The following is a 60,948-nucleotide window of genomic DNA, read 5'->3' as shown; positions in this document are numbered from 1 at the left end:
AGGGTCATTACAATATCCACTACTAAAAGAACTTTCACCCGCGAAAGTAAAAGTACAGTCACCGTCTAGAGGCACGAAAGGACGACGGTTTTGGGCCTGCTTGCTTTGCCTAAACCTCAGACACCCTCTCGAGTTGAACAACGCCATCACATAACTTAGGCTGAGAGGAAAATCCTCAATTTCACTTCCAACTTCAAAAAAAAACTCATCCAATCATTTCTTGGGTTCCAACTCTCGCTCGTTTAGCCCAAACATGACCCAAAACACTAGAATTCAACTAAGGACGACCAAAATAAACCAAAACCACAGAATTGAGTAATACACGACCATGGCAGATACAACTCACTCAAAATTCCAAGTATTTGTCTTATGTTTTGAAATCCATTTCTCCAAGACACTAAGGGCGTTCTACCAATCCTTAGCTATCCTGAAAACTTTCAACGCAATTCGAAAATCGCCTACCAAGCCAAACAACATTAAACTCTAAGGAGTTACATGCTCTATCTGAACATTGGAGGATGAAAACAACCGAAACAAGGTCACCCCGCGCAAAGCCCCAAATCCCAATTTCAACTTAAAAAACCAAGAACTCAAAATGAAACTAATGTTCTGGAACTGAACACTTCTTAAGCTTCTGAAAGCTTTACTCACACTCCTCGGACCACACAAAGGGATCATCCTGGCGAGTCAAATGGATCAATGGTGATGCAATGGTGGAGAAACCCTCGATGAATCATCGATAATACCCAGCCAATCCAATAAAGCTCTGAATCTCTGTAACAGATGTGGGCCTAGCCCAACCACGAATAACCTTAATCCTCGTCGGATCCACCCTGATACCCTCTCTGGACACCACGTGTCCTAACAAATGCCACAGACTCCAACCAAAACTCGCACTTTGAGAATTTAGCATAAAGTTGCTGGTCTTTCAAGGTCTGGAGCACAACCCTCAAATGTTGCACGTGCTCCTCTCTACTCCGTGAGTATACTAGTATATCATCGATGAGTACAATCACAAAAGAGTAAGATAAGGACTGAATACTCGAGTCATAAGGTCCATAAAAGTTGTTAGGGCATTAGTAAGCCCAAAAGACATCACAAGAAACTCATAGTGGCCATAGCGAGTCCGAAAAGCAGTCTTAGGAATGTCGGCTGCTCTAATCCGCAACTGATGGTAGCCAGACCTCAAGTCAATCTTAGAAAACATGATCGCACCCTGAAGCTAATCAAATAGATCATCGATACGGGGCATGGGGTAACGGTTTTTCACCGTCACCTTGTTCAACTACCTGTAATCACATCCGCATAGTCCCATCCTTCTTCTTAACAAATAAAACAGGCGCACCCCACGACGACACACTCGGGCGAATAAATCCCTTACCTAGAAGATCCTCAAGCTGCACGCTAAGCTCCTTAAGCTCTGCAGGGGCCATACGATAAGGTGGTATAGAAATAGGCTTAGTTCTCGGCTCCAAATCTATGGCAAAGTCAATATCTCTCTCTGGGGGTAGACCAGGTAGGTCAGTAGGGAAGACATCAGTATACTCTCTAACCATAGGAACTGAATCAATAGTAGGGGCCTCGCTGGACACATCACGGACATAAGCTAAGTACGCTAAGCACCCGGATGCAACTAGCCGTTGGGCCCGCATAAAGGATATGATCCAGTTGGTGAGCGACTATAAACACCCTGCCACAAGACCGGGGGAATACCAGGCATGGCTAATGTAACGGTCTTGGCATAACAGTCCAAAACCGTATGATGAGGGGATAGCCAATCCATGCCCAGAATAATATCGAAGTCCAGCATATCAAGTAAAATAAGATCTGCCCGAGTCTCATGCCCCTAAATAGTCACTGCACAGGATCTACAAACCTGATCCACTACTAAAGAATCTCCTACCGGGGTCGAAACATGTAACAGGACCTCAAGTGACTCATAAGGAATACCCAAACGTGGAGCAAAATATATAGACACATAGGAATACGTGGAACCTGGATCAAATAAAGCTGAAGCAATCTGCTGACAAATAAGGATAGTACCTGTGATAACATCATCTGATGCCTCAGCCTCTACCCTCGCCGGAGCAGCATAGAAGTGGCCCTGTCGGCCTCCCCCACGAACATTCACCCTACCACCTGACCTGCCTCTTCGGGAACCTCCTCGAACACCCTACTGACCATCGCCGCGGCCGTGGCCTTGATCTATTCCTCCTGGTGGAGGTGGTGCTACTACTAACAATCTAGCCCGGCCGGGACATTCCCTAGCCCAGTACTCTAGTGAGCCACAATCGAAGCATCCTAAAGGTGAGCGACCCTTGATAACTCATACGCGGTAGGAAGAAAGCAGACCTGATTCCCTCGAGCTCTGCCCTGCAGTGGAACCCCCCGAACGGGGCTGACTACCCTCAACTGCTGGCAGGGCGGCCTGAATCGGCCGGCTGGACTGACCCTACTTGTACCTATACTGCTAGAATCGCTGGTGGGGCCTGTCATAACTATCATGGCCCCTAGATTGGGACCCACTGTAGCTACCCTGATGCCTGGGTCTCTTATCGCTTCCCCCTTGGGCCTGACGATGAATAATATCGATCGTGCGGGCATGATCCACCACATCCAGAAAAAAGCAGCCCACAGAAACCAAGTGCTCAATCCCCACCCTCAGGTAAGGTCTCAATCCGCGCAGAAAAACATCATACCCGCTCCTCCTCAGTGGGTAGAATCATAGTGGCATGTTGGGAAAGCTGATGAAATCTGGCCTCGTACTCCGTAATTATCATGTGACCCTTCTCCAACTGAGTAAACTGATTCGGGAGTCGGTCCCTAACACTCCTAGGGATGTATAGAGCCAGGAAAGCCTCTGAGAACTGGGCCCATGTCAATAGTGGTGACCCAGCTAGCCTGGACTACAAATAAGAGCGTCACCACTGTCTAGCTGTCCCTCTGAACTGGTGAGCAGTGAAGTCGGCGCCTCTGGACTCCACAAGACCTAAGGAATGGAGCTGCTCCTGACAGGTAGTCAAGAACGCTATGGCATTCTCGCTAATAGCTCCAAAAAATATCGGGGGTGACAGCCTTCTAAATACCCCTAACATCTTCTGATTCTGTAATGACATCACACCCTCCAAAACTGTTGGCGGGGGTGCAACAACTGGTGAAGGCGGCTGAACCTCAGGTGCTGGCTAGGTGGACGGATCCCGCGGTGCCGGTATGCATGTTACTGGGGTCGGGGCCTGTGGTACAACCTCTATAGCTGTGAGGAGCTGCACAATCGCTGCCTGCAGTACTGGGGTCATAACTGGTGCAGCTGGGGGCTATGCTGGTGGTGGTGGTCCCTCTGGCTGAGTAGGAATAGAAGCGTTCTGATGCTCCTTTACTAGCTTCGACTCTATCTCCGGGTCAGGAGCTAGTGCTGCTCCTCTACCTACTCTACGGGGCCGGCCTCAAGGCCTACCCGGAACTGGTGGGTCATCATCTCCAATAGTACCGCGCGTACGAACCATTCCGATGAAAGAGCGAAATAAATAAGATTTCAGGAAACCAATAAGACACAAGAATGCACGAAATAAAGCAACATAGAGATCGTTCCTAATGACATCCTGTAGCCTCTCGAAGATAAGTTACGGACGTCTCCGCACCCATCCGTGAGACTCTACTAGACGTTAGCTCTGTACAAGTGAGACCAACGAACCTGGGGCTCTGATACCAACTTGTCACGACCCACTTTTCATCAGGTCATGATGGTACCTACTATAACCCATCAGTAGATAAGCCAACTCTTCAATCCGGAACTTCAAGTAATGGGTTTGAGGGAAGAAACCAAATAAGAGTAGCGAATTATAAAAGTAAACAGAATGAATAAGCGGAAGTAAACCAAATCATAATTTAAACAACTAAAGATTCCTCCCAAAACCTGAAAGTCACAAGTACAGAGCTGCTATAAAATAAAAGATGAGTACAAGTCCCGAAAGTGGACCGGACATATATATATAACAACTGGCTAGTCTCAAAAGGCAAAAGACGGGCCATCCATTCTGAAGGAAACAGAAGTGATCCAAAAACGCCAAGTTATCACCCTAGTCTCCAAATCTGACTGCAACAAGCTCGATCTATTCGTGACAGTAGCTGGTGCTCGGTCCTGCATCACGAAAGTAGATGCAGAGTATAGTATGAGTACCAAGACAACAGGTACCCAGTAGGCATCATAGGCCGACTGAGCAGAAAAGGTGAAAACAATATGAAAAAGAGGAATAAGCCTATATAGGAATCAATATAAGCATCTAAAGTGAAAAGAGTACTATCTACGAGAGCTACAGCTAACTATACCCAACTGGGCCCCCAGAAGCCCAGCCGGGACACTCGTACGCAAGTTAAATAAAAACCGGAACGAACCCCCATAAGTTCGCCGAGTACACAGAATAGCTACAACTACCAAGGCTAGGAACCAAGAATATGCAATGTCAGAAACCGAAGTACTGTATCATTTCCAAAACCCAGAATCTCCAAGAGTCAATCGATCTAGGGGTGACTTAGGAGTCGAGGCCGGGACTGGGACCCAGATGCTCGCCCGAATATTCAAAGTGGCCAAGGCCGGGACTGGGTACCCGGATGCTTGCCATAATACATAAGTGCGGGACTGGATACCCTGATGCTCGCCGTAATACATCAGTGCGGTCGAGGTCGGGACTGTGTACCCGGATGCTCGCCGTAATACATCGGTATGATCGAGGCCAGGACTGGATACCCGGATGCTCGTCATACTAGCAAGTCGGCGGAGTCTGGGACTGAGTACCCGAATGCTCCTAGATAATTCAGAACGGAGGCCGGGATTGGGTACCCGGATGCTCATAGATAATTTATCCCATGGTTTCGAATATATCCTTTCCAACTAATTAACAACAGTACCGAGAATTTCCTCCCCAATGTGTCAACTGATATGCCGCCAAAACTCGAACCGGAGCCGAAGCCGAACGATCACGAATTCTAGTATTGCCAACGCATCTCAAAAGTTATGACTATACCGAGTTATGGGTGGGAGTGTTATTAAGAGCAAGGGTATCGCCTAGCTAAGACCAACTACTAGGCACTATCCCGCTACACCATTCTATAGGGATCTAAGTCCACCGGAGCGACGCCGGGCATATAAAGCAAGTTTACATCCTATACTAAGGCCAACATACTCCAAAGTATCAACAACATGCTCATTCAACTCTCCTTATAATACTAACAAATAACGATAAGATACACATGCTTCTAAATATCTGAAAATCCTGATAACAAGCCTAAAGCATGATTTCTAACACCTATACTAAGGCCAACATACTCCACAGTATCAACAACATGCTCATTCAACTCTCCTTATAATACTAACAAATAACGACAAGATACATCTGCTTCTAAATACCCGAAAAACCCGATAACAAGCCTAAAACATGATTTCTAACACCTGAGATATACAATTAAACTACCCAACCAAAATCCCAACTATTTCAACATGCTTTCACACATTCCAACTCAATCTAAAGAAAGGTAAACCGTAGCCTACCTGTAGGCTAAACACGCGAGCTTCAAATCACTGTGCTGGAGCTTTTCCATTTCAAACGACCTCGGAACGCTGCCAAACTGTCAAAAATAGAACCACAACGTCGATACGGTCGTTTAGACACTAATTACATAATTGTTTTGGAGACGGGCCAATTTCGGAGTCTAAAACGGGAATTGTGAGACCCACATACGAAATTCTGGATTTGACCCCCAAAACAGGTTCTAAACGTCACCTCAAGCTCACAAATCAGATTTATAACACAATTCGGGGTGAGAAATTACGCAAGACGATAAAACAACCAAAACTCATAAATTCGGACTAAAGGACCAAAAATGGCAGCATCAAAATCAGTAAATTCTGGAAATACGAGACTCTTTCAACCCAAACAAATTTCACTATGATGATCCTTGCGAAAAACCCCACAATCTAGCCTCAAGAATCACTCAAAACGGAGTTATATTGACCAAGATACACTCTTTCAAAATTCAATAAAATTTCATTCCGAAAATTACTAAATCTGCAGCTAAAAATCAATTTATTACCTCGAACGACGTGCCAAAAACAGATTCTGAAACTTCCAAGATGTTCTCCTTAAATTTCCACGCAAGATAGCCTCTGGAATCACCCAAATCGGATTTATATTGGTCAAGAAATAACTTATCAAAGTTCTTCAAAAATCCATTCCGGAAATGGACACTGCTGATTTTTACCTGAATCGAATGCTCCAAATCAGTTTCCAAGCTCCCCAATGCGTTCTCCACGAAAAATCTCACAAGTTTGCCTTTTGAATCACCCAATTTGGAGCTATATAACTCAAGATAAAGGGTTTTAAAGTTGGAGAAAAACCCAAAAACGTTTTTTGTTTCTGCATCAACTTTTTGATGCAATAGGTGATTTTGGAAAATTCCAAAATCTCCGACGGGGTGCTCGGGATTCGTTCGGAATCCGATAAAAATAAACCAAATATGCTACCCCACTAAATTCGACAATCCAGACTCAATGGCGCATTCAGAATTTCCATACAAGATCATTTTAATAAAAAGTGGGCCCCACATCCAAAAGTCATTTTCCACAACGGGTCTCGATATTAGCTCGGGAGCCTCGGGAAGCGAACGAAAGGTCGTTCCTGACCAAAATTGACATTCCAGAACTAACCGCGCTGTCAAAATTTTTATTCGAGCGTGTTTTCCAAGAATGTTGACCAAAGTCAACTATAGGCTAAGTTTCAAAGTCAAAAGCACCAAATGGCCCCAAACTCGTATCGATTGCCTCGATAGTCATTCCAACAGTGCTACTAGCCTAATTTTGTCATTCCGGAGCTGATGGAACCATCAGAATTTGAATCCGAGATCTCGTTGACCCAAAAATCAAAAAGTCGCAACTAAACCAACTTAGGCCTTCAAAATACCAAAATGGACTCGAAACTCCAAAAGTTGACCAAAGTCAAACCTTGGCTTAAAGTTCCTCAAATTCTCAACTCAAGGCCTCAAATCTTTGTTACAACTCCAAAACTGATTCCGTAAAGTCTCCTAACCCAATTTTGACATTTCGGAGCTGCTGGAATCGACGGAATTCCGTTTCGAGATCTGTAGCTCCAATTGACCCCAAATACCACTTTTTAATACTTAAAGCTTATGAAAACTCAAAATTTCCAAAGACTTAACTTTTCATAGGATTTTCTAAAAATCAATACCCGATAACAATCATAAACGACTCGAGGCATCTAAAGGGAGGGGTAAAATGGTCATTTTACAAAATCCAAAAATGACCTTGAGGGTCATTACAATAACGATGTAATCAAGGTTCAAGAATATTGTATTGATCCAATGTAGGAAAAGTTGAACAATATTTTGAGTCAATTCTAATTTGTACAAGTCACATGGTTCCTATTAGTTTGTTGTACGAATGTTTAAATGTTTGAAAAACTAGACAAAGAGTAGGTAATCATGTGAAGGGCATGTGAACAACATAAGTAGAAAAGCACAAAGCAAAATGTGTCCACATTTTCACTACACCAATATTTAGTTTTGAATTTAAATAATAGCACTAACAATGTCCCTCAACATTTTTTTGCCCTAAATGGAAGTTATATAATATTAAATAATAGCACTAGCAATGTCCAAACTTTTTAGGAAAAAAAATAAGTGTTTTTGAGTAGCTAGTAGCAAAAGTTATTTTTTCAAAAGCTAAAAACATAAAATAGTTTTTTCTTAAACGCACTTCAATAAACCTTGGTCGAGCGCAAATTGGAAATCGACTCATTCCTTCCTTGCTGAGAATGAATCGAGGCCTGAAGTTAGTTCGTCAAGCAAGAGTGGAGAACAACATACCAACAAGGCAAAATATCATATGCTAGTTTTTTTTTATTTCTCCTCCAGATATGCCTATAATAAGTCCACCCATTATCTCGCGACAACATCTATGATAGTGAAGTTCAAGAACGAGCAATTTGTTGTTATAATATTTATAAAAAAATCCTTTCTAATTAATTAACTAAACACAAACTGCTACGAATGGAATACAAAATAGGAAAAACTCATTTGAAGATGGAGTATGGGGAACTACATGCCCAATTCCACCAGGCAAGAATTTCACATATATTTTGCAAGTGAAGGATCAAATAGGTAGTTTTTACTATTTTGCCTTCAACTGCATTCCACAAAGCTTCTGGTGGTTTTGGAGGCTTCAGGATCCTCAGTAGGCCTGGGATTCCTGTCCCTTTCGATGAGCCTACTGGTGATTTCATCGTCCTTATTGGCGATTGGTAAACGAGCAATCACACGGTATGACTAGTGAACCTTTTCGTTATATATAAACTGTTGAGTCCCCTGGTAAAATTTTAGAAGCTTTAGTACAAATCATGATATGTGTTGAGTGAGGAGGGATAGTAATAGGTCCCAAATCCCAATATAATGTCTTGTATGGTGTCAAAGTCTTGGCGGACAAAGTTAACTGATCAGGTACATTGTGGAATTAGTGGAGGTTTCTAAGCTGACCCTCACCCTACGGTTATAAGAAAAGATATTTGCTGATTTGTTCAGATACTAACTGGATTTAAAACGTCAATTTATGCAGTACTTGAAATCAATTCTTGACAGAAACCACAAGTTGCCTTTTGTTGATGCCCTTCATATCAATGGCCACGGTCCTCAAGGCCCTAATCGCGCTTCCTTCACAGTTGATCAAGGTGAAAAACAATTGCCTTTTGTTTCTTATTATATGAAATTATAAGAATATCAAATGTTATAATCTAACAATGAGTATTATAACTCTGTATGAATACAGGGAAAACTTATAGACTAAGAATATCAAATGTTGGATTGGAACATTCACTCAACTTTCGTATCGAAGGACACAAAATGAAATTGGTAGAAGTAGAAGGAACACATACAATGCAAGAGACATATTCCTCACTCGACGTTCATGTTGGACAACCCTACTCTGTCCTCATCACAGCTGATCAAGCTCCTAAGGACTACTACATTGTTGTTTCAAATCGTTTCTCGTCTATTCTCCTTACTACCACCGGTGTACTTCACTACAACAACTCTAACCAGGAATTCACTGGCCCTCCCTCTGGTGGTCCAACCATCGAAATTGGTTGGTCCCTTACCCAGGCCCGTTCTATTAGGTGAGATACAATCAACTGATATTTGTGTTTGTTTATCAAGAAAATCATTTTGTGTGCTTCTAACCTTTGGTACTCATTTTAGGACCAACTTGACCACGAGTGGACCAAGGCCAAACCCACAAGGGTCATACCATTATGGTATGATCAACACGACTAGAACTATCAGGCTCGCGAATTCTGCCGGACAAGTCAATGGCAAGCAAAGATATGCTGTCAACAGTGTGTCCTTTGTGCCAACTAAAAGTAATACTCCCCTCAAGCTTGCTGACTACTTCAACATTGGTGGATTCACCCCCGGAAACATACCTGATGCCCCCACCGGTAAAGGAATTTACCTTGACACATCTGTTTTGCAAACTGATTACAGGACATTCATTGAGATTGTATTCGAGAACAAGGAGGGAATCATGGAGAGTTGGCATCTAAACGGCTATGCCTTTTGGGTAGTAGGGTAAGATTTTGAAGAAAAAAATACACGAGTCGTTTCTAATGTCATGTAGATGTATGGATTCATTCTTAATTAACTTCTATTGATATTGTTAATGCAGAATGGATGGAGGAAAATGGACTCCGGCTAGTAGGGACCAATACAATCTCCGCGATGCAGTTTCAAGAATCACAACTCAGGTAAGATTGGAAAAAAAAAGATGGAACAGAATTTGATATTACTCTGCCTCGACTATAATGAGAACGGAAATTAACACGATAAAATGTTTCAAAATGCAGGTGTATCCCAAGTCATGCACAACAATATACATTGCATTAGACAATGTGGGAATGTGGAACCTAAGATCTGAGTTTTGGGCGCGACAGTATCTAGGACAGCAGTTATACATGAGGGTATACACGACATCAACCTCTTGGCGCGATGAATATCCCATTCCAATTAATGCTCTTTTATGTGGTGATGTGGCTGGTCGACATAAAAGACCGCTCTAAGCTAAGCTGCAACACTCATGAAAATCATATAGGCCACAGTGAGAAATAAGAGAAGAAATTGACTTACATACACAACCTCAGAGAGCAAAGTTATATTAGGATTGAAGTAAAAGCTTATTACTTGTCTTGTTTAGTTTACCACAAACTAGTTTGAATGACCTTAGCTCAAGGTCCCATTCTTTCTTTCATCGCTTCGTTGTATCCTGTTCTATCCTCATTGTTTTAATTGTCTTAATAACAACAATTGAATTGCTGTTTTCATATCAATGATCATATCTATGAGCAGAAATTCATGCCTTTTTACGTTTACCTCCTTTATTTTTATGACTAGAAGTTATGCTAACATATCGTTCACAGAGTCGTTAAGACTCAGAAAATTGAGGGTACCAAATAAATAGCCATACTTGACTCATCCCAAGCAATGCCCAAAACGCCAAGCAAATTTCCTTTTGAACTCGTGTTCTAAGGATACTTTTAAGATTCGAGCTTTCTTTGCATGCGTGAGCGCATCCCCTTTCTATAATTATTAGTAAGTACATCAAATTTCCCTTACTTAATTCCTTTTTTGACATCAAACTTTTCTATAATAGAAAAGGAGTTCCTCTTTTTCGGTTGCATTGGGATGCCTTATAAATAATGGATCCGCTTAGCGATTAGGCACGAACAAGATTTGAACTTACAACGTTTAGGTCATGGAGCCAATGAGTTGATCAATTCCTCTACCCCGTTGCTCTACTGAATTCCAATTTAAAGCTGCTTCTACTTTAAACTATTGTGCGCTTGTTCAAGTTGTCGATCTCCTTCATTAGCTTTTGAGTTATTTTTCTGTTTTTTCATATAAAGTCAGAGTTCTTCAGTCATATAAAGTCAGAATTGGTGAATTTGACTCATTGTACTTTGTCTCCATTCATGTTTGCATAATGTTGCAACTAGTATCTTCAAGTCCTACTACTTGATTTTACACTTGCAATGGTTCAGAATTTTAGTTATTTTAAAAGGCATAATACATAAATAAACATTCAAATTTGACTTCAGGTGGCACTTATGCATTTTAATTTTGAAATTGCAAATCTAAATACCTCAATTGATAACTAAGCACTTCAACTCGTTTCCCTTGTATCTCATGAGCACTCATGTAAGTTTGATAATAATTTTATTTATATACTTGAATTATGACATATTTTAATGGCATAAATATAAATATGTCATTTAACTTGGTTTCAGTTGGCATCTATGTCCTCCAACTTTGGGTGTGCAAAAGTAGGTACTTAAATTTATATAAAATTAAACAAGTAGACAAACACATCCTATGTGACACAATACACGTAGGACAAAACATTACCATGTAGGACGCGCCATATAGGATGAATGCGTCTATTTGTTCAATTTTATACAAGTTGAAGTGTCTACTTGTGCACGCCCAAAATTTGAGAGCATAAATATCAATTGGGGTCAAGTTAAATGACACATTTATTTATTATGCCTATTTAAATTAATACTTGAACACATAATACAACGTTGCTATTAGACACTCTTTGATTTATATTTTTTAAAAAACTTATGTGCGTGTTTACAAAAGCGTTCACTGTATAAATAAATTATTCACTACTTAAATGAGTTATTTAACTTGACTTTATCTAACATGTATATCTTCTAACGTTGGATGTGAATAAATAAACATTTAGAGCTTGTTTGTTAGAAACGAGTTATTCCGAGATGTGTATCTCAAATTAATTATCCACACTCAATTGATAAAAATAACACTAAAATCTCAGAATAATTAATCTCGATATAAGTTATCCCGCAATTTTATTCCAATCAAATATGAAATAAACTCATCCTAAAATTAATATCGAAATTAATTATCTCTTATCTCTCTCATCGAATAATCTGTTAAATTTATATAAAATTAAATAAATAAACAAACACGGATAATCTGATTAAGTAGAAAAATCAAATCTCGAAATTACTTGAGGAAGTTAATGGTCGCTATCTATTAGCTAGAAAAATGTGAGGAATATAATCATTATCTATCCATCTCGATCGTCGTTCCAAACCCATGACCAATTTTTTGTGCTAAACGATTGTGTTAATTCACCTCTGCTACAAGAAGTTCATCTTGTTCGAAATTGGGGATTCTCTTCTCTTTTTTTCTTCAATCAAAGATTCAATGGCGGGCTCTGGAAATTCTGAAATCAATCCTGAATTAATCATTTCCCACAAATTTCCTGAGGTTTTTCATCCTTTTTCCTTTCTGGGTTTTCAATTTTAGCTTAATCCCGTCACTAATCTTGATTTATTTCGTTTTTGCAGAACTTACATACTTACACTGAAAGGTACTTGCTAGGTTGGAATTTTTATTTCTTAAGTTTTCTTTTCGCTTAATGATTGATTAACTTAAGATTCATCATTAATCAGCTATAATTCAATCTGAACTAATCTGGATTACCTTTATCAAGTTTAAATTCTGGATCCGCCTATGCAATTTGCTCTTTTCGTGATTAATTTCGTTGATTCGCGTAAATATGTGTGCTTGAATTCAGGTTGTGTTCTTCATTTTTGGATTTTTTTTTTTTTGCTTTTATGATGTTCTTGTTAATTATGATATAGGGATGCTGCTATTTATGCTCTTGGCGTAGGAGCATGTTCAAAGGATGCTATTGATGATAAAGAACTTAAATATGTTTATCATCAAGATGGTCAGGAATTCATTCAGGTATTTGTTATGGTAGGAAGTAATGAATTTTTGTGTAGTGTAACATGTTTTACGTCGAGCCATAGACCAACCTGTTAGATTTAGTGACGGCGAAGGTGAAGTTTTTATCTTTGGAAAGGCTTAGGTACCTTTAACTGGGACGTGCTTGTTGCTAACGATTTACTATGTCTATTAAACATCAAAAGGTCATACTTTGAGTAATTGTTCATCCTTAATGCCCTTGCTGTACTTGCACAAAAAAGAAGGGAATGTACGCACTTTATTGGCGTAATAAGTAATCACTAAATTATACTATCCAGGAATGCAAAGGTTTAAGAGATGAAATGTAATTCGTTACTGTTATTGATTTGCATTTTTTTGCTTGTGTCCTTTTATATTTGTAGGTCTTGCCAACTTTTTCTACTTTGTTCACTCTTGGAGTTTCTTCGCAAATTGAGCAGCTTCCAGGCTTGCAGTGAGTAAAACACGTCCTGTTTTAGTTTTGGTTGGGGGCAGGGGGGTCGGTTCCCTTTCTATGTGTATCCATTTTTCCTTAAAGATGCAATATTGTTGCTTTTGTTTCTCCGTGTATTTAATGAAGTGATAAAGAAAGAAAAATTGCTTGTTCTTCTGACTAGAATAGAGATGTAATTGCTCTGCACTGCTTAATGTTAGCTCAAGAGCATTGTTCCTGCTTTCGTTTCACTAGATTTGATCCACGTCTTCTACTGCACGGCCAGCAATACATTGAAGTCTATAAGCCACTTCCTTCCCATGGCTGTGTAAGTGTCTGGCTAAATGCCTTCAATTATCTAGCGACACCATAGTTTCTCTCTTAAATTTACATACAGAGGGTATTCTATAATGGATGAAGATCAACAGTAATATTTGAGTAATTTTTCCTCGCCAACTATTTGTAGCAATTTTTCTTGCATAGATGTTTTCTTGAGAAAAGATTTTTCGCCATCCAATTAGTTATAACTTTCTTGCATAGATGTTCTATAACTCTATCCATATAATAGCAACATTCTATCTACAAACCTCAACTTTCATTCCCAAAGCTCATATATTTATGTGTATTAAACTTGTACATATTTTACCTCGGCTTTCATGCCCAACTTTTGGATAGTGGCATTTGGTTCACTTCTTGTATATGTATATGCGCACCAAAGCTTTTATGTTTTCACTTTTATATTTACATGTTTGGGTCTAGTTATTTCACCAAAGTCTTGTACCTGGCCACAATGAAACGTAGTTGAGGGCAGTGGAGTCTTCTCTTGGCAGCACTTGAAACATGACTCTGTTTAAATTATAATTATAGTTTTGTGTTGCAAGAATACATCTTAGTCTTTGTTATCAACCTTAATTATCTTTATCATTTCCCCCCTTTCTTTTATTAGTCCAGATGTGTTATTTCCTTGACCTTCTTGTTGTGGCAGATACTAAATAAAACGAGTATTGCTGGATTGCATGACAAAGGTATGGTTATGATTAGTAAACATAAATAACTATGCAGGAACTTAAATAAGTTCGTGTAATATTAAATTTGGAGAATTGAAGAAACATATAGACAGCTGTATGTGAGGCATTTGAGTTTGAGGCAAATGGTCTATAGCAAGACTCCCATTGTTGTGCAGTTGGTGGGAATGGGTTGAATTTATAATTTTGAAACTTCACTTTTTTTTTAGCTAAGGCACTTTGGAAATAGATTGACAGAAATCAAAATGATATTCTGTCATTGCTTCTGATAGCAATGAAAAGATAAGATATGTAACTTTGTAAGTTACAAATTGTTGATTTGCAACAGGTAAAGCAACCGTTCTTGAAGTAGAAATTGTGAGTTACGAGAAAGAATCTGGTGAACGGCTATGCATGAACCGGTGAGTTTTAGTTGAACTGATATGCATAGACCTATTATGTTTAAGATAACAGTAAAGGCCACATACTACTTGCAGCTTGGCTATTTACTTGAGGGGAGCTGGTGGGTTCTCGAAGTCATCTCAGCCTTACTCTTACTCCAGCAATCATAGTAATCAGTCTGCCTTTCCTAAAATACCCAAAAGCCAACCCTTTGCTGTATCTGAAGAATGGACGCATGCATCACAGGTAGGTCACATGAGTTGCCTATTGATTTTTATGGTTAATTATTACATAAATCTAAGCGTCAGTATTTGTACCTTGAACGCGCTATGGTTGTATTTACTTGAGTTGTGTAGGACTATACCTGTCAAAGGCATGTTAATTCTGATAATTACATCGTCTTTGAGGGCTTGAAAATTCTTTAGTCATACTTGTTTTTATTGGATTTTTTTGACGACTCTAATGCGGTGATGCAGGCTTTGCTGTATAGGCTATCTGGTGATTACAATCCATTGCATTCAGATCCAAAGTTTGCAGAAATTGCAGGGTAATCTACTATGAGCAACTCTATAGACAACTATTATTATATTTTATGAGTAACAGATTCTTCTCTTTGCCAATAACTTTTATGTTTTTTAATCCTTGAGCTATTTAGTAGCCAATGTTTGCCAATTATCGATGCTTATTAAAGTTGTGTGATATTAGACATGGACCCCCCTGTTGTTTGCAATAAATATGAAGAAAATTCATTTGTCAAACTAGAGATATTGCGTGTGGAGCATATAATGTGGTAACTTGCAAGTTTTGCTATTTTCCCCCACTTTTAGAAAGAAATGTCACCAAACTTAACAAGTTTTCTTAACTGGAAGTATTAATTAAGGTTTACAGCTAGTATATTGTTAAGAGAGGTAAGCTTTTTGTCCCTTCAACTTTGCCCATCTAAAATGCTGATGCAGCGAGCCTAGCCTGTGGACTAGGTGAACAGGAAAGAAAAAGGAAATGATTTAAGAGTTCCCCACTGCAATATTTCGTGATAATGTTGTTCCCCTGGTCTTAGGCCTAAACCCCCTGCTCCATTAACAATTTCTTCCAACAACTGTAGTGAGTAAAAAGAACGCACTCCTAAACCATCTTTAGAGTTCATTTTCTTCTGGGACATACCCCTAAAAGATGAGTCCTTTGACCGAAATGCATGTTGGAAAATAAGTGGAGAAACTATTAACTTCAAGAATTTGAAATCTGAACTTGGATAATGATTCTTAGACATAACTGTCCATCTCCTAATATTCATGGTTTTAACAAGTGGAGCTCGACAATGCCCTTGGTTGACCTATTTTGTGCAACTGTAAGGCCATACCCTGATCCAGAAAGGTGTTTCTTTTATTTAAAGTTTTGTGTTCTACTTGAAGTGTCAATTAACTCTCTTTTTCATTAGTACATCAGCTGATGGATAGATTTTTCTTCTGGAATGCTGAAGTTGAAATGTCACCCTCATTATATTTCTAGTTCTAGTGGAGTAATATCACGTTACTATCTTTTCTTTTTATCTGTTTTCTTGCATTTACCAATATGGCTCTGCAATCTAATTTATTTCGATATATTTGCCCAGATTTTCTCGTCCAATTCTGCATGGGTTGTGCACGCTTGGATTTGCAGTTAGGGCTATCATTAAATGTATTTGCGCAGGTGATCAGAACATGATAAAGATCATATCTGGCAGATTTCTACTACATGTCTATCCAGGAGAAACTCTAATCACAGAAATGTGGTTGGAAGGGTTGAGGTATGTGAATTAGTACATCGTTTACTATATGATTCGTTCTATCTATTGATGTTAAGCAGACTAAAATAGCCAGTTGGAATGTGCAGAGTTATCTATCAAGTGAAGGTTAAGGAACGTAACCGGGCAGTGCTTTTTGGATTTGTGGATCTTGATCGTTTAAGTTCAGCTCTGTGAGTGCTCGTGGTGCGCTCATAAAGGAAATAATGTTTTGTATAATAATTTTTATTCGTACTTTAATCTATTTATAGATCTTGATCATATTAAGTTCATTTCTGAATTCTCATGGTACATTACTATGGAGAGAGCTTCATGTGTAGTAATCTAAACTATCATTCCTTTTGCTTAAGTTTAAATTTACTATACCTATGTGGCACTTGGTATTATGACAGTGTAGTGTTCTATCTTTCTGTCATCATTTGCAGAATGTGATGGTAGCGGATTAGGGTAAAAGATTAGTAAGTAGCCGAGTTTGGTCCCCATTAGGTGGGAGAGGCAACGCCCATATCCTTTACTCCTTATTAGTAGTAGTATTAAGTAGTCCTGTAGTTTTTTATTCTTCATTTGTTATAAATTAACTAACTTGACAATTTTATAAAGGAAGAAGAACAAGAGAATAATATAGAAAGTATTAATAGAGAGAGTAGTAATATAGAGAGAGTAATAGTAATTCTCTTTTTTTATATGTTTTGTGTGTTTTTACATTGAAGTTTAAGGCTATATTTATAGCCATATTTACAAGTGGAGGAAAATATTAGTGGGCAATTTACCCACTTAAAAAGTAAATGGACTATCCACCATTTTAAGTGGACAATCATTTTACTTGGTTGATAATACTCCCCTTGGATGTCCACGAGAAATGTGCCTCGTTAAAACTTTACAAAAAATAAAATAATATACATTGTTATTTTGAACATCCATAGATGTTGTGCCTCGTTAAAACCTTATTAGGAAAAACCCAGTGGGAAAAAGCCTAATGAAGGAAAAAGAGTACACACATCTGATAATACGCCTTGAGTGCTGCCTCATTAAAAATCTTATCAGGAAAACCCAGTGGGACAAAATCTTGACTAAGGGAAAAAGAGTATAACGCGTATTTTGCTCCCCCTAATGAAAATATCACTTAATATCTCGAAGACGACGCATTCCAATTTTGTATCTCATTTTCTCAAAGGTTGAAGTTGGCAATGCTTTGGTGAACATATCCGCCAAATTGTCACTTGAACGAATTTGTTGGACATCTATTTCACCCTTCTTTTGAAGATCATGAGTGAAAAAGAATTTTGGTGAAATATGTTTTGTTCTGTCTCCTTTGATGTATCCTCCCTTCAGTTGAGCTATACATGCAGCATTGTCTTCATACAATATTGTTGGAGCGTCTTTTGTCAAAGAAAGACCACATGTTTCTTGAATGTGTTAAGTTATTGATCTTAACCAAACACATTCTCGACTTGCTTCATGAATGGCTATTATCTCTGCATGATTTGAAGAAGTGGCAACCATAGTTTGCTTTGTTGAACGCCATGATATAGCTGTACCACCACATGTAAATAAATAGCCTGTTTGCGATCGACCTTTATGGGGATCAGATAAATATTCCGCATCTGCATAACCGATCAATTGTGACGTGGAATCATTTGAGTAAAATAATCTCATATCAATGGTACCTCGAAGGTATCTGAATATATGCTTAATTCCATTCCAGTGTCTGCGTGTTGGTGAAGAACTAAATCTTGCTAACAAGTTTACTGAGAAAGCTATATCTGATCTAGAATTGTTGGCAAGATACATTAATGCACCAATTGCACTAAGGTATGGTATTTCAGCACCAATAAGTTCTTCATCATTTTCATAAGGCCGAAACGGATCTGTATTAATATCAAGAGATCTCACAACCATTGGAGTACTCAATGGGTGTGCTTTATCCATATAAAATCTCTTTAAAATATTTTCAGTATATGTTGACTGATGGACAAATATCCCATTTGTAAAATGTTCAATTTGTAGACCAAGACAAAATTTTGTCTTTCCAAGGTCTTTCATTTCAAACTCCTTTTTCAGACATTTTACTGCCTTTGAAAGTTCTTCTGGAGTTCCAATAATATTCAAATCATCAACATATACTGCTATTATGACAAATTCAGATCCAGACCTTCTCATAAAGACACAAGGGCAAATTGGATCATTTTTATATCCTTCTTTTAGCAAATATTCGCTAAGACGATTGTACCACATTCGCCCTGATTGTTTCAACCCGTACAAGGATTTTTGAAGTTTTATTGAGCAATTTTCTCGAGAATCCTTGTATGCTTCAGGCACTTTGAACCCTTCGAGAATTTTCATAAAAATGTCGTGGTCCAATGAGCCATATAAATAGGCAGTGACCACGTCCATTAAGTGCATTTCAAGCTTTTCATTAACTGCCAAATTCATTAGATACCTGAAAGTAATTGCATCCACCACAGGAGAATATGTTTCCATATAGTCAATGCCAGGTCTTTGCGAAAAACCTTGGGCTACAAGTCGTGCTTTATATCTTACGACTTCACCCTTTTCATTTCGTTTACGCACAAAAATCCATTTGTGCCCCACTGGCTTGACACCTTCAGGTGTTCGAACTATTGATCCGAAAACTTCACGTTTTTTAAGTGAAGTTAACTCTGCTTGAATTGCATCCTTCCATCTTGGCCAATCATTTCTCTGTCTGCATTCATCGACAGATTTTGGTTCAAGATCCTTATCTTGTTGCATTATTTCAATGGCAACATTATAAGCAAAAATATTATCGACCACAATATCATTTCGGTTCCACCATTTTCCTGTCGAGACATAACTTATTGAGATTTCTTCATTCTCATTATTTTCAGGTACTTGGACCTCCTCGGTGGTATCACCATTTGTTGTGTCTCTGGGCTCTTCTTGAGCACTTGCCTCCAAATTATGATCATCTTGATCATTTATTCCTTTCCTTTTTCGAGGATTTTTATCTTTGGAACCAAGTGGTCTTCCACGTTTTAAGCGTGGTCTAGACTCATTTGCCTGAACAAGTTGTCCTACCGGGACATCAACTCGAACTTGAGCATTAGCAGCTGGGATATGCGATTTAGTAACCCGTGGAAGGTTAGTAAATGCATCCGGCTGTTGATTTGCAATATTCTGCAAATAAACCATCCTTTGAACTTCTTGCTCATATTGATTTGTTCGAGAATCTAAATGAGATAGTGACAATGAATTCCAATCTATCTCATTTTTCAACTGCTTATGTTCTCCCCCTAATGTTGGGTATACTGATTCATCAAAATGACAATCAGCGAATCTTGCCGTAAATAAATCTCCAGTCATAGGTTCCAGATATTTTATAATAGAAGGAGATTCATACCCAACATATATTCCCAACCTTCTTTGGAGACCCATCTTTGTGCGGTGCGGTGGAGCAATTGGAACATATACCGCACACTCAAATATTCTAAGATGGGATATATTTGGCTCCCTTCCAAACGCCAACTGTAATGGGGAAAATTCATGATAATTTGTTGGCCTTATGTGCATAAGTGCTGCTGCATGCAAAATAGCATGCCCCCATACTGAAATAGGAAGTTTTGTCCTCATTAGCAATGGTCTAGCTATCAATTGGAGGCGTTTAATCAATGATTCTGCTAGACCATTTTGAGTATGTACATGAGCGACCGGATGCTCAACTTTTATTCCAACCGACATACAATAATCATTAAATGATTGAGATGTGAATTCACCAGCATTATCAAGACGAATTGTCTTTATTGCATAATCTGGAAATTGTGCTCTTAACCTTATAATTTGAGCTAACAATCTCGCAAAAACCATGTTGCGAGTTGATAATAAGCACACATGTGACCATCTTGTAGATGCATCTATCAAGACCATATAATATTTAAATGGTCCACATGAAGGGTGAATTGGCCCACATATATCACCCTGTATATGTTCCAAAAACGCAGGGGATTCAATCCCAACCTTAGTTGCTGACGGTTTGATAATCAGTTTTTTCCTTGGGAACAAGCAATACAAGAGAATTCCTTAGATTGAAGAATTTTCCGATTCTTCAAAGTTTGTCTATGTGAATTCTCAATAATTCTGCGCATCATATTATAACCGGGATGGCCCAACCGGTCATGCCAAATGATAAAATCATTAGAATCAGTAAACCTTTTGTTTACAATGGCATGTGATTCAACAGTACCAATATTTGTATGGTACAACCCAGAAGAAAGTGCAGGTAATTTTTCGTGCACAATTTTCTTCTCCATATTTATTGTAGTAATATAAAGGTATTCAACCTTTCCTTCATTTGCAGTCTCAATATGATAGCCATTTTGGCGAATAACCTTGAAACTTAACAAGTTTCTTTGAGACTTACTACAATATAATGCATTATCAATTACCAATATCGTTCCTCCAGGTAGTAATAAGGTTGCTTTTCCAGAGCCTTCAATTAATTTTATACTATCAGATATTGTATTGACATAGGTCTTTTTCATAATCAAATAACAAAAATATTTCTTTTCTTTTAATATCGTATGTGTTGTGGCACTATCCAAAATGCACATATCTCCATTATTCATCTTGATTCCAATTGAAGACTGATAAATTTATTTATCTTCATAAAATAAAAATGCATTGTAAGAAATAAAATAAGTAACAATTTTGCTAGAAAAACATAAGTCCTTTTTTTTTAAAGTTAAATTATGGTAATTTAGAATTTAAAAAATTATATGATTCAATTATGATGAATGTTACAATAATTTAGTTTATGGAATTATATACTTATTAACCTTAAATAAATATTATACACAAGTATTAAAAACAAATATAAAATATTATAAAATATTAATATAATATTATTCATTATGTATAGATAATTTGTTTATTGACAAAAATAATACAATCATTATATATTATTAATGTCTAAAACATTAACAAGAATAAACAGTTAGTATAATGACATTAAATAAGACGAATATTATTTTTAGTAACAATATGATATTAAGATTAAATAATAGCACACTTATAGTAATTAATTACAACATTGTAAAATAGCACAATGTAATAAACAATATACAATTATCATAAAAATGTGACCTTGATTATTATTATTTTTTTTACTTCAAATACATAAACGTAAAAACACAATAATTCGAAGTACATGATAACATATTGAAAAACATGAAATTAAACATCAATTAAGATCCTTAAAAAAATCTTCAACCTCCAAATGAGTAATATCATTGAGGTCATTAAAATCATCATCCCTTAAGGCCAGATTTTCTTCAATATTATCATTATTCAAAGGCCTTGCCTCAACATTATTTTCGAACGCCAAGTGTGACTCTATCCGAGCATTAGAAGAAGAGGCACCACCTCTATTTGCCTTTCTTTTAAAAGAATTTTGATAAAGTCTTACAAAATGCTCAGGCGTCCGACATTCATTTTTCCAGTGGTCTTTCATGCCACAACGATGACAGTTACTTTTTGAAGGGCCATTTTGAGAACTGATATTGTTCTCCCTTTTATGTTGACCACCACCTCGACGATTATTAAATCGTCTTCTGTCATTGCCACGTCCAGGCACATTATTGTGGCCATAATTTTTATTTTGTCTTCTTTTAGACTGGCCATGTGCCTTTACCATATTTACCTCCGGTAACGGAGCAGTTCCAGTGGGACGGGCTTCATGATTTTTCATTAAAAGGGCATTATGTTGTTCAGCCACCAGAAGGCATGATATCAATTCAGAGTATTTTTTAAAACCCTTTTCACGGTATTACTGCTGTAATATTACATTAGAGGCATGGAAAGTAGTTAGTGTCTTTTCTAACATGTCCTCATCATTTATATTTTCCCCACATAATTTTAATTGGGAAGTTATTCTAAATACAGTAGAATTATACTCAATTACGGTTTTAAAATATTGAAACCGTAAGTGCATCCACTCATAACGAGCCCTTGGCAATACCGTTGCCCTGAGGTGGTCATACCTCCCTTTTAAGTCTTTCCACAATTCAAGTAGATCTTTCACTGTTAAGTATTCCATTTTTAGGCTTTCATTTAGATGATGACGAAGGAAATCATAGCCTTTGCTTTATCCTGACTTGATGCTGTATTTTCTTCAATTATAGCATCACCAAGACCCTTAGCGGTAATGTGAATTTCAGCAATAAGTACCCATGACAAATAATTTTTACCAGAAATATTTAGTGCCACAAATTCCAATTTTGACAAGTTTGACATGATGAAAATTAATTTGAAAGTAACAAAGATAACTTAAAAATTAAATTTCTTTAGTAGATATACCTGATATAGAAGTTAATTTTCTGAAAAATTAGAGCTTCGTGCTGATAACGTGTTATAAATTAACTAACTTGACAATTTTATAAAGGAAGAAGAACAAGAGAATAATATAGAAAGTATTAATAGAGAGAGTAGTAATATAGAGAGAGTAATAGTAATTCTCTTCTTTTATATGTTTTGTGTGTTTTTACATTGAAGTTTAAGGCTATATTTATAGCCATATTTACAAGTGGAGGAAAATATTAGTGGGCAATTTACCCACTTAAAAAGTAAATGGACTATCCACCATTTTAAGTGGACAACCATTTTACTTGGTTGGTAATATCATTGTGTTTTTTCGCTATTTATTGTTTTATTTTGCTCTGTGCCTTGATATGTTGGTGTCATTTTTTTTTTGCTTCTTACAACCTTTCTCTGAATAACTTCTCTTTTTGAGTTGAAGGTGTATCAGAAGCCTCTCTACCCCACAAAAATATACGGATATGGTTTACATATATCTTATCTTTGTCAAGACTCCACTTGTAGGATTACTCCGGATAGGTTGTTGTGGATATTGGTTGAAGCTCGTTTTCACCTGATTTAAAATACATAATTTATATTTATAGTACTTTATCAAATTATAAACTCAAGGAATATTAAATGATGAGTTTATTGTAGTATATTTCTGGTAAAAAGAGGGTCTTAAGTTTGCATATGTAGAACCAATCTATGTACTGTGTTGGTCATGAGTCATGACTTTGGGAAACTTGAATCAAATTGAAATGATTTTAAGGGTGGGTTTGGAAGGAAAGAAAAGGTTTTTGAAAAATAAAATTAAAATCTTTTATTTATTTTTTGGTGTTCCACGAGTGAGAAGAAAAATAATGTCTCAGTAACATATATATGTAATATAAGACTGATCCAGTGGTGGACTGCTTCACTCTTAATTAAAGATTTCGGGTTCGAGCTCTGGGTATGGAAAGAATCTGGTTGGGAGCGCCATCCTCAAATGGGTGTGCAATTCGAATTTAGTTGGGCTCCATGAATTCTGAACACCGGATGAAAAATCAAAAAACAGAAATATGTAATATAAGAAAACATTGTGTGGTTGGGGTAGTCACTTTGGGGCACACAGAGCTCTAGGATACTAGATTTATATAAAGTAAACTTTACCTAAATTTCATAATGGAAAAGTCTAATTACTATACATCCATCATTGTATCAAAATTACCCGATACCCTCTTTTTTTCCAACTTTTCTGATACATTAGATTTGTATCTGATACATCAATTATGTAATGAGTAATTAATGAAGATCATCTATTTATGGATAGTATCTTAATATAAGGGATGATTGGTTCTTTAAATCAATTATTGATCTAATTAATGGGATTAATTTGGTTAAAAAAAGAACAGTTGTGTAGTTGAAGATTTAAGCCTAAAAACAGAGCATAAATTCAAACCAACTTCGATTTCAATTTTTTTTTCAGTTTGGGTTATGTGTCTGATACATCAGTTATGTATCTGATACATCAATTGTTAAAAAAATCAATTGTTATGTCCATGAAGATTCAAGCCAAAAAACATAGCGTCGTCTCGAATGGAAAAAATAGAGCATCAATTCATACCGAAGTTGATTTCAATTATTTTCCCACTTTTGCTGATACATAAGTTATGTATATGATACATAACTTTAGCTATAGAATAGTTAATGCACGTCAGCTATTTATGGATAAAAGATTGGCTCTTTATATCAATTACTGATCTATTAAAGAAGGCGACAGTTATGTACATGAATTTTGAAGCCAAAAGTCAGAGCATCGACTACAAGAAAAACAACAGAGCATCAATTCAAATCAAACTTCGCGTTTCATCAATTAATCGATATGAATATCCCGATACTACTGAGACATTCTGGAGTTTGGCAATCCAATATTACTTATGAACAATACAAAAGTGATGGAATCGTTGTCGATGACAATGTATCTTACTCAAATCTAAAAGCAGCAATCGCTGCTGAATTGAGTGTGGATGAATCAGAGAAATCAAAATATACAAATTTTTAGAAGTTAATAAGCAAAAACAGACCTTTTAATTAATAAAAGAAGTTAATGATCACAATCAAATATCTCAATTTTTTTAGTTTCATATCTAAATTATTACAAAATATTTATTAAAATATATTTTAATTATTCTTTGTTCTCTTTTTCTATTTGAAATATCACCATCGTTTATGTAGAAAAAAAAATAATTGATAGTTGAAATGTGTTAATAGATAGGGATGACAATGGGGCGAGGCGGGGCAGGGCAGATGCGGTGAGGGTTGAGCTCAACCCGCAATTTTTTAAACTGTCCCACCACGTCCCGCATGACAATTTATTTTATTTTTAACCCGCCCCGCATAAATCCGTCCCGCATAATTTTTTAAGTTTTTTTCTTTTAATTGAGTTTAATATGAACAATAAAATTCATTTTTTTTTCATTTTTCGCTAATCAATATCAACAACTAATTAATTATTTCCAATTAACATTTCAACTTTTATTTCTTAATCGCTAATTAACTGATTTTAATTAATATTTCAGCAACTAACAATTCACTAGACACGCCTAGTTTATATATATATTTTTAAAGTTAAAATTAAAGGCAAAGTTTAATTTAAAAAGTTTATATTTTTGATTTTTAGTAATTACAAAGATTAATTTTCTTTAGGTTATTATTTGATACCTTAAATCCGAGACCCACCCTGCCCCGCGTAGCTCTAAACCGGCCTCGCCCCGTCCCATTGCCATCCGTATTAATAGTTGATAATTGTCCTGATAGGAAATCCACACATCTGATACTTCAGGTATAAAAATAAAATAAAAAACAGAATATTTTAGATGTGTTTTTTTGACCTTCACCCTCAATAATCAAAATTAAAACATACCTAAAATATCATGATTTTTTTGATTTTATAACTAAATTATTAGGTATGTGAGTTTTTTTAACTGAAGTGTCACCAACTATTTATCAAAACACTTTTTTAACTATCAATTAATTTTCCTTCCTATCTTAACATTCCTACTTGGACATGATGGTATTTCAGATAAATAAAGCTAACAAAAGAATAATTAAGATACGTCCTCATAATAGTCGGTGATAGTTTAAATAAGAAATTCGGAAAATCGGAATACTTGAACTCTCAATTAATGTATTTTGCCATTGCCTACTGATATTCAACATCTTTTTGAGGGATTTTTTCTTTGTTTTGCAATGAAGAAGAAGCCAAAAATTCTAAACTCTCCACATAGAACCGCTGCTTCAATACACTTGTCTCAAAAACTTTGATCTTTTCAACTTTCTTCTGCTTAAGTAACCCCAAATTGTTTAATTTGTATTCATTATCTCTTTTTACATTTTGGGCTCAAAGTTTTTTACTCTGTTTCTCTGGTTTCTTGATTTTCCGGTGAATGTGTCATCAGTCTCCGGCAGTACCATGATGTCTCAGACAGCTTTAGTTTCTACCGGTGCCGGAAAAAGACAGATGTATCCTCAATCAATGGCATCACATGAGAAGATTGTGAATGACCCTACTCTGTTTAGGGAGTGTCTCAAAAATTTTAACTCTGTTTTGGGCACAAAAGACACGTAAGCAACTTTTTTTTTATCCTTCCAAGCTCTCATCTTTTTTCCTCTTTTGGTAAATCGAGGTGTTGGATGCTTGACATTCGAGCAACCTGTTACATAAATAACCTTTAATTCTACTTTTATGTTTTTTTCTTTTTAATTTTTTTTCCCTTGCACCCATTATATAAATAACCTTTAATTTTACTTTTATGTTTCTTCTTTTTTTATTTTTTTCCCTTACATTCTTCCTCTTATAGATACTTTTCAAATTTTTACTAAGAAAATTTTAAAAATAACAAATAAATAGATAAAAAAGATCAAAGGGATAGAAAAACATATACAAACAATTGAGTTTTATGTGAATGACCCAACTCTATTTAGGAAGTGTCTCAAGAATTTCTTTTTTACTCTATTTGGACCATAAAATACACGTAAGTAGTTTGAACTTGCAATCTTAAAGTTGAAGGTGGGATGGTGACCGCCCAAGCAATCCGCCACACAAAAAGCTTTAATTTTACTTTTGTAGTCCTTGATTCAATTTTTTTCCCTTACATTTTTCCTCTTATATACACCTTTCGGATTTTCACTAAAAAAAAAATTTAAAAACAAAAAATAATTAAACAAAAAGATCAAAGGGATAGAAAAACATATAATTTTGATTTTTATATGGTATAATTTTCTATTCGAAGAAGATTCAGATGATCCATCCTCTCGAATTCTGCCAGTAACGAGTGGAGACAAGGGGTAACGTATTTTCATGAAGAATTATTCCCCCCTCCCCCCTCCCCACCCCCTACCCCCCCCAAAAAAAAAAACCAAGGAGAGATTTGTTAATTCAATCACGAGTTTAAACTATATATTTTTAGATAATTAATGTTTGATTTGGTTTAATTAAGGATTCCTGTGATTGGTGGGAAGGATCTTGATTTGCACGTTCTTTATGTAGAGGTGACTAAAAGGGGTGGCTTTGACAAGGTTAAAATATTTCTACTTTTATTTTTCTTGTTATAATAGTAATTTATTTCATTTAAATAAGATACATTTTGTTATTTTTATTTTTAAAAAAAAGAAATTAAGAAGATATACAAATATTATTTTGTTGTATAGGTAGTGGCAAATAAGAAATGGAGAGAAGTGAGTTCAGTGTTCAAGTTTTCTCCAACCACAACAAGTGCTTCATATGCATTGAGGAAACACTATTTCACTTTGCTTCATCAATTTGAACAAGTTTACTTTTTCAAACATCAAGTTTCTTTGTTTGATAAATCTTCAGGTTAGCAAAATTTCATGTGTTAATTTCTTTTGTAATAAGTATATATTATTTTTCAAATCAATGTTTTATTTTTTTCGGTATGCGATAACATTTGTGTTCTATTACTGTACTAGAAATATTCTATTTTAACCTCGATCTTCTTGAATCTTGACTTTCTTCGTTCTTATCGAGGTAACTAGAGGAGATAATTTGTGCCACGTGTCATATTATATGGCGTTGAGATATATTTAAAAGATGTATCAAAACATATAATTGCTTAAATTTTGACGCACAAAAATATTGTTCGATTAAATTGTACTTTATAAGCACTAACTAATATACAGATTTTGAGGAAACATTATATCACTTTGAACAAGTTTACTTTTTCAAACATGAAGTTTCTTTGCTTGAGCAAAATTTCATATCTGTTAATTTCTTTTGTGCGAAGTATATATTATTTTCCAAATCAATGTTTTATTGTTCCGGTATGTGATAATATGTGTGTACTATTACTATGTTAAAAATATTCTATATATTTTCACCTCGATATTCTTGAGTCTATTCTTTGTCGGTTCTTATCGAGGTAACTAGATGAGCTATTTGTGTTACGTGTCATATTCTATGGCATCGAGATATATTTAAAAGATATGTCACAAAATATGATTGCTTAAGTTTTGACGCACGGAAGTGTTGTTCGACTATATTGCACTTTATATGCAATAACATTTGTGTGTTATTACTAAGTTAGACATATTCAATTTTAACCCGATCTTCCCGAGTCTCTTTTTTCTTTGTTCTCATCTAGTAGCTATTTTCCGCCACATGTTATATGGCATGAGATATTTTCAAAAGACGTGTCAATATATATCTGTTTAAGTTTTGATGCACACCAGTTTGATTTGATTAAATTACACTTTATAAGTATTAACTAGTTCAAGAATTTTGATCTTTTACTACTAGAGTAGATTCTTTTCAATTTATTTCAATATGCGATAACATTTGATTGTTATTACTAGGCTAAACATATTCAATTTTCACCTCGATCTTCTCGAATCTCCTCTTTCTTTGTTCTCATCAAGTAGCTACTTTATGCCATGTGTCATATGGCATGATGTCGAGATAGTTTTAAAAGATGTGTCATTATATAACTGCTTAAGTTTTTATGCACGGAAGTGTTATTTGATTAAATCACAATTTTTAAGTACTAACTCTTATAGACACCTTACATGTATTACTAGGCTAGACATATTCAATTTCCACCTCAATCTTCTCGAGTCTCCTCTTTCTTTGTTCTCACTGAGTAGCTACTTTCTACCATGTGTCATATGACATGATATCGAGATATTTTTAAAAGACGTGTCAATATATAATTTCTTAAATTTTGACGTATGAAAGTGTTATTTGACTAAATTACTCTTTAGAAGTACTAACTAGTTCAAGAATTTTGATTTTTACTACTAGGTAAAATCTTCTTTCTATTTATTTCAATTAATATTTGTGTGTTGTTAGTAGGCTAGACATATTCAATTTTTACCTTAATTTTCCGGAGTCTGCTCTTTCTTCGTTCTCATTGAGGAGTTACTTTCTGTCACGTGTTATATGGAATGGTGTCAAAATATTTTTAAAAGATGTGTCAATATATAACTGCTTAAGTTTTGACGCACAAAAGTGTTATTTGACTAAATTACACTTTATAATTACTAACTAGTTCAAGGATTTTGATTATTTACTAATAGGGTAGAATTATTTGTTTTCTAATTATTTCAAAATGTGGTATCATTTGTGTTTTATTATAAGGCTAGAAATATTCAATTTTCACCTCAATCTTCCCACGTCTCCTCTTTCTCCCTTCTTATCAAGGATTAGCTAGAGAAGCTATTTGTTGTCACCCGTCATTTGTCATCAGTTCAGAAATTTTTAATAGATTTATCAAAATATTACATTACTTCTTTATGGTTAGCAAAAATTCAAATGTGCTGAAAGGGTGTTGAAATTGTGCTGAAAATGGTCTAAAATGGTATTGAAATAGTGCTGAAAATGGTCTAGTACTTCCTTAAAGAATTTAAGTTATACACATTGATAATGTAATTTTCTTTTATAGTATTAGTGAATTTTTACTTGCGATAGTAAATTATAGTTACCAATTTTACCATCTAAACTTGCGTGCGTGAATGTAAAATGCTTCGTGCACTTGACTGTTATTTTTTTTTGTTGCTCACATAGTCTGTTCTGAATTCTCTTGTGTATTTAGGATCATGTTTTCAAGCAGAAGGGACAATTGATGCCAAGTTTGACTATGGTTACTTTGTGTCCATCAAAATGGGATTTGAAGTTCTCAATGGAGTACTTTACTATCCACACCAACAAGCTCAATCATCTTCTTCCAAGTTAGTTGCACAAAGTTGCAAAGCGATTGTGCCTTACAATCCACCACCTCATCCCCACTCAGGACGGAGGAGCAGGAGGAGGAGGAACGGAGATCCTAATCGCCCAAAACCTAATAGGAGTGGATACAACTTCTTCTTTGCTGAAAAACATTCCATGCTCAAATCTCTTCATCCACATAGAGAGAGGGAATTCACAAAGATGATTGGAGAATCTTGGAACAATCTATCTCCTGAAGAAAAAATGGTAAGCATGCTCATACTTGATCATTTAGTGCTATTCTGTATTATGAAGATTCATCATAAATTGAAAACGTGGGCTTTAAATGAGTGACATGGATGATACATATTCATATAGTCGGCCCATACTTGTGATTGTAGCGTACTTGCAATATATTCAGATAGGGACATTGAGGGTGCATTCGGTATAGAGAAAATATTTTCTAATTTTTTCATGTTCGGTTGGTAATAATTTATGGAAAACATTTTCTTTCGAAAAACAAGTTTCTTAAAAATGATTTAAATGACATTTTTAGTGGAAGTAGGGAAAACAATTTCTACGAGGGGCCTTCCACATTGATTATATTCTACTCACCCCCAACACACCACATCTTCACCCCCATTCCATGCCCCCCATCCCCACTACGCCACATCCCATAGTATTTCTCTACATTATATACAAATACTTTTAAAATAATATTTATTGTTTACATATCGAACATAAAAAAGGATAGAAACTCACTTATTTTTTCACCCCCTTTTTGGGCCGGCTTCGTGATTTTATGCTTGGAAAATGCTCTTGTATCGCTGGGCCCCCTTTCTTTTATCAAAATCTAGCGTAACCAGAGAACAATCGAAAAGATTTGAAAAACTTTTCCTTTGTATAGAACACACCTTGAGAGAGTTCGATACTGATTGTTAGTGTATACATACAGGTTTATCAAAACAATGGGGTGAAGGACAAGGAAAGGTACCAGAAGGAATTGAAGGAGTACAAAGAAAGAATGATGACCACATCAACTTGCTACTAAAGGTGACTGACTGGGAGAAGAAGAAGAGCAGGATGTATAGCTCATTTAGCATGAGATGAACAACTAAATGTTTCATTGTAATGTAGTTCCAAAATTGCAACTCTTTCTATGGATCTAAACATTATTATAGCTTATGTAAGATCGTCCAAAACTATTTCCTAAGGAATCAAAACATTTGTTTTCCTAGACTAATTCTCATGCTTATATGATGGTCTTGCTTATCAAACGTCAGACTGGTGATCACTTTCATAGGCTCCTCCATACTTCTATCATAGCAAAAAATAATCTTTTATTTCTTACTCCTCTTTAGTAGCTCCCACCCTTTTTTGCTCCTATGGCGACTCGAACCGACAACCTTAGGGTTGAAGGTGACAGGTGCTTATCATTCGAGCAATTTTCACCTTGATCTTCACGAGTCTCCTCTTTGTTGTTCTCATTGAGTACCTACTTTCTGCCACATGTCATATAGCATCATGTCGAGATATTTTTAAAGGACGTGTCAATATATAAGTGGTTAAGTTTCGATGCATTGTGTGATTTGATTAAGTTGCACTTTATACGTATTAACTAGTTCAAGAATTTTGATCTTTTACTACTAGGTTAGATTTTTTTCTTTTTATTTCAGTATGCAATTGCATTTATGTGTTACAACCAGACTAGACATATTTAATTTTTACCTCGATCTATTTGAGTCTCCTCTTTCTACGTTCTTAACGAGGATCTACTTTCTGCCCCGTGTCATATGGCATGATGTTGAGATATTTTTAAAAGACGTGTAAATATATATCTTCATAAATTTTGACGTATGAAAATGTTATTTGTCTAAATTACACTTGATAAGTACTAACTAGTTCAACATAAATAACCCTGTAATTACTTTTGTAGTTCTTGTGTCAATTTTTTTCCTTACATTTTTCCTCTTACAGACACCTTTCGGATTTTCACTACTAAATTTTAAAAATAAAAATAAATACACACAAAAAGATCAAAGGGATAAAAAAAACATGCACAAATAATTATGATTTTTTATATGGTATAATTTTTTGTCTGAAGAAGATTCAGATGAATCCACCCTCTCGAACTCAACTCCGCCAGTAACGAGTGGAGATAGGAGCAACTTCTTTTTTTCCTACCCCTCGAAGCTCTCGCCTTTTTCCTATTTTGGTAAATTGAGGTGTTGAATGCTTAGCACCCGAGCAATCCGTCACATAAATAACCTTTAATTTTACTTTTGTGTTTCTTCTTGACAGACTGTATCCTCTTTTCATTTGCCTGTTTCACACTGATAATCAGACAACAAAACAACAAGATGCTTTGCGAAAGAGATAAATTATAATTTTATGTCCTCAACTTCAGTTGTTAAACAAAAGTGCATGAAATCCTACCTTGATAACTCGAAGGGGAATCTTTTTCTCTTCCAACTTTTCAAGCATCTTCACTTCAGATGGCATCACAAATAAAACAGATCTTCCGCCTGAAAAGTAACGAGCAGTGCGGCCAACTCTGTGTATGTAAGCAGCACAATCTTCAGGACAGTCCACCTGAAAGGTGAGTTTGCATCATATACATGTCAAACTTTCTACCTTCTTTACAATAGCATCGACATCCTTTAACGGATGAAAAATCACTAGTTTCATTTCAGGCTTTCGACTCTAAAAAAATCAAGAACTAACCTGGACAACCCAATCAACTGCCTTATTAAAATCAAGTCCCCTCGAAGCAACATCAGTGGAGAACAGAACAGAACGTTGTTCACAAAATTGGGAATAAATTCCCATCCTTTTATCTTGCTTCATCCTTCCATGAAGACACTTGAGGGGAATCCCAGGACGGAGTTTTTTGAAAGTTTCAAAAACAAATTTTACCTGTTGAATTGGGAACAGTAAGAAATGAAAGAAGGAATAAAATCACCAGAAAAATAAGAGCAAAAGTTTGAGCTGTTGTATACTCTGAAACCCGATTCAGTATAGCAGATAGAAAATTTTCTGTTTTTCAAAAACAGGTGATATACCGAAGGTCATTAGTGCTTTTTGACATTAGGTACTAAACTCATTTTCCAGCACTCTAGGATTAAGTGCAATATTCACGTCATCTCACGATAAAATGTTCACTGTGAAGTGTAAATTCTCAATTTTACGGAACCCCAAGAAGTAGTTCACATACCTGCTTGCAGCTTGATAGGAAAACCAATATCCTTGAGTTAAGATGTGCCTTTATAAAACTCCACAACATGTCAAATTTCTTATCAAGAGGAACAAGCATTGCTGTTTGTAGCAAGCGGTTGGGAGTCGCAGTATCAGACTCCTCATGTACACCCAAATATTCAGGATCTTTCAGACTGAGCCTTGCCAGATCTTGAACAGACTTCGTCTGGGTTGCTGAAAACAACAAGGTCTGCCTATGTTTAGGCAATTGTGAAATGATTGCATTTAATTCCCTCTTAAACCCCACATCAAGAATACGATCTGATTCCTCCAGAACTAAAACCTGTTCTCTGGCAAGGAAAAATGCACCCAAGTCAACAACTAAACAAACATCCATGATTCTAATGCATAGGATGAAGACAGGTAGACAAGTGTTTTCACAAAAGAAAGGATGTTTCTTTGAAGAAACAAATGAAATAGAATAAATAATAAATAAAAGACAATAATTTCAAAAAATGTAGTAGCTTCAACAGACCACTGTTCAATAGCTATGTTTCCAAGAAAAAAGCAGAGAAAAGGACAATGAAGGAGGTTCCAAACCCCACCAAGGTAAAAATGAGGGATTCAAACTGTCCCTAGATGCTATATAATCACAATTAGAATGCTGTGATGAGCAAATTACAGCATTATTTTCCGTGCAAGGTAGTCTACACTAACATTAATAAAGTAGGAACTCAAAAACAAATTCCTGATGATGCAGAGTATATACTCCCAGCCTCTTATCAAGGACGAGACATGGTAAAAGAGCCTTAGGAGAGGAGGGGGAAAGAGCTGTTAACTGGACCTGAAGTTGTGAACAATCAAAATTTGGTGTCTCATCCATATGCTGAAGAGGTCGGCCAGGAGTACAGACCAGGATGTTAAGTACATTAACATGCTCTTTTTCAGCATCAACATCTTTGCAGCCACCAATCAGAAGGCCAGCACTAAATCCATGATGCTTCCCAACAGATTTAAGTACTTCGAAAATTTGACCCGCTAACTCCCTTGTGGGAGACATTATGATGCATCCAACACCATCCTCTGGTCCCCATCGAGCTTTATACAATTTCTCTAGCACCAAGAAATAAATCTAATTAAGTGGCTGAATTTATTAAGATAGTAAAAAAGAGAAACTACACTACTAAAGAAATAAGGGATTCAAGCACCAAAGTGCCAAAAAAACAACGTTGGAACTGTGGAAGTAACATTACAATTAACAAATTGAATACCGAAGCAGCAACCACATAAGAGATTGGACATCTACGTTCTTTTGTCAAGAAATAACAAGCGGCTGATTCGCATGAATAAGAGCTATCTAACAGACGCTCATACATTGTGAAGCCAACATTCATACCATATCCAAACTGAATGCCTGCACTACTAACAATAAAGAAACATAAAATCATTTTTAACTTTGTCAGGAGGAACCATGCAATTTTGGACAGGGAGCTCAGCTATTATCGAAGATTCTATGGTAAAATGTTTCATTTGTTCACAATACTCTGGGAATTGTTCGATAAATTGTTTTTAATTTAGTCTACACGAATCATGACTTTTTTGAGCAGGGAGCACAGATAATAGCATTGAACACTTTGTAGTTCCATAGAGCTGAATTCATGTCAAAAGCATCAGAAAGAGTTTGGCGAGACAATATCATTCAAATTGCTTCGAGCTAGAGAAAGATATGATAAATTTTTTAATTAACAAGAGTACATAATCTTCTAATATTTTTTATAGTGGAGGTCTCAAGGCCAGCTTGGAGTGCACCTCAACTCTTCCCCTGGGTACCTACTACCCCACCAACACAAGTATCGAGTAACTCTACCGACAAAGGCTTGGGCAGATTTTAAATGAAAACACTATTGTTTTTGCTCTGTGGAAGCTTAAACTCTGATTTTCAAGGTTTGCACCCACTTCCTTGAGTGCAGATAAATCTTCTTATGTTTTGGTCAGTCTCTTGATACTAAAGACGCAATTGTCACGACTAGGTTGCAATTTCTCTTTCATTTGTTGTTATGAGCATCATATATCCATTGATTCTTATTGGTTATCAAAAATATCCATTGATTCTTATTAAATTAGCACCTCAATTTTTATAAGTACTAGGCACCTCATACCTATTATCCTTCTGACATTTTAGCAGCTTATATGGCACATCTTTTAGTTCGAAGCTTTCTTATTTAAGTCACTATTACCAAATTACAACTAACTGTTTGTTTCACTCCACTGGTCCAGTCTTATTCATCCAATTAGCTCCAAAAGACAGGCTAGCCCAAGCAACTTCGTCACTTTCCCACGAAATTCCATCTCCAATTCTTCATAGATACCACTCCTCCTAGAACACACCCATCTGTCGTTTTCTCTTTCAAAAATGCGATCACATAAGCACATTTATTCATCCCTGTCCTTTTAATTTTCTGCTAAGCTGGTTTAGTTTAAGATTGCAGTAATTGATTAGGTTCCACTGGTTGCGATGTGTTCATATTGTGATGAGAACCTTTCTTGTTTGGGAGCTTACCCATTGATTGAAGGCTATGATCTTGTAAAGTAGGAAGAGTTATCCGGATTAATACAAGAAGTCCAAGTAAGCATCACGTTCTCCATTTTTAAGGTTAATACTTATTACAGCTTAGCAAGCTATAAACTAGCAGTAAGCAAGGAAACTTCAGAATAGTTTAGTAAAACACACTAAACATAAAAGAGGACAATGGTACTTATAAAAAAGATAGGAAAGAAGTAATGGAGACGAGGAACACAAAAGAAACAAAAAAAAACATTATTCAGCTTTGTACAGCTAGTGATGATTTGAAATGTAAGAATGATGGAAAAGCCGAAGGTATGGAAAAGAGAAACATGGAAGAAGGGACTGATAAATGGAGATGGAAAAGTCATGAAAACTGAAAACTAGGTAAGAGAAAAAGGTAGTAGTCAGATGATGTACACATTTGTGTACATTACAAGTTTAACAGAAACTCATCTCATTATTCAATACAAAAGAGGTATTATAGAAATAATATATGAGATGCATCACCATTAAAACAGTGCATTTGTATTAACATTGTTTGCGTTTCTCATCCATTGTGCAGTGTGCATTCAAAAAAAATTGTGTTTTTAGCAATTGTTATTCAGTTCTTTACTTCTAGAATTCCTCTAGTCCTTTTTGTGCATCTGTATCCAAAATTACATCTCCTGACAAATCGCCAAAGTATATAGAAAGAATAGATCAGTAAATGATAAGCCTGCAAATATTATAATATTGAGATCTTGGTGACATTAATGTCTTGTGAAAGCTTCACCTTCCTCCCTTCCCCCACATAAAAAAGGGAGGATACTAACAGCATGTTTGGATAAGCTTTTTTTAAGCTGTTTATAAGCTGAAAACTACTTATTTTAAGCTAAAAAAAAAAGCTGGGGTAACTCAACTTATTTTTTTGGCTTATAAGCTGAAAACACAGCTTATAAGCTGTTTTAGATAAGCTAAGTCAAAAATAACTTTAAGTTGGCCAGCCAAATACTCAAAAAAGCTGAAAGCAACTTATAAACTAATCCAAACGGACTCTAAATAGCAAACTAAGAGAGGATGAATGATGAATCAGCTTCACTTCTCATTCCAATTGAATGAGACATTCATTAGATAGAATTGTTTGAAGTAAAACTAGGATCATAATAATCAAAAAAAAAAAAAAAGTAAAAGTAAAGCTAGGATCATAAAGCAATTTTGGGAATTACAGTTGTCCATGACAGCATCTCAATCAGATTTTCATCATATGCTGTCACTTACCTAAAGATATAAAGCAATATAATTTTTTGAGTCATTGTCTATTACATTCTTGTTCAATTTCTAACAAAGAAGAAAGTTGTCACCATGAGAAAGAAGAAGCTAGAAACTGAATTCTGATGCTGTCAGAGTACAAGGAGGATTGCGGGGAAAAAAGCCAGAGGATTGTGCAAGCTGTCAATTGCCATAGCCCTTTTCTAGGGGAATTATGCAAGAGAACAAAAGCTACTGCCCATTGACAATACAACCAACCAGAAGATATTGACCCTTAATTTTCAACTATTCCTCTCAAAGAACAATGAGAAACAAAGAAACACCTACTTAGCCTACCACCACCCTTGTTTGCATATCTCGCGTGGATACAATTCAATAACCAGCATAGCTAGTTAGCTATGCATTTATGTGATAAGAATAAATCCAAATGTTGACTAAAAGACTAAAGTATTAAAAAAAAGGGTGAAGGGTCAAATACACATTTAAATATCCCGATTTTTCGAGTTTCATATGCGAGTTTGCTACATGAAATATCACCAGCTATTTATCATATCAGGCCTACTATCAATTGTACCCTTTCCTACCTAAACTATGGTGGGATGATGATATTTCATTTGAGAGAAGGGAACAACTGATAGTTAGAGATGTGTTTTGATAACCAGTTGATTATAGTTCAGCTAGGAAACTTCATAGTTCAGGTATGAAACTCGAAAAAATGAATACTTTAGACATGTTTTTGAACAGTAACTCAAGAAAAATAAACTACATATCCATATCACTTTGCAAACATACTGGAATAACGAAAGCCAATGTCTTTCCTGAACCAGTTTTCGCCGCACCAAGAATATAACGCCCGCAAAGAGAGTGTGGCAGAGAAGCCCTTTGAATATCGGTCATAGTTTTGAATTTACACTGAGTTAACCTATCTTTAGTTTTCTTAGAAACCGGCAATTGACTGAACCTATCACAACCAGCAAACCTAGAGAATGAACCATCAGGAAGGCGTCCAACCGGAGCTGTGTGTGGTAATGGCTCGAGCGACAACAGATTTGAACCGTATTCCGGTTTACCTGATTCTAACCATTCCTCTAGAAGCTCAATTTCATGAACCTCTGATAATCGATTCTGTAATTTAACTTTCCGTGATTTAGGCGCGTGCTTTCTCCTGCCTTTGTAATTGCTTTCTACGTCTATTGATTCTGCAAAATGGATAAGATTTTACATATGGAAGTGTATCGCCGGTGAGGAAAAGGTTAACGGGCGGCGAGAATTTAAGGAAGAACCGGTGATGACGGCGGCGAGGAGGGTTTTGGCAAGATTTAAGGTTTCGGATTTGGGCCACTTGACGTGTTAGTCAAACTGGTTAATTTATTAAACAGGTCACACTTTAATTCACTCCATATTTTTTGGAAAAAAAAATGTGAAAGTTCAAACAGAAAAAGAATAGAAAAGGTCCGCCTTCAGCATAGCAGATTAAAGGGTGACATGGCCATACCTCTCTGGGGGGTACCGATTGGTTTCTTGTTTGCAGTCGGGCCAATCCTCATGGGCCTAGATGAACAAAGTACACCATTCATTTCGGTCATAGCACGCAATTGTTTACTCTCATCAGCGAACTTGACAAATCTATATCCCTTGGTACGTCCAATAATTCTATCTGTTACAACTTTTGCACCTTTTACTGATGAATACACGGGTTTGAATGTCTTTTGTAGCACATAATCTGTCGCATCAGCAGCCGAATCACCAACAAATATTGTATACTCAGGTGAATCATCTCACCTCTCACCGGCACCAAGAGATGCGCAGTTCATACGGAAGTTCTGTTCCACATTTGGCATCAAGGTGCCTTTATATGTCTGTAAAACAGTTTCTGCAGCTGCATGACTCCTGAACTCGAGGAATCCATAACCTTCAGACTGGCCACATTGCTTATTCCTGATGACCTTAGCAGAAACAAGCTGCAGAAAGAACAATGAAGCCATCATCATAGTCCAAATTAAAAAATAGAAGCCAATATCATTAAGGCAACTATTGATCTTTCCCGTTGATTTCCACCCTTATCTCTAGGAACCTTTCAAACCCTGTAACACATCTTCTAAATTCACCTCCAAGTTTTCGTTTTTTCCAAATATTTGACATTAACTTCCAACCCCATCCTCTTCTACCAATCACCTAAGCCACTTGAAAATTTGCAACCAAATGCATTGGGAAATTTAAAAAGATAAAGGCAATCTATTCAAATTCAATCGACTCCACATACAAATGCAAACACATAATCAGCAGGTTCGACATGAAAATGAAAGAACTTTTAACTACAATATACCAAAAAACAACATTTCAGATCATTATGAATTACGCAGACTCTTATCACAAATAAGAAATCGTTTTGTAATAACTACATCACCAAACTATATCAGAAAGAAGCGATGTTCCTAACCAGCTCTATAACCACCTAAAAACCGAACTTCCTAATAATAATTTCTTCTTTAATCAAACAATCGTACAAATGCAGAGGATTCACAGAACAATATTTGAAAATTACCTTGCCGGTATGATAAAAACAAGTGGAAAGATAATTCTCATCCATCCAATACTGCAACTCCCCAGTCCAAAGAGACCGAACCTCATTTGGATTAACGTTCGAGCTAGGGCTAGGATTAGTCGCACCGTACTGTTGAGACATAGGTTGCGATGGCTGTTGACCCAAAGAAGGTTGAGCCTGAGGTTGAAATTGCGGTTGTTGTGCTTCCTTTGCTGTTGTTGTTGCTGAGTCGGCGGAGCTTGCTGCTGATACTGATCCATTGACATAGGTGCCATTGGTGGCTGAGCAACTCCAGTTTGTGGCATCATTTTTTCAGGCGAAATGGAACGAGCTAAGATGAAACCCTAGGGGTATGAAAGAGAAGGAAAAAATGGAACGGTGACCAGAGATAAGGTTCTCGGGGTCGGCGTGGTGCGCGCGTACGTGGGCCTTTGTAAGAACTAGTTAGCAGGGATGGATGTTTGGGCCTTAGTTAGCCCAACCCATATGGACTATGTTATTTAAGATGATACATTAATTATCCGTTAAATTTATTAGCAAATTTCATTCAGATACTTGAACTGCGACTTATTTCAGTTGAGTACATGAACACATGATAAAATATTCTTGTTAGATACTTTTGGTTCAAATTAAGGAATAATGAAAAACACATTGTCAACTTGTTTAAGTTGAGTATTTGAACACATGATAAAGTGTTCTTGTTAGACATTTTTAGTTCAAATTCCAAATATATTTGTATGTGGCTGTATTCAATTATACATATTAACAACTATAATCGTAAAAGCATATGCATATTTCAATTGTAAAACCGTATGCATATTTCAATCGAGGTTAATGTGTATAATTAAAGGATGAGATATAATTTATGTAATTAACTTAAATATGTTATATACGCTTAAGAACACACACAAAGATTTTCCAAAATTTGAACAGAAAACTGTTTAATAGAAATACCTCACCATTTGTTTTTGTGCTCAACTGAAATAAGTTAGTAGTAGTTCAAATGTCTAAATAAATTTTACTGATGAATTTAAAAAATTGTCAATATTTTATATATAAGTTGAGTAATACATGAGCAAATGAAGGATAGTTTCCTAATGAGTACAAAAACAAAGAAACATATTCTCTAGTATTATCTTGAAACATGTCCTTCTACACACTTCCCTGCTAGTAGATGAGCTTTCAGCTTGTGAATCTAATGTTCCTGCCTCAAACCCTACGAGACAATTCTTAGGAAAATTATGAACATGCGTGGTTACAAGCCTTTACTCTTCTATTTCCAGCCCCTTCTGTCAGGCATTTGCAACCAGGCTCTCCTGCTCTTTCTAGTCTGAAACAAATTGAGGGAGAGGGTGGGGCTATTGGTAAAAAAACACAAGTAAGTTTAGAAGCACAACCAGAGTCTTCACCACTAACCCCCTCCCATCCAAAATAAATATCATTACAAAGAAAAGAATCGACAAAGTGAAATTTCAAAACTCGATGCGACTATTAAAATTGAACAAATGAAATATGGATGTCAAGACTTCTCCCAGTTGCAAGGATTCAAGGCCAAATGAGTTTATACATATCTTTTGCAGAGTGGCAATTCAAAGAATGAAAGCTTAGCAGTTTGAATAACAAACCAGTAGGGTTATTACAGTCCCTGCTTTCTGTCAAAATAAAAACTAATCAATAACAGGGCTGGAGATATAACACTAGCTCCTTCCATTGATCAACTTACAAAAACCTCACTTGCAACAAAGCCAAGAAATACCCACTTTGCCTCCAAAAGAAGGTATAAAAATGGATGGTAACAGCAAAACCGTTTGTCATCTTTCCACAATACGAAAGACTTGAAAGAAAGAACCAAAAATCAATGCAGCCAGACCCATTATAGGCTCAAATAAGAATCCCCATCTAAAAAAGAATGCACAAGATATCAAACTTAACATTTGTACATCTCTAGCAGATGAGGCAGTAAAGTACCTTTACTGGCTTGGGCAGAGAATACGAGTATCTGAAGTACGGAAAATAAATTTGAAATTCTATGTATGCCAGGTTGTAGATAAGCTCCTCAACCTGCTTTCCTTGATACTGCAGTGACATTTGTAGATTTCAATTCTACATTAAAAATTGAAAATTTTCCAACATAAAATACAAAAAGAAACCAAAAAAATGTAGATCCGTTGTTTGGCATGCAAGCCGAAAGGAATATGGGTATCCATGTTCTCAAAAAATGAGAGAGAATAGAACGTAATACGTAAATCAAAAAAAAAATGGAAGCAACCACCAAGGCACTACCTACATAGGGAATCAGGCTGAAGGAAAAACAAAGAGTAGCCAAATGCATCAAGGAACGCGCTAACAATTTAGATAGTGTCAGCAAGAAAAACGAATCAACATTTTCTTCCGAACAAAAAGAAAATAACTAATCAATAGCAAGATCAGTTCTTGCTTCATCTCGCTTAGCAAAACTTTGTTAAATAGAAACCGGATAATGCTTTCATCCAAAGAAAAATGGTGGTCTTTCAACCTAAGACTAGCATTTTGAAATAAATTTCGAAAGAATGAAACCAAAATTTTAAGATAACAATGTCATCCATGGGGCCGACCATTAACATCATGTGTGTGAAACTCCATGTTAGTGAACAAATAAGCACTATACTAATAAATATTATAAATTTGGTCAAAAGTCCTATTCAGAAATGCTTCGGTTAGCCTTACGTTTCAGTGGCATTCAGTCATGTCTACTTACTAATAGATAACTTCCATTATCAGCATTAATCTAGCTGTCAGTAACTTCAGAACCCCATGTAGATAAGACAGGTAACTGTAATCGGTCCCTAAAACATGGAATGATTATGAAGCAAATCCTACAAAAGTACACAATCCCGCAGCTTGTTCATAATATCACCATAAAAGTCCGCAACTTCCTTTAAATGATTTTGAAAAGTTCATCACGACTTCCATCGCATTTGAATGACATCACTAGACACGCACAGAAACATGTAGTATTCAATATTAATGTTTGTCCCAAAACAACAATGGAACAGGTGAGAGTTATGTGTCCTAATCCCTTGTGGTACAGACACTGATGTGCAACCTACCCATGTAGATGGAAAGGGCCAGAAGAAAAGCATGTTAAGTAAACAATAATGAAGCGTCAAAGCTGCAAACATGGGGGGCAATAAAACATTAATGTTGATGGGAAAGCATAATTGTCATCCTTGATTACTATCCATGTATTCAGATCCAATAATTACCTTCATATGTGCAATAGTTTCATTGAAATTCTTCGTCAATGAAAAACCTAAGAATTCCCCATCTGCTTTACACCACCATCTCTTGCAAACAGAATATGAAAATTAAAATCGACATACTAGAAGTACAAAACCAATCCATATGTTTAACAAAATCAATTTCAAGAGCATTGTTTACACTGCCAATGGGTAATATGTTACATACACGAGTTTCAATTGAAGCTCTTCCTTAACAGGTAAGCTCACTATGCCACCCCTTCTATGCAAGCAGTCTCAAAGATTTTGATAAGGCACCAGGAGCTTAGTAGGTCAACCTGCAACAGATCTGATAACGCACAGCCAAAAGAATTGTTTCTCGATCTAATTGTCAGATAAGCCTGCTAAAAAACAGCTGAACTGATCGTCTAGCAAACAATTTTTGCAACTTCCTTAAGTGCATGGCTCTAACCTCAACCACGTCAACCCATGAGTATTAGAGAAAGCAAAACTCAAACAGTTACTGAGCACTATTCACTTATCTTAGCCAAACAATCCACCAGTTCCTAACATCCCTTGCTTCAGTTCCTTTCTTCGCTGCTCCTCAAGAGGATCTGGACTCTTCATTACTCTTCGCACACGCCTAAAAACAACACAGAACATCAATTAACAGTCCAAGGAGCTAAACAAACTCCCATCGGAAAATTAGCACTAAAAGAAGTTTTACCTATCTTGCGCATGCTGTGCAGGGAAAGTAGGCATGAATTCTTTAGACTTGGGGAGAGGAACTTCACGAAACCACTCATGGTTCAAAGCAGCATCGGCAGTTATTCTCTGCAATATGTCATATAAACAACAATATCAAAAGAAGTAAAAACAAAATAGTACAGAATTTAGAAGTTCCCAAATGTAATGGCCATCACCTTCTCCGGATCATAAGTTAGAAACTTATTCAACAGGTCAAGGCCAGCCTCTGATAGGACTGGTAACCCCATGAAGGCTGTAGACTTTTGAAATCTCTTTCTTAAATTATTAAACCTAATCCAAACAAATCAAATGGTTAGTCAAAACATGAAAATATTTCTCCACCATAGATTGTCATCAAAGGAGGCCAGAAAGCCAAACCAGAATCACCCAAAGCTGGAAGCCTGGGAAAACAGCGGCAAAAATAAAAACATGAATCTCTGGCCAACAAGAGCAGCAATAGAATATAGAAGAAGATAATACTTACTGATGCTTTACAAAGTTGACCTTCACCCCAGGAAGCTTGGAAAACCCTGGCCAAATCGTCTCATTTGGGGTGCCAAGAATTCTGAATATCTGGTAAGAAAAACCAAAGTACATTAAGACTTGAAACTCATGGTAAATGACATACAAAATCAAGTAAAAATTCTCCATCAGCAGCTAGAAAGATACCTTGTCAATTTGATCAACTTCTGTTTTCCCATTGAAGAGCGGTTCTTTGGATAGCATCTCAGCCATGATACAACCCAGTGACCACATGTCAATTGCAGTAGAATATTGCTTGGCTCCCAACAGAAGTTCTGGCGCCCTGTATGCATAAAAACTAATCAATCACTAGCTGAATAGAAGCCAGCTAGGCGAGAACTCAATAGAAACCTTCATCTACATATACACACGGGGCAATAGAAGTATGAGTATCTACTTAAATCTTTTCAGATTAATGAAGAATAAAAATTGAAGCTCACCTGTACCACAAAGTAACCACCAAATGAGTGTACGGTTTCAAGGGGCTCCCATATTGACGAGCTAAACCAAAGTCACAAATCTTCAACTCACCTCGGTTGTTTAGAAGCAAATTTGAAGTCTTCAAATCTCGGTGTAGGACCCAATTATCATGAAGATACTTGACACCATGCAAAAGCTGGAGCATAAGACATTTGACTTCACTTTGGGTAAATGGTTGTTTCATCGTCTCCATTAATGCCTTCAGATCATGTTCCATGTACTCCATCACCATAAAAATACTGTCAAGACTGCTTCCTACAACTACTTCTTTGACATCTACAATTGAGGGGTGATGAAGAGAAATAAGAATGTTAATCTCCCTTAGAGACGTCAAGGGAAATCCTTCTCGTTCCTTCTCCATCTTAACCTTCTTTAGTGCAACAATTTCTCCTGTCTTCTTATCTTTAGCTCTGTAAACAACCCCGTAAGTTCCTTCATCTATCCTGTTAAGCCGCTCGAATTCATCGACACTTCTACACCCCAGCAGCATGTTTACGCTCCTTTGTGGTGGAAGTGCAGGCTCTGGTGAACCACGAGAATCATGTGCATCTTCAGATTCTGTATCTGACTGGCTAACACTAGTCCCATCATAATTACGGTCCTTATCCACACCCATTGAGTCATTCTTATCTAATTCATTGTCCTGGTAGCTATCTCTGCTGCAAGACCTAATATGCTCATCAGAGTCTGAAGACCTTGCTCTATTTCCTCCAGAGCTTTCTCTCTTGAGCTCCCCAAATTCTGGAGTTAGTGATTTCCTGCGTCCACCCATTTCAGCTGACTGGGAAACTGCTCGTCGCTTCTTCAATAGGGGCATATCACGACCTGAAATCTCACCTTCATCAGCTAGAGAGTCGGCATCAGTTGCCCATCGAGATGATCTTATAGTCGGCACGGGCACATATTCCTCATCTTCTACTTTCCTGGCTTCCTGATTGGGCAATTGCTCCTCATCAGGAGGTGGAGAGCATATGTCAACTGGGGATTCATCAGATGCATCCACATGTGAACCAAGTGCTGTATTTGGATTACTTGGGGATGGCTCCATACTGTGAGCCGCATTACTATTCAACTGAGAGATCTGATCAACCCTTTCAGGGAGAAGATTAGCCAACTGGCCAGATGACTTTGGCAATGGAGGGGGAGGAGGTAGCTTAGTAGACGCTGGTGAATTTCTACTATTTGACATTCGATTTACTTCCTTATCTTCCCTATCCCATATAATTGGAGAGAACTTTCGTTTCTTGCTCTGTACAGGAGACTGGTGGTTACCATTGTCGGCATTCTTGGTCTTCTGGTCCGACTCAGTAGCCCCATCAGACCCACTCTCACTAGACAATTCCCCAGGCTCTCGGTCAACAGCCCTGACACTAAAGCCACTTCTCCTCGCTCCACCAGCATCACCATCACTACTACCAGAATCACTCTTGCTTGACATGGACCTATAACTGCCATTTATCATATCCCTTTCTTTTATAGGCTCTCGGTCAACAGCTCTGACACTAAGCCCACTTCTCCTTGCTCCACCACCATCACAATCACTGCTACCAGAATCACTCCTGCTTGACATGGACCTGTAATTTCCATTTATCATATCCCTTTCTTTTATAGGCTCTCGGTCAACAGCTCTGACACTAAGCCCACTTCTCCTTGCTCCACCACCATCACAATCACTGCTACCAGAATCACTCCTGCTTGACATGGACCTATAATTTCCATTTATCATATCCCTTTCTTTTATATCCTTCTGTCTCAACCTACCCCTATCTCGACCACTCCTGTCATGAACTCGATCCCTATCAAAATCCCAATCCTCAGACCTAATTCGTTCGTAATCCCCCTTGGAGTAATCAAGCTCCCTCCGTGAAACCTCAAATTCAGCCTCACGCCCCCTAAATTCATTATCCCTGTAACCACCATGTCTTCCAGCAGCCATATAAACGTCTGTATCAAAGAAAAGCCTAATTTCACCTAAAAACCCTAACCCTAATTTCACCAAAAAAGTCAGCAAACCCAACAAACCCTAGATCGAAGAAAAATGGAGTTATTTTGAAAACTCAATAGCAGATCTGGAAAAATGGAACGGTGACGAGCCTGAGGTTGAAATTGCGGTTGTTGTGCTTCCTTTGCTGTTGTTGTTGCTAAGTCGGCGGAGATGAAACCCTAGGGGTATGAAAGAGAAGGAAAAAATGGAACGGTGACGAGAGATAAGGTTCTCGGGGTCGGCGTGGTGGGTGCGTACGTGGGCCTTGAAGACAAAGAGGAGAAGTAAACCAGAGGGAAGTCGGTGGCGGCGAAGTTTTGAATAGATGGGTGAGAAACAGGGAGCAACGCCGGAGGTTACAATAGATGTTAGTATGTTATTTTTACAAAACTATCCCTACGTTTGGTGTTGACGGTTGAGCAGTCTGGTAATTAAATTTGTAAAAATATTTCTATTAGATATTTTCGAAATAATTTTTTTTAAAAAAAACATGTTTTTATATTATCAAATATCTATTACGTAGCTAAGTCAATTATCAAATATCAATTCTAAAAAATAACATTAAATTGTAATTCAACAAGATTGAGAATTAATTGGTCTTCCTCCTTTCGGACCTTGTTAGTGGAGAATTTGTATTGGGCTTGATCTTGGAGTGAAGCCCAATATTTTCAATATAAGGTTTTTTGCTTGACGCCGGCCTTCCGCTGCCATATGTACCTTTGTTGGTCACAAAATGTTATATCGCAAACTATTCCCGTGATTCGTACCTTTAATTCCGATAAATAATTCAACACAACCTTCAACATAAATATACACATTCATCAAAATTTGTTCGACTAATTAATATTTATTATTAGCACCAATGTAATAGAATGATAAATATTCTATTATATTTTTCCTTAAACTGTGCATGAAAGCAACTGCATATAAGCTAATCATCTTCATGTTTGCCTCGTAAGTGACCCAATGATTTCTACCTATTCAAGGTACTATTATAACAGCATTGCTTCTGAGAATAACATAAACTACAGCTACCAAAATGTTGTTCCATTATGAGTGCATGGAATTTAGCAACTTCAGAGCCAGTTCTTCTTGTTCTGCCAAAGATATAGCATCAGCAGCAATACCCTCCTTTTTAGACATGTGCCCTGTCCTCTCGCCATCCTCGTTGTCACTGTCAAAATAAACCTTTGTTTTCTTGTCGACTCTACCTCTGGGGATTTCCATGTCTGACCCAGAGAGTTCTTCATCTTCATCCTCCTCTCTCCCTCTCTTGTTCTTCATCTTCTCCTTGATTCGTTTTTCGTCCAAATCCTTGTCTTCCTTGTCGGCCACCTTCAAGTTCTTTCTTAACTCAGCATATCTCTGATTTACTGCATCGTCGACAATAATAGAACAAAGTGTAAGAAAGTAACAGGACTAGGGCCGAATAACCAAATTTTGCTGCACACAGTATGCAAAATATGCAGGGAACAGCTAGACAGACTCAGAATGCAAGTTCCAAGAGTTGAACTAAAAAGAGCAGCAAAAGTTCTATAGTTTCCCAGATATAACTCGGATATAATCAAAAAGGAAAATTTCAAATAGTACAAGATATTGAAATCAAAGCTTTTGAGACTCTTGGGTATATCAATAGCACCTTTTTCTTTGTTGAGCTGAACAGCGTCTGCACCACTGCTTGAGGCTGCTAATCTTGCAAGAGGAGGTAAGGTGTTCCCTTCCTCATCAAACACAACCCTTGTCCCTACTGGTCTATGGACATTGATCTTTAGTTTCTTTTTATTCGTAACTCTAGTGGCCAGCCTACAAAACAATTCAAATAACAGGAAGCAAAATCAATCACAATGAAGATCATAAACATTAAAATGAGAAGCAGCTAAGAGAAATATAAGGTGAATTGCAGTACGAGTATTATGGAGATGAAACATCGGATATATTTAAGGTTAGCAGTCCATTGCTTAATGAGAGATTTTCAAAAATTGCATTTCCACCATGCAATGCAAGTAAGATTACCAACAAATCCATTCTGGTAAGCTAATTCCTACTTGCTTAAAAGAAAAAGTTCTACACATCTAATAGACAAATCAGAAAAGTGATTGGCATACATGTCATCCTCTTTGCTGTTAATATTTTCTCCAACTCCTTGCGTCTCCTTAGCTAGAAGGATGTCTTCATCCACTTCCTCTACATCTGATTTACCTGTATCTGGATCCTTATTTGGAAATTCTGGCTCCTTAATTGGAAATTCCAACAAATTATCATTAATTGTGTTCTCCCGTATGAGAGATAATGCTTCAGACTCTGTCTTCCCTTTGAGTTTCTGTTTCAGAAATCGGATTTTGGGGGTCATAGGAAGACCCAATGAAGCAGAGAATTCATCAATAGGAAGTTTTGTAACATCAAGTGTCTCTTTATCTCTCTGTTTGTGTATGGACTTCAAATATGTCACGAAAGCCCTTTGAGACAGATGCTGTAGATCAGGGTACTTGACCAATAAAGAAGCAAGAAGATCCGAGACAGACTGTATCCTCTTTTCATTTGCCTGTTTCACACTGATAATCAGACAACAAAACAACAAGATGCTTTGCGAAAGAGATAAATTATAATTTTATGTCCTCAACTTCAGTTGTTAAACAAAAGTGGATGAAATCCTACCTTGATAACTCGAAGGGGAATCTTTTTCTCTTCCAACTTTTCAAGCATCTTCACTTCAGATGGCATCACAAATAAAACAGATCTTTCGCCTGAAAAGTAACGAGCAGTGCGGCCAACTCTGTGTATGTAAGCAGCACAATCTTCAGGACAGTCCACCTGAAAGGTGAGTTTGCATCATATACATGTCAAACATTCTAACTTCTTTACAATAGCATTGACATTCTTTAACGGATGAAAAATCATTAGTTTCATTTCAGGCTTTCGACTCTAAAAAAACATCAAGAACTAACCTGGACAACCCAATCAACTGCCTTATTAAAATCAAGTCCCCTCGAAGCAACATCAGTGGAGAACAGAACAGAACGTTGTTCACAAAATTGGGAATAAATTCCCATCCTTTTATCTTGCTTCATCCTTCCATGAAGACACTTGAGGGGAATCCCAGGACGGAGTTTTTTGAAAGTTTCAAAAACAAATTTTACCTGTTGAATTGGGAACAGTAAGAAATGAAAGAAGGAATTAAATCACCAGAAAAATAAGAGCAAAAGTTTGAGCTGTTGTATACTCTGAAACCCGATTCAGTATAGCAGATAGAAAATTTTCTGTTTTTCAAAAACAGGTGATATACCGAAGGTCATTAGTGCTTTATGACATTAGGTACTAAACTCATTTTCCAGCACTCTAGGATTAAGTGCAATATTCACGTCATCTCACGATAAAATGTTCACTGTGAAGTGTAAATTCTCAATTTTACGGAACACCAAGAAGTAGTTCACATACCTGCTTGCAGCTTGATAGGAAAACCAATATCCTTGAATTAAGATGTGCCTTTATAAAACTCCACAACATGTCAAATTTCTTATCAAGAGGAACAAGCATTGCTGTTTGTTGCAAGCGGTTGGGAGTCGCAGTATCAGACTCCTCATGTACACCCAAATATTCAGGGTCTTTCAGACTGAGCCTTGCCAGATCTTGAACAGACTTCGTCTGGGTTGCTGAAAACAACAAGGTCTGCCTATGTTTAGGCAATTGTGAAATGATTGCATTTAATTCCCTCTTAAACCCCACATCAAGAATACGATCTGATTCCTCCAGAACTAAAACCTGTTCTCTGGCAAGGAAAAATGCACCCAAGTCAACAACTAAACAAACATCCATGATTCTAATGCATAGGATGAAGACAGGTAGACAAGTGTTTTCACAAAAGAAAGGATGTTTCTTTGAAGAAACAATTGAAATAGAATAAATAATAAATAAAAGACAATAATTTCAAAAAATGCAGTAGCTTCAACAGACCACTGTTCAATAGCTATGTTTCCAAGAAAAAAGCAGAGAAAAGGACAATGAAGGAGGTTCCAAACCCCACCAAGGTAAAAATGAGGGATTCAAACTGTCCCTAGATGCTATATAATCACAATTAGAATGCTGTGATGAGCAAATTACAGCATTATTTTCCGTGCAAGGTAGTCTACACTAACATTAATAAAGTAGGAGCTCAAAAACAATTCCTGATGATGCAGAGTATATACTCCCAGCCTCTTATCAAGGACGAGACATGGTAAAAGAGCCTTAGGAGAGGAGGGGGAAAGAGCTGTAAACTGGACCTGAAGTTGTGAACAATCAAAATTTGGTGTCTCATCCATATGCTGAAGAGGTCGGCCAGGAGTACAGACCAGGATGTTAAGTACATTAACATGCTCTTTTTCAGCGTCAACATCTTTGCGGCCACCAATCAGAAGGCCAGCACTAAAGCCATGATGCTTCCCAACAGATTTAAGTACTTCGAAAAGTTGACCCGCTAACTCCCTTGTGGGAGACATTATGATGCATCCAACAACATCCTCTGGTCCCCATCGAGCTTTATACAATTTCTCTAGCACCAAGAAATAAATCTAATTAAGTGGCTGAATTTATTAAGATAGTAAAAAAGAGAAACTACACTACTAAAGAAATAAGGGATTCAAGCACCAAAGTGCCAAAAAACAACGTTGGAACTGTGGAAGTAACATTACAATTAACAAATTGAATACCGAAGCAGCAACCACATAAGAGATTGGACATCTACGTTCTTTTGTCAAGAAATAACAAGGGGCTGATTCGCATGAATAAGAGCTATCTAACAGACGCTCATACATTGTGAAGCCAACATTCATACCATATCCAAACTGAATGCCTGCACTACTAACAATAAAGAAACATAAAATCATTTTTAACTTTGTCAGGAGGAACCATGCAATTTTGGACAGGGAGCTCAGCTATTATCGAAGATTCTATGGTAAAATGTTTCATTTGTTCATAATACTCTGGGAATTGTTCGATAAATCGTTTTTAATTTAGTCTACACGAATCATGACTTTTTTGAGCAGGGAGCACAGCTAATAGCATTGAACACTTTGTAGTTCCATAGAGCTGAATTCATGTCAAAAGCATCAGAAAGAGTTTGACGAGACAATATGATTCAAATTGCTTCGAGCTAGAGAAAGATATGATAAATTTTTTAATTAACAAGAGTACATAATCTTCTAATATTTTTTATAGTGGAGGTCTCGAGGCCAGCTTGGAGTACACCTCGACTCTTCCCCTGGGTACCTACTACCCCACCAACACAAGTATCGAGTAACTCTACCGACAAAGGCTTGGGCAGATTTTAAATGAAAACACTATTGTTTTTGCTCTGTGGAAGCTTAAACTCTGATTTTCAAGGTTTGCACCCACTTCCTTGAGTGCAGATAAATCTTCTTATGTTTTGGTCCGTCTCTTGATACTAAAGACACAATTGTCACGACTAGGTTGCAATTTCTCTTTCATTTGTTGTTATGAGCATCATATATCCATTGATTCTTATTGTTTATCAAAAATATCCATTGATTCTTATTAAATTAGCACCTCAATTTTTATAAGTACTAGGCACCTCATACCTATTATCCTTCTGACATTTTAGCAGCTTATATGGCACATCTTTTAGTTCAAAGCTTTCTTATTTAAGTCACTATTACCAAATTACAACTAACTGTTTGTTTCACTCCACTGGTCCAGTCTTATTCATCCAATTAGCTCCAAAAGACAGGCTAGTCCAAGCAACTTCGTCACTTTCCCACGAAATTCCATCTCCAATTCTTCATAGATACCACTCCTCCTTCTAGAACACACCCATCTGTCGTTTTCTCTTTCAAAAACGCGATCACATAAGCACATTTATTCATCCCTGTCCTTTTAATTTTCTGCTAAGCTGGTTTAGTTTAAGATTGCAGTAATTGATTAGGTTCCACTGTTTGCGATGTGTTCATATTGTGATGAGAACCTTTCATTGAAGGCTATGATCTTGTAAAGTAGGAAGAATTATCCGGATTAATACAAGAAGTCCAAGTAAGCATCACGTTCTCCATTTTTAAGGTTAATACTTATTACAGCTTAGCAAGCTATAAACTAGCAGTAAGCAAGGAAACTTCAGAATAGTTTAGTAAAACACACTAAACATAAAAGAGGACAATGGTACTTATAAAAAAGTTAGGAAAGAAGTAATGGAGACAAGGAACTCAAAAGAAACAAAAAAAAAACATTATTAAGCTTTGTACAGCTAGTGATGATTTGAAATGTAAGAATGATGGAAAAGCCGAAGGTATGGAAAAGAGAAACATGGAAGAAAGGACTGATAAATGGAGATGGAAAAGTCATGAAAACTGAAAACTAGGTAAGAGAAAAAGGTAGTAGTCAGATGATGTACACATTTGTGTACATTACAAGTTTAACAGAAACTCATCTCATTATTCAATACAAAAGAGGTATTATAGAAATAATATATGAAAAGCATCACCATTAAAACAGTGCATTTGTATTAACATTGTTTGCGTTTCTCATCCATTGTGCAGTGTGCATTCAAAAAAAATTGTGTTTTTAGCAATTGTTATTCAGTTCTTTACTTCTAGAATTCCTCTAGTCCTTTTTGTGCATCTGTATCCAAAATTACATCTCCTGACAAATCGCCAAAGTATATAGAAAGAATAGATCAGTAAATGATAAGCCTGCAAATATTATAATATTGAGATCTTGGTGACATTAATGTCTTGTGAAAGCTTCACCTTCCTCCCTTCCCCCACATAAAAAAGGGAGGATACTAACAGCATGTTTGGATAAGCATTTTTAAGTTGTTTATAAGCTGAAAATTACTTATTTTAAGCTAAAAAAAAATTGGGGTAACTCAACTTATTTTTTCAGCTTATAAGCTGTTTTAGATAAGTTAAGTCAAAAATGACTTTAAGTTGGCCAGCCAAACACTCGAAAAAGCTGAAAGCATCTTATAAACTAATCCAAACGGACTCTAAATAGCAAACTAAGAGAGTTTGAAAGATGACATAGTACAACACCATTTAAAGCAAAAAGAGAGGTAAGACAAGGGGATCATGTAATGCCCCTAATTACTTAAGCTAATATTCGCACTTCAAGAGGTTATTTCTTGACGATATGATCTACTTCTACTTTACAACTCCTTAACTCTAACTTTGTGACGTGGGAGAACTCGATTTTCTTAAATCCTTACGGTATTATAAAGAATTCTACTGGGGTAGTTTAGTAAATTATCATGACATATGCATATCCTTATAATAATAGAATCAAGGTATGATATTTTAGAACATGGACAGCTATTATTGACTTTTTGGACAACAACTTTTTTTTCCAGCAACTCTAGTGATAATATCACTTGTATATTATATATTTTTGGAAGCTCCTCTAAAAAGGTCGGTTTATTTAAGACTAAGGGACATTTATAAGTCTCTCATAACTTTTTAGTTCACAAAAATCACAAGAAAAATAAGTTCTACATAGCTAAAACTCAAGACACACCCTAGCCTTGGGTAAGTGATCAAATCCGTTTTGAAATTGTGTAGTTGTTAGTAATGAACCATCAGGAAGGGCGTCCAATCGGAGCTTCCTTTGACAAAATCATTTATCAACCAATCTAGCTTTGTACCTGGGCTTCAAGCTGTGTTCTTCAACTTTAACTTTGAATACCCACTTGTTCTTCAAATCTCTCATTCCCTTAGGCTATTTCACCAACTCATAAGTTTGGTTCTCATGCAAAGATTTCATCTCATCTTGCATGGCTTCAATCTATTGATCTTTATGCTCATCTTCCATGGTTTCCTCATAACACTCTGGTTCAACTCGTCAGCGAGTAGCACATACTCATTAGGTGAATAGTTGGATGAAGGAATGTGTTGTCTTGTGGACCTCCTAAGAGGATTATTTGCTTCTTCCACAACTTCATGAGCAGGAGCATCATGAATAACAACATCATTGTTATTATCAATATCAACATGTTGATCTAGGACATGATTCTAGGCATTACTATGATCATCATACCCATCAACATCATGCACATTGTATGAGGAACTTGATCAAAATGGACTACGCCATCAGAACTTGAAGATTTTAGCTTTTCCGCTTTGTCAATATCTTTAATGGTTTGATTTTCCATAAAGACGATACCGCGGCTTCTCACAAGCTTCTTCTCAATTGGATCATATAGCCTATAACAAAATTCATCAAGGTCATATCCAACAAAGATGCATTGTCTTGTCTTGGCATCTAACTTTAACATCTCATCTTTCGGCACATGTACAAAAGTTTTGCAACCAAATACTCTCAAATGGTCATAAAAAACATCTTTGTCATACCAAACTCTATTTGGAACATCACATTGCAAACAACAGCAAGAGATAAGTTAATAACATGTGCATCAGCCAATAAGGCTTCACCCCAAAAGGAGTTCGGCAACTTTGCTTCAGAAAGCAAACATCTAACTTTTTCCATCAAGGTTCTGTTCATCCTCTCAGCCAACCTATTAAGATGAGGAGTCGTAGGAGGAGTCTCCTGGTGTCTAATACCTTGATGCATGCAGTATTCGTCAAATGATCCACAATATTCACCACCATTATCTGTACGAATACATTTTAGTTTCTTTGTAGTTTCTCTTTCAACTGTAGCCTGAAATTGCTTAAAGACACCCAACACTTGTCTTTAGTCTTCAAGACATAGATACAAAGCTTCCTTGATAAGTCATCAATGAAAGTAACAAAGTAGAGTGCACCACCTAGAGTCCTTATCTTCATTGGACCGCACATATCAGAGTGCACGAACTCAAGCAACTCTGTCTTTCTTGAAGGAGGGCTAGACTTAAAAGAAATTATATTTTGTTTTCTAGCCAAGTAGTGCTCGCACTTTTCTAATTTTTGCACTTTGGAAATCTAACAACAATTTCTTCTTGGCCAAAACATTAAGTCCTTTCTCACTGATGTGGCTAAGCCTCTTGTGCCATAATGTTGAAGAGTTATCGCTTTCAACTGCATTCACCATATTGGCACAAGTAGAAGTCGTAGTCCAGTATAGACCATGATGTTTGTTACCACGAGCCATAACCAAGGAACCCTTAATAAGGTTCTATTTTCCACCGCCATTGGTACTAACATATCCTTCATTATCTAGAACACCAACAAAAATTAGGTGCAGACAAACATCAGGTGCATGTTTTACATTGTTCAAAATTACTTTAGTTCCAACACTAATTTCCAAACAAACTGTACCAACACCAACCACTCTAGATACAGTCTCATTACCTATACTCAAGGTTCCAAAGTCATCAGGAGTATAGGATGAGAAAAAATTATTTCTTGATGTCACATGAGATGCGGCACCAGTATCCACAATCCAGCTTGACTCATTACAAGAAATATTATCACGTTTACATCAAGAATGGTAACAAAATCTTCGGTGGAGACGATGGCTAGGCAATTTTCATTGCCATCTTCTTTATTTTCTTCCCTATCTTTGTTCTCCTTCTTCAATTTCTGGCAGAATTTTTTTATGTGCCCTTTCATGCCATAATGATAGCGCTCAATATCCTTAAGTCTGCTTTTGGATTTGCTTCTGCTATGTTCTTTATTTTGAGAACCACGAGTTTTATTTCTCCCCCTGGAGCCAATTACCAGGACATTCGATGAAGAAGAAGAACATTGAGATTTTCTTCTCATCTCTTCGTTCAAGACACTACTCTTGGCGGAATCCATAGAGATCACACCATCTGGAGCAGAATTTGATAATGAAGTTCTAAATGTTTCTCAAGAGTCTGGTAGGAAACCAAGAAGAAGCAAGCCTTGAATTTCTTCGTCAAATTTAATGTCCATAGCAGATAACTGATTCATGATTTCCTAAAAAATATTTAGGTGATCTCTCATCGGAGAATCATCATGATATTTTAAACTTAACATTTGCTTTATTAAGAACATTTTGTTGTTCCTAGTCTTCCGAGCATACACGCTTTCAAGATGCTCCCCAGAAATATGGTTCAACACATTATCGTCAACTCATTGCCTAATAAATTCACACACATGTCTGTGCAACGGATTCCACTCTTCATCAATTTTATTATTAGACTTTTTAGTGGTAAACACTGGTTGATAAAATATTTTGACATAGAGCAAATCTTCTATTTTTTGATTCCAAATGGCATAATTAACACCATGCAAAGTAACCATTCTACTAGTGTTGGCTTCCATCGTTTTCCCCCAAAAATTATAACTATTGCAAATCAAAGTAAATTTTTTCTAATGTGGAAGTTCAGACTGTGCTGCAACCACAGAGCATACTCAGATAAAATATTACTCTGATACCAGTTTATTGGGAAGAAACGGACTAACACAAAAATATATATGGTCTAAATAGTAGAAATAAAATGGGAAAAATAATGACACCAAGAATTTTATGTGGAAACCCTTTTAAATAAGGGAAAAAACCATGGGTCAAGAGGAGCAACTGATATCACTATATTAAGGAATTTTACACCGCAATACTCAAATAATGACTACTACACACTCAAAAAGAATAACACTCTTTTGATTTACCACCTTACTAAAATATCGCTCAAACTCTATTTTTCTTCACAGACTATTTTATTATATATAGTTTATGAAAACCTCACAGTCCTCTCTATGAATTAGTGTGTATCGACTGAATCACAAACTCTCAATTTATAAAAGAAGAAAGAGCTACAATTTCAGCTGCGCTTTTTGACTACAATTACAGCCGCAATTGTTGACTAACAAGTTTCAGCTGCACTTTTGACAATAATTGTAGCAGCAATTGTTGACCAAAAAATCACAGGGGATGGACCCCACAACATGTCATGTGAGCAAATTTTTATTAAAAATCTGCATTGCCTTAATAACCCATATTTGAAATATATATATATAAACAATTAATGAAACATTAAAATTAAAACTTAGGGTCAGTTATTATTCGTGTGACCATATCACTTCATTATTTATGCTCATTTTAATTGAACAACAATAATAATACAAACTACTAGAAGATACTATAAGTTTGCTATGTCTTTTATAGTCACTACAACGAAAATGACCATTTTACCCCTCCTTTTAGATGCCCCGAGTCGTTTCTAATTGTTACCGGGTGTTGATTTTTAGAAAATTCTATGAAAAGTTAAGTTTTTGAAAATTTTGAGTTTTCATAAGTTTTAAGTATTAAAAAGGGATATTTGGGGTCAATTAGAGCTAGGGGTCTCGGAACGAAATTCCGTCAATTCCAGCAGCTCCAAAATGTCGAGATTGGCTTAGGAGATTTTACGAAATCAGTTTTGGAGTTGTAACGAAGATTTGAGGCCTTGAGTTGAGAATTTGAGGAACTTTAAGCCAAGGTTTGACTTTGGTCAATTTTTGAAGTTTCGATGCTCGGAATGGAATTCCGAAGACTCCGTTGGATTCAGGAGATGGTTTTTGGTCTAGAAGTGTTGGTTGAATTTCTAGAGGTACCGAGTCCGTTTTGAAATTTTGAAGGCCTAAGTTGGTTTAGTTGCCACTTTTTGAGTTTTGGGTCAATGAGATCTCGAATTCAAATTTTGATGGTTCCATCAGCTCCGAAATACCCAAATTAGGCTTGTAGCACTGTTGGAATGACTATCGAGGAAATCGATACGAGTTTGGGATTTTTTGGCGCTTTTGATTTTGAAAGTTAGCATATGGTTGACTTTGGTCAACATTTTTGGAAAATGTGCTCGAATGAAAATTCTGACAGTGCGGTTAGTTCCAGAATGTCAATTTTGGTCTAGAACGACCCTTCGTTTGCTTTTCGAGGCTTCCGGTCTAATCTCGAGGCCCGTTGTAGAATGTGGTTTAAAAGGGCTCTTAGGTGTGGGACCCACTTTTTATTAAAATGATCTCGTATGGGATTTCTGAATGCACCATTTAGTCCAGAATGTCGAATTTAGTGGATAGCATATCTGGTTTATTTTTATCGGATTCCGAACGAATCCCGAGCACCCCGTCGGAGATTTTGGATTTTTCCAAAATCTGTAAAAAAAAAAAAAAAAAACTTGCAGCAGCTTTATTTTTTTGTAAGGGGGGGTTTTCTCCAACTTTAAAACCCCATAACTTGAGTTATATAACTCCAAATTAGGTGATTTAAAAGACAAACTTGTGAGATTTTTCGTGGAGAACATATTGAAGAGATTGAAAACTAATTTGGAGCATTCGATTCATGTAAAAATTATGATTTTATTCTCAGCAGTGTCCATTTTCGGAATGAATTTTTGAAGAACTTTGACAAGTTATTTCTTGACCTATATAAATTCGATTTGGGTGATTTCAGAGGTTATCTTGCGTGGAATTTTGAGAACATTGTGGTAGTTTCAGAATCTGATTTTGGCATGTTGTTTGAGGTAATGAATTAATTTTTAGCTGCAGATTTAGTATTTTTCGGAATTAAATTTTATTGAATTTTGAGAGAGTGTAACTTGGTCAATATAACTCTGTTTTGAGTGATTCTTGAGGCTAGATTGTGGGGTTTTCACAAGGAATGTCATGGTGTAATTTGTTTTGATTGGGAGATTTTTGTTTTTGAGAAATCGACGCATAAAGAGGTTGCCTTATTTGTTTTCTTCGTTGAAAATGTGGGAATTGATTGTTTGATCGTCTTGTGTTATTTTTCCACCCCAAATTGTGTTATAAATTTGTGAGCTTGGGTGACATTTAGAACCTGTTTTGGGGATCAAATCCAAAATTCCATATATGAGTCCCATATTTTCTGTTTTAGACTCCGAAATTGGTCCATCTCCAAATATTATGAAATTAGTATCTAAACGACCGTATTAACGTCATAGTTCTATTTTTTATAGCGTGGCAGCATTCTGAGGTATTTCGGAAGGGAAAAGCTCCGATAAGTGATTTGGACCCCGCGTGTTTAGCCTACATGTAGGCTACGTTTTTATCTTTCTTTAGATTGCGTTGGAATATGTGAAAGCATGTTGAAATAGTGCGTTGGGTAGTTTGATTGTATATTTTAGGTGTTAGAAATCATGCTTTAGGCTTGTTATCAGGTTTTTCGGATATTTAGAAGCATGTGTATCTCGTCGTTTTTGTTAGTATTATAAGTAGAGTTGAATGAGCATGTTGTTGATACTATGGGGTATGTTAGCCTTATTATAGGATGTAAACTTTCTTTAGATGTTCCGGCGTCGCTCCGGTGGACTTAGATCCTTGTAGAATGGTGTAGCGGGCTAGTGCCTGGTAGTTTGGCCTTATTTAGGTGTTACCCTTGCTCTTAAAAATATCATCATCCATAAATCGATACAATCGTGACTTTCGTGATACGTCGGCAATACTAAATTTCGTGATCGTTGACTTTGGCTCTGGCTTCAATTTTGGCGGCATATCGGTTGACTCATTTGGGAAAAGATTTTTGGTACTGTTGTATTCTAGTTGGGAAGTAGAATGTTTGTCATCATGGATAAATTATCTGTGAGCATCCGGGTACCAAGTCTAGGCCTCTATTCTGAATTATCGGAGAGCATCCGGGTACTCAGCCCTGGCCTCTACCGGCTTGCTAGTATAACGAGCATCCGGGTACCCAGTCTCAGCCTCGATCATACCAATGTATTACAACGAGCATCCGGGTACCCAGTTCTGGCCTCGACCGCACTTATATATTATGGCAAGCATCCGGGTATCCAGTCTCGGCCTTGGCCACTTTGAATATTTGGATGAGCATATGGGTCCCAGTCCTGGCCTCGACCCCTAAGTCACCCCTAGATCAATTGACTCTTGGAGATTCTGGGTTTGGAAATGATATAGTATTTCGGTTCCTAACATCGCAGATTCTTGGTTCCTAGCCTTGGTAGTTGTAGCTATTCTGTGTACTCGGCGGGCTTGTGGGGGTTCGTTCGGATTTTTATTTAACTTGTGCACGAGTGTCTCGGCTGGGCTTATGGGGGCTCAGTTGAGTATAGTTAGTTGTAGTTCTCATAGGTAGTACTCTTTCACCCTTTTGATGCTTATGTTGACTCTTATTTAGGCTATTCCTCTTTTTCATATTATCTCTACCTTTTCTGCTCAGTCGACCTAAGATGCCTACTGGATACCTGTTGTCTTGGTACTCATACTACACTCTGCATCTACTTTCGTGATGCAGGATCGAGCACCAGCTACCGCTGTGGATAGATCGATCTTGTTGGATCATTCTTGTCTCCTTCAGTATGGATGGCCCATCTTTTCCCTTTTGAGACTAGCCAGTTGTTATATATATTTTTGGTCCACTTTCGGGACGTGTTGTCACGAACCAAAAACTGAGGTCATGATGGCACACATCTCAAAACTCAATCTGATGTGTAACCCTAAAAATAAAACTCATACAAGACTCCCAAAGAGGAAAGTGATGCCACGATTTAAATAAAAAGAAAAAATAATAATGAAGAAATTATCCCAAAACCTGGTGTCATAAGTATAAAGAGCATCTAATACAAGGTT

General features: G+C 36.7%; 4 protein-coding genes and 2 pseudogenes across 5 annotated transcripts; 3 read left to right on the top strand and 3 right to left on the bottom strand.

The window, feature by feature from the left end:
• The first annotated feature begins 8,058 nt into the window (after positions 1-8,058).
• LOC129885179 (L-ascorbate oxidase homolog) lies at positions 8,059-10,372 on the top strand (annotated as a pseudogene).
• Positions 10,373-12,078: 1,706 nt separating this feature from the next.
• Positions 12,079-16,836, top strand: LOC129887826 (enoyl-CoA hydratase 2, peroxisomal-like). The gene is made up of 11 exons (XM_055963056.1): positions 12,079-12,348; positions 12,429-12,451; positions 12,726-12,831; positions 13,215-13,285; positions 13,520-13,592; positions 14,250-14,289; positions 14,618-14,690; positions 14,766-14,916; positions 15,147-15,217; positions 16,280-16,453; positions 16,540-16,836. The coding sequence occupies exons 1-11, from the start codon at positions 12,286-12,288 to the stop codon at positions 16,625-16,627; spliced, it is 933 nt and encodes a 310-aa protein (XP_055819031.1). The 5' UTR covers positions 12,079-12,285; the 3' UTR covers positions 16,628-16,836.
• A 13,036-nt stretch (positions 16,837-29,872) lies between these two features.
• LOC129887825 (high mobility group B protein 9-like) lies at positions 29,873-31,215 on the top strand. Its single transcript, XM_055963055.1, has 2 exons — positions 29,873-30,245; positions 30,934-31,215. The coding sequence occupies exons 1-2, from the start codon at positions 29,934-29,936 to the stop codon at positions 31,027-31,029; spliced, it is 408 nt and encodes a 135-aa protein (XP_055819030.1). The 5' UTR covers positions 29,873-29,933; the 3' UTR covers positions 31,030-31,215.
• A 665-nt stretch (positions 31,216-31,880) lies between these two features.
• LOC129887824 (DEAD-box ATP-dependent RNA helicase 32-like) lies at positions 31,881-41,607 on the bottom strand (annotated as a pseudogene).
• Positions 41,608-42,900: 1,293 nt separating this feature from the next.
• LOC129887823 (cyclin-dependent kinase G-2-like) lies at positions 42,901-46,895 on the bottom strand. 2 transcript variants are annotated; one of them, XM_055963054.1, is made up of 6 exons: positions 44,460-46,893; positions 44,167-44,302; positions 43,982-44,070; positions 43,674-43,788; positions 43,478-43,584; positions 42,901-43,393 (listed from the first exon to the last, which is right to left on the bottom strand). In XM_055963054.1, exons 1-6 carry the CDS (start codon positions 46,433-46,435, stop codon positions 43,294-43,296), a joined length of 2,523 nt encoding a protein of 840 aa, XP_055819029.1. In that variant the 5' UTR covers positions 46,436-46,893; the 3' UTR covers positions 42,901-43,293. The 2 variants fall into 2 exon arrangements, 1 of the variants encoding a protein (XP_055819029.1); XR_008766500.1 differs by lacking the exon at positions 42,901-43,393 and adding an exon at positions 43,876-43,898 and having other exon boundaries at positions 44,460-46,895.
• Positions 46,896-47,382: 487 nt separating this feature from the next.
• LOC129884404 (DEAD-box ATP-dependent RNA helicase 32-like) lies at positions 47,383-55,552 on the bottom strand. The gene is made up of 13 exons (XM_055958708.1): positions 55,358-55,552; positions 54,801-55,123; positions 54,500-54,666; positions 54,289-54,398; positions 54,108-54,181; positions 51,169-51,319; positions 50,743-51,030; positions 49,919-50,242; positions 49,429-49,620; positions 49,139-49,294; positions 48,589-49,025; positions 48,123-48,286; positions 47,383-47,856 (listed from the first exon to the last, which is right to left on the bottom strand). The coding sequence occupies exons 1-13, from the start codon at positions 55,550-55,552 to the stop codon at positions 47,534-47,536; spliced, it is 2,904 nt and encodes a 967-aa protein (XP_055814683.1). The 3' UTR covers positions 47,383-47,533.
• Positions 55,553-60,948: the final 5,396 nt, after the last annotated feature.

Source organism: Solanum dulcamara, chromosome 4 (genome assembly GCF_947179165.1).
Source record: "Solanum dulcamara chromosome 4, daSolDulc1.2, whole genome shotgun sequence".
In the NCBI taxonomy this organism is placed as follows: domain Eukaryota; kingdom Viridiplantae; phylum Streptophyta; class Magnoliopsida; order Solanales; family Solanaceae; genus Solanum; species Solanum dulcamara.
This window is presented reverse-complemented; position numbering and strand designations above follow the sequence as displayed.

Coding starts and splice junctions, on each gene's coding strand:
- LOC129887826 (XM_055963056.1), top strand. CDS start 12,286: ATGGCGGGCTCTGGAAATTCTGAAATCAATCCTGAATTAATCATTTCC. Junction 12,452..12,725: donor TTACATACTTACACTGAAAG/GTACTTGCTAGG, acceptor ATTATGATATAG/GGATGCTGCTATTTATGCTC. Junction 13,286..13,519: donor GAGCAGCTTCCAGGCTTGCA/GTGAGTAAAACA, acceptor TCGTTTCACTAG/ATTTGATCCACGTCTTCTAC.
- LOC129887823 (XM_055963054.1), bottom strand. CDS start 46,435: ATGGCTGCTGGAAGACATGGTGGTTACAGGGATAATGAATTTAGGGGG. Junction 44,071..44,166: donor AAGTTGATCAAATTGACAAG/GTATCTTTCTAG, acceptor TTTTCTTACCAG/ATATTCAGAATTCTTGGCAC. Junction 43,585..43,673: donor TAACTTATGATCCGGAGAAG/GTGATGGCCATT, acceptor GACATATTGCAG/AGAATAACTGCCGATGCTGC.
- LOC129884404 (XM_055958708.1), bottom strand. CDS start 55,552: ATGGCTCGTGGTAACAAACATCATGGTCTATACTGGACTACGACTTCT. Junction 51,320..54,107: donor GAACACAGCTTGAAGCCCAG/GTACAAAGCTAG, acceptor CTTTATTGTTAG/TAGTGCAGGCATTCAGTTTG. Junction 50,243..50,742: donor TTGATTGTTCACAACTTCAG/GTCCAGTTTACA, acceptor GCCAGAGAACAG/GTTTTAGTTCTGGAGGAATC.
- LOC129887825 (XM_055963055.1), top strand. CDS start 29,934: ATGGGATTTGAAGTTCTCAATGGAGTACTTTACTATCCACACCAACAA. Junction 30,246..30,933: donor TATCTCCTGAAGAAAAAATG/GTAAGCATGCTC, acceptor GTATACATACAG/GTTTATCAAAACAATGGGGT.